This window comes from Ochotona curzoniae, unplaced genomic scaffold (assembly GCF_017591425.1).
Source record: "Ochotona curzoniae isolate NIBS_2020 unplaced genomic scaffold, NIBS_Ocur_1.0 scaffold_3223, whole genome shotgun sequence".
NCBI classification, from domain to species: Eukaryota; Metazoa; Chordata; class Mammalia; order Lagomorpha; family Ochotonidae; genus Ochotona; species Ochotona curzoniae.
The window spans coordinates 10,639,640-10,711,728 of NW_024467108.1; the positions used below are offsets into that span (position 1 = coordinate 10,639,640).

At 39.3% G+C, this 72,089-nt stretch overlaps 1 pseudogene; it reads left to right on the top strand.

Moving 5' to 3' along the window:
- Positions 1-39,187: 39,187 nt before the first annotated feature.
- Positions 39,188-41,535, top strand: LOC121145316 (annotated as a pseudogene).
- Positions 41,536-72,089: the final 30,554 nt, after the last annotated feature.

The window sequence follows — 72,089 nt, forward strand, 5'->3', positions numbered from 1 at the left end:
ATTAACTACACGTCAGACACAGAGGGTGGGGGAGCTTAAGAACAGTTGGGATTGGGGGAGCTTAAGAACAGTTGGGATAGGTGGATTTGAATTCGCCCTAGGTGAGAGACTGTGATTAAGCTGATGAGTCTGTTGGTTTCCAAGATCAGTAATGTTGCTCATTATTCCATGAAACTGCAGAGAAATACCTTACAAGGCATTGCCTGTGGGACCTAAGTTGTGATGCAACAAGGGATTGTGGTGAGGAACAGTGTGTATATAGCAACTGGGCAAAAAATGGGATTTTTTAGTGGTTCAAAAAAGATCACAGAATTGTCCAAGATTAGACATGGCAGAATATTGACTCAGTTTTGTGATCAGGCATTCTTTCAGAATCTTCTGGAATAGCAGCAAAGAGATGTGGGTATCATGGATTGTGATTGCAACTTGTTCAGGCCTTGTCCCTGTTATCTTTCTGGGTCAGAGTGAGTTTCAACCTGGAGCAATGAATTTAGGAGGGAAAGCCTGACTTGTTAGCAAACCAGTAAAGGCCTTTATAACTAAACTGGAGTGGCTTTGATTTAAGTTTTTTTTTTTTTTAAGATTTATTTATTTTTATTGCAAAGTCAGATATACAGAGAGAAGAGATAGAAATATTTTCCATCTGATGACTCACTCCACAAGTGGCCGCAATCTGTGCCAATCTGTCCTCGTTGCTTTCCCAGGCCACAAGCAGGGAGCTGGATGGGAAGTGGAGCTGCCGGGATTAGAACCAGCACCTATATGGGATCCTGGGTACACGTTCAAGGAGAGGACTTTAGCTGCTACGCCATGCTGCCAGACCCTGATTTAAGGTTTTAATGAGAAAGATCCTAAAGAGATTTGGGGATGGAAATGGTGGTATGGGGACTGCATATTTCTTTCTTCTCCCTTTGTAGTACACTGCTGGATGAAGGCATTCCTGGATGCAAAATTCCTAAAAATTCTCTAATTTACAACAACCTTATTAATCTGCTTGTGGCTGGGAAAGGGAGACTTCCTCGGGATGTCCCTAGGGAGAAGACTACCCTTATCAAGGAGTCTACCTTGATAAGGCAATGCATTTTTCCTCTTTGTTTTTCAAGATGCAGTTCCACAGGTTCAGGAATTTCCTGTTCCACCCGCCCATTCCACCTCCCCCCACTATTATCAGCTAGATGTCTAACAAATCTTTCAAAATTGATGGCTAAAATAGGAATCTTTATTTTCTCTCTTCCCAAAAGAATCTGCTTCCCAAGTCCTTTCCCACATCTTTAATAACACTTGTTATTACCAGGCACTATTTCTTATTTATTTCCAAAACCCACTCCCCAATAATATGTAGGGTCAATAAAATCAAAGACCTAGATTATTTGTTTCTCCCTCTATACTCAGTATCTAGAACTACAGCTGGCATTCAGAGTGCATGTGCAAAAGTAACTATAGGATGAAGACATGAATCATCACATCAGGCATTCTTACGAGATGCTACTAGCTCCTAACAGCCTCCAAATTGCTACCTTTCTGTTTTTATTACTGACTCAACCCTTACTGTAACCTATTTGCACTGTTTTGACCAGGAGTACCTATAGTCATGAGCGACTCTAGTATCTCCTTTTCTTTTCAGGAGTTAATATGATTTACATAAAGAAAAGGCTAGTCTTTCATTCTATTTCTTTTAAAAATGAAGAAAAAAGCTACCCTTGTACTCCATAAACCCTTGTTCAATCCAGACAGACACACTTCAACTTCATTTAATAGAGTTTTCTCTGGGTTAAATGCCCTTATACAGGTTTAGGCAAATGTCAAGTGGAATATATGCGCAAACATTAATTGCAACTTTTGCAGAAAGTTAGAGAATGAAAAGAAACTGGCATTGAAGTAGTTTGTGAGAGGGTGAGACCAAAGATCATGGCACTGCAAAAAGAGTTACAAATTAAATAAAACCACATTGCTAAAGGACTGTCAAGGCAGAGAGTAATGGAATATAGATGGAGCTGTAAGTACACGGAATGGAGGAAGATACAGAGAAACAGGTATTGCAGAATGCATATTATTCCAAAGACAGCAGACACGGGAACTTAAAGAAAAAGTCAAAAATATGAATTTCACCATCAGAAAATCTAGTTTTCTGTCTGGTTCTATCATACTCTACTCCTGTGACCTTGAGAAACTAAATTTATCTAATTAAAATAAATTATATTAAAAATAAAGTGCTAATAGTTCCTTTCTCAAAGGAACATTACAAAGACTAAGTGAGATAATAAATATAAATTTTCTGGAGCAAGTAACTTCTTTTGGAAAAGGTTAGATATTTTTAATATTATTATAGAAGAAAAAATGCTTTTCCTAGATTTAAACTTGTTTCATACTCTTACAGGACTATAAAAATTAAATTCTTTCTATAGTTTGATAAATGTTCCTTGCTGAAAGTGAAAATGAAATTACATCCAGATTCAGATAGAACTAATCATTTGATATTTTGTATGTGAAGAAGTGTTAAACACACTAAAAATTAAGAGTGGTTTAAAGCTAGTGGTAACATTATGGCACAATGGGTTATGGTAGTGATATCTCATGTTGGAATGCCAGCTTAAGCCCCAGTTACTCCACTTCCAATTGACTTTTATATTAAGGCAGCAGGAAAGGTATCATATGATGGTCTTACTATTTGGGATGCCCCCCATGTAGGAGAACTGTATGGAAATTTTTTTTAAAGATTTATTTCATTTTTATTGGAAAGGCGGATATACAGAGAGGAGAGACAGAGAGGAAGATCTTCCGTCCAATGATTCACTCCCCAAGTAAGCACAACGGCCGATGCTATGCCCATCCGAAGCCAGGAGCTTGTTCCAGGTCTCCCACGCAGGGGCCCAAAGCTTTGGGCCATCCTCAACTGCTTTCCCAGGCCACAGGCAGGGAGCTGGATGGGAAGCGGGGCCGCTGGGACCAGAACCAGCACCCATATGGGATCCCGGGAGTGCAAGGCGAGGACCTTAACCACTTGCGCCATCGTGCCGGGCCCTTTTTTCAAAGATTTATTTTATTTTTATTAGAAAGGCAGATATACAGAGAGGAGAGACAGAGAGGAAGAGGAAATTTTTTTTAAGTTATTGTCAGAAATTTATTTTTACTCGAAAGAATCACAAAGACAGCAATGGGGAGAGACACACAGAGAGAAATTCTACCTGTTGTTCACTCCCTTAATGACAACCATGGCCAAAGCTGAGCCAGTCCAAAGCTAGGAATCTGAGACTTCCTCTGAGTCTCCCAGGTGGATGCAGGTTCCCAAGGACTTGAGCCATTCTCTGCTGCTTTCCCAGGCCTTTTAGCAGGGAGCTGGATCAAAGGCGGAGCAGCTGGGACATAAACTAGTACTCATATGAAATGTCAACACCATGGGGAGAGGATTAGGCACAATGCCACTACTCTGGCCCTTGGATGGAATTTCTAATTTCTACCTTCAGCCTGGCCCAAAACTGACTGCTATGGCTTTTGAGGAAGTAAACTTGGAAAACAGAAAATTTCTCTCTCTCTTTTCTTTCTCTTTCTTTCTCTCTCCCACTACCACCACCCCCTCTCTTTCTCATTGACTTTTAAATACATAAAATAAATATTTTTAAGGTAATAGATATAGAATGACAAACAAAATTCCCTCAGCCCTTAAAATACCTTGAACTAGATGCCTTGTCCTTGATTGCACCCAAACTCAAAACCACAGAATTTTTCCATGACACAGAGAAAATACCTCTTAAAATAAAGAGGGAAAGAGGAAATTAGAACCTCAAAGAAGTTTCCTGTACCCCACAAAATAAAGGGAAAACTAGCCTTTGGATTATAAGGGGAAAGTGAGAAATTTTTAGTCAGAAAAATAAGCACATGATGTGTCAAAGGCAAGATCCTGAGGATAGGTGGTCTGAGCTGTGTGCTTCTCTCATTCCAGGAACTGAGGAAATCAGTGAGCAGCAGTGATCCCTTAACAATAGGATAAAAACAATTACACAGCCAGCTTAGCTAGAGAAGCACTTGAACTCATATTTCTAGAATCAGTGATTCAGTAAGTTTATTACACTAGATTTAATTGAACTGAGTAAGTATTTCATCAATGTGCTTTATTTTCTTACCTATAATTCCAGCACAATATGAGTCATTTCTTGAATCATATGGTACACAATGACATGGTACACCATGAGAACAAACAATGCTTTAGATGAAGGCACAGGAGGTCATATCTCAGTGAGTTAACCAGGACCATCCTCAGCACCAGTGCAGTGACAACAGAGGCAAAGGGTGGTGGACAGACACAAGAGATACCAGATCTGTTAAGAGACCAGAGGACAGATCACAAAACACACAATATAAATTTGAGCCTCTGTATCAGCTTATCGATTTCCAGCTATTCATTCCCTACCAAACAAAAACAAAAACGAAAAAGCATTGCATGGAGATAAGATAAAGAAGACATTAAAAGGTTCTGCATGTAAGGAACCATGGGGAGCAACATGCTACATTAGCCTCCATCTCATACACTAACAGAAGAGTCCAGAGGAATCAGGATCGAAGCAGGAGCACTATCCAAGCACACTGAACCACCAAAAAGCTATTACCTAACCTGGACAAGACCAAGACACCTGACAAGTGGAAATTCTGTGTGCTCATTACCCCTTGACAAAGATTAAATCAGTTATTAAAAATAGTCATAAAAATGTTTTGAAAAACAGTGCAAATAAAATCTTGATCATAGGGCATTTGTGATATACTGCTTATTCTGTACAAAAATAGATGAGCTGGACACTGTTACTATCCTTATTTTACTCATGAGGAAATTAGATCTTAATGAACTCAAGTTTCTCAGGTTCAAGAGCCAGGTTTGCAACTCCTTTGTGACTGACACCAAAATGCTCTTTTAATCACTCTGTCTAACTAAAGGGTAAAGTAGATTGTGAAAAAATACTGAATATTATTCCATGAACTTTGAGGTCACTTCACAGAAATGGAATTAATTAAGAAGTTTTTCAACAGGAAAGAAAATTATTATATTTGAGATTTAGTAGAATCACCCTCATGTGATATTTGGGGGAATGCTAAAGTAGAATGAAGAGTCAATTTCAGGCCTATTTTAATAAGAAAAAGAGTGAATCTTCCTGTAGACAACTTATCTCCCAAAGATGAACTCCAAGTTGTGAAACTGCAAGGGTGATAACATCTTCAAGATGATAAAAGCTCCTATAGAAAAAAAATGCATGTGTTAAAATTGGTTTTGAATGCTGCCTTCCCCAAACAAAAATTTCCATGAAATGTTCGAAACATTTCCAGATGTTTCGAAGAATGGAACTTGCATTATTTTTAACATATTGTTTACCCAATACTATGTCAATTAATTCCATAATGTTGTATATTGATACTGAGGCCTTGTTGGGGCTTTTAACTGACCGGATCTTTACTCTGTTAGACCTATCTTCAGACCATAGAAGGTCTCCCCAAGAGGCCACTGAACTTATCTGGACAATAAGACGCTGAACTTTATGCTAGGCATGTGTTTGCAAGCAATGAATCTCAACTGAACTTGAACTATGGTTATGCAACAAGGTGGAGGAATCCACCATGGGGGGAGGGGTATGGGAGGGGTGGGGGGAATCCCCAGTGCCTATAAAACTGTACTACATAATACAATGTAAGCAACAATAAAAAAAAAAAAAAACCAAAATTTCAAGGCATATACTGTCCCCAGTGAAACAATAAGGAAGTCAAAATTTGCATCACTTCTTAAAGAATTGGAAAATTCTTGAGAATTTGGATCCCTTAGGATCCCTTTGGATCCCTTAGGCTGCAGAAGGAGCAGTGTTTTGTCACACTTCCCTGGCTCTGAGTCCTAGCTCTATTTTGCATGGTGCGTGTTTGGGGTAAATCATGTCAAGTCTCCACTTCTTCCCCCTCTAAAGCAGTGTAAAGTAATGCATTACAACTAATTCGTAAAGTTGCTGCAAGAATTAGCAGGCAAGTATGTAAGGTCTAATAAATATTAACTACTAGCCTTAATAAATGAAACTAATTCAGAAAGAACTATAATAAATGGTCTTATAATAATAAAACTATAAGGAAGCATATTCATGTGACTTCTATTCTTAGAGGTTTTGAAAGATTTTTAAGGAGAATAACTAGAGGAGAAAGAGGTAGAAACTGAACAAAATTTCTTCAGTAGTTCAATACATTTTGTTAGATAAAAGCTCAACTAGGAAAAAACTAAGCATTTATCAAACAAACCATTCTCACATATCAAATTATTTAATCCTAACCACAACTCCCTGAACATATATTATTTCGTTTATTTCAAAGATAAGGACACAGACAAAATGTGTCTCCAAGGTCAAACAGGAAATAAGTAGCATATCTGGAATCAAAACCTTGCATACCTTGTGGTATGTGTCAGGGATTTGGTGATGCTGTTGAAGGTAAGTGTTAGCATTTGTTAATCTTAAGATCAATGCTGGATGTAACAGCAGTATGAAAAGGCTCTATAGTGGAGATAGAGAATTCCAGAGAATCTAGAAATTTCTGAGACAGAAGACAGAAGAGTTAACAAAGAACAGTGGTAGATATGAAGGGAACTGGTAAATTTCTGCTTCTGTAAAGCCTCTCTTTCAAAGTCAGCAAAGAGGGTAAGATAGTGTTTTGCAGGTCTACTATCTCCAAATATTCTAGATGACCACCTACTAAGCTCTACCTCTAACCCGACCTACCTCTGAACATACTTCTTCAGGAATATGCTAAACCCTTCTTAAACTCACATTTCCAGAGATTAATACAATGATCCAATTTGGGTGATGTTTTAAAACGAGTTGAAAATACCACTGTCTCCTGTAATTAAACATTGTCAAAATTATGCAGATGATATAGGGTCATTTGACCCAGGTAATTTATGTGAGCTTCAATTAGCAAACTGATGTTTCTAACACTGGTGTGTTCTCCAAAATCTTTAAAAGATATCCAAAACGGGGCCTGGCGCAGTGGCGCAAGTGGTTAAGGTCCTCCCCTTGCACGCCTGGGATCCCATATGGGCGCCGGTTCTATTCCGGCAGCCCCGCTTCCCTTCCAGCTCCCTGCCTGTGGCCCGGGAAAGCAGTCAAGGATGGCCCAAAGCTTTGGGAACCTGCACCTGCGTGGGAGACCCGGAAGAGGCTCCTGGCTTCGGATCAGCATAGCATCGGCCGTTGTGCTCACTTGGGGAGTGAATCATCGGACGGAAGATCTTCCTCTCTGTCTCTCCTCTCTGTATATCCGCCTTTCCAATAAAAAAAATAATAAAAATAAATCTTTAAAAAAAAAAAGATATCCAAAACGATGACCTTATATTTTAAACTGTACCCAGGGTTAGAGATTTCAGAATCATATCATTATTTCCTAAGCAGATATGGCAGCTAAAATGTTTTCTTTTCAATGATTCATAAGGAATTGAGTAACTGTCAAAAGAACAAATTCATCCTCCCTGAGGCTGTGCTTTTCTTTCTCACTTGTTTTCATCAAAGATTGTCCACAACTTTTAGGAGCAAGTTCTTCATGGCAGAACTCTGATCAAAATGAGAAGATCTCTCATGAAAGAAAGGCTCATTTGGGGGATCAAAATTTTTAGGAAAAAAAAGAATAAATCATTCCATGCACCTGTATTCTAGCTTCATGAATCTGAAATGAAGTTTTCCAAAATTTTGCCAAGGCTTGCTGAAAAGTCTTTTTAATAGGAAATATACAACCCACAGTGACTACTTCTTACAATAGTGCCTTGGAAAGAGTAAACAGAGTGTTCATGTCCTTGACTAAGCTTTCTGCAAAAACAGCAAAACTATCCTCGAATACAACTTTAGTGTCTTGATCTATATGCATGAGGACCCTGGAAGCATTTGAATGACTGTGTAAAAGAGTTTATTGCATTGGGCTGGCACCATGGCACAGCAAGTTTAGCAATGTTGGTATCCCATATGGTGCCAGATCAAGTCCCAGGTGTTCCACTTCCAGTCCTATTCCATGTTTACACACCTAGGAAAACAGTGGAGGATGGGCCAAGTGCTTGAACACCCATATCCATACAGGAGATCCAGAAAAAGCTCTGGGTTCCTTGCTTTCTGTCAGCCACAGCCATTGTGGCAATTTGGGAAATGAACCAGGTGATCAAAAAATTCTCTTTCTGTCTCTGTTCTGTCTCTGTAATTCTGACTTTCCAATAAATTAATGAACCTTTTAAAGAGAATTAATTGCAAATCTTTAAACCTAAACACAAGTGTCAATAAATTTACTAATAAGACTATCATATTAAAGGAAAACAAAGCAAATAAGCTGTCTTTTTTCTTTACATTAAAATTAGTATTAGAAATATTCCTTAATGAAAAAATCATGCACTATTTTCTTTTTAAAAATTGTTCATTTTATTTTTATTGGAAAGTTAGATATACAGAGAGAAGAGACAGAAAGAGGAAGATCTTCTGTCAGCTGATTTACTCCCCAAACAGCTGCAACAGCCAGAGCTGTGTCAATCCAAAGCCAGGAGCCCAGAGCCTCTTCCAGGTCTCCCATGTGGGTGAAGGATCCCAAGATTTTGGGCCGTCCCCGGCTGCTTCCCAATCCACAGGCAGGGAGCTGGATGGAAAGCAAAGCTGCCGGGATTAGAACCGGCGTCTGTATGGGATCCCAGCGTGTTCAAGGCAAGAACTTTACCCACTAGGATACCGTACCTCTATCCAATTTTCAAGAATTAGCATTTACTGAGCACCTACTAATAGAGAGGAAATACCAAAATATTTGTAATGCAATAATAGTATAAAAGGTTTCCTGAATCCATTAAGATAAGCATAAATTCATAAATTATAATCCAATAAATAACAACAGTGACACAGAAATAAAGACTGAAAGAATAGAGAAAAATGAGCCACAGACTCTCAGGCCAGAGGAATGCCTCACTCACAAATGATATCTGAAAAAGTCATTTCAGATGCGTAACAGCAGTTCTGCCTTATTAAAAAAAAAAAAAAAGGAAAGAAAAAGAGGTATTGTAGCCAAGACAAATGGTGAATTTAGAAAAGCAGTTATGATATTATTTGGGACAATTAATACAGGGGAGAAAAATCAATGCCCAACATGTGGGCTGTTGTAAGTTTAAAAAAAAAAAAAAGCAGCAAGAATTCCAAGAAATCTGGCTGTCAGAGAAATGTCAAGCCACGCATGCTGGCTGGTGGGGGACGCGGGAGGACTGTCAGTGGTGCTGGTTCAACCGACTAAGATTCCCCTCACATTGGAGTTCTCTGGTCCATGAATTCTACGTGTGATTTCTTCCTCTTCCACTGTTTTGAAAGAAAAATCTCAGTTTTTGTAACAAATCCTATGAAGCACCTGAAATTCTGTTTATGCCTTTCCTACCTTCTTAAAAAATGAGCTAGGGCCAGTGCTTATAAAAGCCATGAAGTAGGGAAAGCCATGACTTTGTGCATAACATTCTGTTTGTCAGATGATTTCAATCATCCTGAAGAGAATAATATTGTGTCATGTTATAAATAAAATACAAATAAGTATGTGTTTTGTTAAAGAATGTGTTAGAAAAAGAGAAAATAATTTTCCAGAGTAATATAACCAATAAGTTTGGCCTTAAAGATTCTTTCCATGACATTTACCTGTGCAGTTTGCCTTCATGGTTCTCTGCCTGTTCTAGTTCTGTAATTATTTTTCTCTTCTCAACTGGCACTCTTACTATAAATTATGAAGGGTCTTATTTCTGATGTGGCAGAATTTGGTCCCAATGTGTTAAGTGATCTTAACTTTACAATCACAGTCCCCAGTTGCTAATTCTGGACTTATAATAAGCTATAGATTTTTAGCAAGTGATTTATTCCCTCTGGACTTCGATGCCCTCACTGTTAAAGAAGAGAAGGGCAAAAGAAGCTTCAGAGGCCCTTCAAGCTCTGACATTCCTTGGCACTCTTCACTGTACAAGAAGCATTTAAAGAGCAATAGCAGTGACCGATCAAAAAGCAACCCCTCTCAAAGGATGAAATTTTGGCTACCGTACCACCACTTGAGGAAATAGATATCTGATGCTTAGAGTAACAGGTCTATCTGAACTAGTCAATTTAACAGGCACTTGGAAATAGCCTATTAAGGTCAGATGAACAAAATAGTTTCTGACTTGAATGAGATTTTGTTTCAATGGCAGAAATGAATTTTAGTACACCAGATCTGTATAGAACTTATTCTACTGTAAAGAATGACGAAAGAGAGGGATCTTCTGGGTGAATACATAGATACACAGGAAGCACCTCAGATTTTCAGAGAAGACTTCCCAAAAGAGATGAAAATCAAGCTGAAGTAGGAAAAACCCAAACTTTTTAATGATCTCACAGGAGGAAATGGTGAATGAGAATGCCTTACAGGCATAAGGACCACTGGGCAAAAACTGGCAGGTACAAATTAGGAGGATGCTTCTAGAAACTACAAGTTGGATCCACAATACAAAGAAGCAGAAAATGAAATGAAGACAGAAAAAAGTAGGAATGACCCAGAAAACTAAGGGCCTTGTATTTCACAGTAAAGAGTTGATGCTGTCCTGTAACTGCAGTGGATAATAAAAAGGTTCAAGCATAAAGAGTTGATCCATAAGTAATTCCTTTATCCATACTTTTGCCCATGTGGTTTGTCTCAACCGCAAGTCAGGAACAAACTACGCGCTTTCCAGTCCATTCTCGAAAATCTCCCAAACTGCAAACTTCCATAACTATATTCCAAAGATTCTGCACTCTGCAGCCCCAGGAGAGGAGAATTCATTTCATACATGCGAAGCATTTCTTCATGGACTGCTTCCCAAGCAAGGCAACTAAAAACTGTGGCACAAGCTCTGAACAAACTCTGCAGCTCCTGAATTATTCAGGGCACTATTAAAATGAGACTCACGATTCATAGGGCAAGTTAATTTTAATTTTTAAACAGGCAACATTTTAAACTGTTCATTTTGGGGGGGAAATGTATCCATCCTGGCATTTTTATCATCAGAAGAGTAAGTAAGCTCAGCTGAAAGAGAAAAAGAGCTGACAGGTCCCTAAAATAAGATTCTTTAATGTCCAAGAAGAAGCCCTCCAGAATAAGCAATTGCCACACTGTATATTCTTAGAAAGCATGTACCTTGAAAATCCAGTGTGAGCTCAATAATTCCATGCTAGAAAATTCATTTTCTCTCTGATTTTGTCATGGTGACATGTGGTTAACCACCTGAAACTCTAGCATGCTCAGCCAGAATGTTAACTCTTCAAGCTTATGTCCAAACAAAGGTATGAGGAAGGCAAAGCCATTGCTACTGAATCCAGGAGCATTCCTCTGGGCTGTAAATTTCTCTGCAGAGCAAGGACTGTTTGCTGCTGTCCTTTGTGTCATCAGTTCCTACCACATGCAAATTCATGAAACTTTTCTTAATTATACCATTTGTATTTTAAGGAGAGATCATAGTGTTTGCACAAGCCTACACTCCCACCAACAGTGGGTACCTTTATCTCCACATCTGTCTCAACAGGTGTTGTTACTAAATTTCTGAAAGTAGGTCAATCTTTCTGGAGTTAGATGAAAATTCAATTTGGTTTTTATTTGTATTTCCCTGATAGCTAGGGAACCCAAGCATTCTTTCATATTGAAATCAGTATGCAGAATACTAAGACAACTGAAAATTGACCTACCATGTGACCCAGCTATCCCACTCTTGGAATTATACCCAAAAAAAATGAAAACTGCGTATGGGAAAGTGGCCTGTAATCCTATATTTATAGCAGCACAATCTACAATGGTGAAGACATGGAGACAACCGCACACCCATCAAAAGAAGAATGGGTAAAGAAACTGTGATACATCTATTCAATGGAATATGACACAACCATTAAAATGAATGAACTCCCATCATTTGCAACAAAATGGTCCCAGCTAGACACCATTATGCTCAGTGAAATAAGCCAGTTCCAAAAGGACAAATATCATATGTTTGCTGAGGCAACCTTCATGCAAAATACAAGATCAATAGATATAAAGGTAAAATGTGTGTGTGTATATATATATATATATATATATACACACATATATATATTCATCTAGAGGAACTGTATGATGGAGACTAGCACACTGAGAAGTGAAGGTACACTGCAGGATGCATCTCTAGTCCTGATTAAAAGATGGACTCCCAATGCAACTGTTAAATAGGCCTCAACCACAGGATGCCAGACTTCCCACCATTGTCTATACCTGTAATGTCATGATGCACTTAAATGGCAGAATGATATATTTGTGACTGCTGCTGAGGACTATAATATTGTAATAATATAGGAGAAAGCAATGAGGGGTACAGGAGAAAGAGAAATCCCTGTGCCTATGGAATCATAACGTGAATAAATAAATTTTAAAAAGAATAGACCATGTGCAATTGACCTTTGAGTCTCTATTTGCACATACTAAACATTGAACAAACTTTAGAGAAATGATATAGTTTATAATAAATAGTTTATTAATTATTGCATCAAGAAATGAAATCAGCTTAGCTAAATTTTACTCAGTACTCTTCATAGCTTTTTGTGTCAAACATGATCAATCATCAATATTATTTTCATATCCTATCTAAACTATTTTCTTTACAGAGAAGCATGCTACTCATCTGATACTCAGAGTTTCAATCATTTGGTGACTTTATCTTACTTAAATTATTAGGTGATCATGTTGATTTGTACATCAATCTGTGAATGTGGTTAGTGTAAGTCAATCCTCATGAAGCTGAACTTTCAGTTACATCAGGAAAACTGATTTTCAGATTGGTCCAGGTAAAATTAAGAATAACAGAATTCTGTTACAGTAAACTATCAACTTCTGCCTTTACTAACCTGCTTTTTAGCTGAAAGTTAAATTATTGTTTGACCTTAAGTATTGAATCTTAGATTTATTCATTCATCATCCTGAGCTAAAGCCTACTGTTAACTTAAATTAATGACCTTGGCTGAATAGCAGGCCAAAGGAGCTTGGTTGAGTATGTAGTTATCATACTCACTCATGATTTCTATCTGGTTATATCACCCATTTTTACCACCTAAGGTATCCTCAAACCAGACATAAGCCTCTGATCAGATGGTACAGAAACTCCTGTTATTTGTAGGACTCTAATATGCTTTAAAACTATAAACATGTGGCTGCTGTTTCTATAACACTCATTCTTCTATTTGGTTTCTCATTCAAAATTAAATATTAGAACCATGAGAGAATTGTTTGTTAAAATCAAAACTTCAAATAAGTTAAATTTAACCACTTATTTGAACAAAGAATGATCCACGATTTGGATAGACTCAGAACCAAGAGGAGTTAGCAGAGTTCCTCCGACAAATGTGAGCAGCAGGTTGTACCAGCTGGACATAGAGGTAGAGAAATCACTGCACAGAACTGGCCACCACTGCGCCTCTGTATTATCTGACATTATTTGAGTATGCTTTGCTCAGTTGGTTGTTTGTGATTGGTTGAAATTTGTATGTGTGTGTGTGTGTGTGTATTTGTTTGGCCGAAACCCAATTATAAGTTATCAATTCTACTTGTTACCAAAAAAAGAAAATAGAAAGAAAAACTTATAAACTACATTTGATCTGCTTTTATGCTTAGAACATTACTTGTTACATGAGAACTTAGAGTGCCAAGACATCCCAGCCTAATGACCATATAGTTATTGAAGCTAATACTGCTGAAAATACTGACATAAATAAACACAACCCTGACTCCCAACAGCTAACCATAACACTGCCATCTTGAGTCTTAAGGGTCCAAGTTGATAGTTTCTCTGCCTCTCTCCTTCCTCTTTCTCAAATGGTACTGGCAATAGTTTTAGCTGGAGGACATGGATGTACAATTAATCAGTAATATTAGTGATGATAAAGAGGGTTTAGAAACTGCTGTGAGGGACAGGACAAGGCATTCTCTATACAGAGAGCAGTTGCCCTAGTCCCCTGCTTACAGGGGAGGCGATATGTGAGCTCAGCATAAAATGAAAAATAAGAGTTTTTCATACAAGAGACTGAATTCCAGGTAAAATTAACAGCATAGAAAGAGCTGCTAAAAGCTTTAGAGCTCAGAGTGGAAGAAACTCTTCCTATTTAAAAAAAGTAAAGGAAGTGAGCAAATGCAAATTTGAAAGTCCTAGCCCCTTAACAAACAAAAATTTGCATGATAACCATTACACCACTCAACATCTACCCTGATATCTGGGTCCAGTTGTTTTGGGTAAAGAAGTGAACACAACTCCACTCCTTTTTCAAGGTTCTGTATTTGTCTACTTTCTTGGGGGCAACTGCTCAATCCAGTTAACAAGATTTTCTTGCTGAAAGGGCCCAGAGAAACACTACTGAAAAGTCATTTGATTCATTGCAGTTATTTGAAGCGATTGATGGATCATATAAGTGATGTAACATATGCCTTAAACTGTCTCTAAACAAAGAGGAGGAACAGTTAAGGTAGAAGCTGTGAGTTTTCATTAACGCTTCATCTATCTTGGAGTTGAAGATTGGAAGTGGGGAGCAAAACAATTAAGAGTAATAGGTGTTACTTCTATAGCACTTCATATGGTATAACTCACAAACATTAATTCACTTGATTTTCACAATAGCCTACTAAGGTGAGCCCTTTTGTCATATATAGAGAGAAATAGAATCAGAGAGCTCATCTCTGACCTACCTTGCTTATGAGTGCTGACATTTGGGCTCAAGCATGAGACTTGGCAGACTTCTGTGCAAAGAATTGGGATAAACTGTCTCATGACACAGTTGATATAATCCTTCCATCATTTTATGTGTTCAATACATTGTGTCATTTAAGTTTCTTGACAGCCTATATTAAGGATTAAGAGGATAACTGGCCCAATGTTGCACAACAATCAACTGAAAGAGCTTAAAGTTTATTTCAAGTGTAATCAGACTCAAAATGTTCATCAAATTGTCTCTTTAAATGCAGAAGGTTTAACCAAGGAAGAGAACCGGTTAACAAAGCAAAAGATCTGACTTCCCTGAATGACGCTTTTCGAATTTTAATATGAGAATATGATACACTTGGAAACTCCTGAAACTAAAACTTCCTGAAGCAAGTAAATCAGCAGTTTTCAAAGAACAGCTGTTGAAGCACCAAACGTTTCTTCATCAGGGAAGAAGGGGTAACCAAATCCTTCATATAAATCACTAAGTTAATCAGCTTTTGTTTCAGTGATCTTTCTAGATGTCAAGTATTTTGCAGCAGAAATGTTTTTGTTCTGCTCATCCTCACTCACATATAGTTGCATGATGAAATCTCCAGACTAGATTTTACAATAATCAAAATTTTTATCTCACAAACATTTCATGAAGAGTAACCATGAAACAGTATAACCCTATACTCATTGATTCAGTCTCCTACTAATCAACCACAAATGCCTACCATACCAGCCCATTTGCACTAGTATCGCTGTTTCACAATCACCTATCCACAAATTCTTCCTCTGACTTCCTAACCTAATCCCCAACCTCTACCACCTACATCCTAGCCCAGATTCATATCCCATGGCATTATCTCATCAAACTGTCCCTGAATCTCTTACCCAGGACCATCAATTGTGCTTGTCCCAATCCTGAGAAGACCTAGCCTTCTGCCTTGTCATATCTATTTATGCTGATGGATGACTAAGACCATTGCATAGCTGAAAGCTTTGCTTTCACCTTATTTTCATGATCACCAACCCAATCTCATCATCGCTGGCATTTTATCAATTAACTCAATTTTCTATCTACACAAGTTCTATAGTTTCCCAAAGATCTTACACTTGACCTCTATTTTTAGTAGCTTATTGTACCTCATGTTTCATTGGGAAGCAAAAAAAGAAGACAATGACAAAGAAGTTACCTACTAAAAGCTGCCATATCTCCCCGTCTTAAAATCCACAGAACACTTTCAAAGCTGGTTTTGAAAGTGAGAAGGAGAGATGGTCAGGGCAGAAGGGGTCTTCTATGCACTAGTTCACTCCCTAAATGACCTCAATGGCTAAAGCCGAATTGATCCAAACCCAGGTACCAGGCGCTTCATCTGGGGCTCCTACATGGGTGCAAGGACTTGAGCCATCCTCTATTACTTTCCCAATCCCTAAGCAGAGAGCTAGAGCAGAAGTGGAGCAGCCAGAGCATGAACCAGCATCCATTATAAAATGCAAGTGTTGCAGTGAGAGGATTAGCCTGTTATCCATATTTTACATAAGATATTTCCATTGTGGTTATTTCACAGAGAAGCTAAGTGTTTAGGTGTTAGAGGCAGCGACTGAACCCATGCCTTTGAACAATTATCCTAGTGATGACTACCACAGATTTTGCATTATATTACATAAGTAATATTATACATTATATATTATATGCAATATAAGATATTGTATTATGCAACATAACATTGTATATGCAATATGTGTTGTATATGTAATATATTTTATATTTTACATAATATATGTAAAATAATATATTGTATCTGTAATATGATATATTATAATATCACTTCATTTCTCTAGTACTTATAATATTGACAGGGTAATGAGTGACCATCTATTTCCAAACAATAGAATTAGTAGTTAATATGAAGTAAAAAGGAGAGAGATAAACAAAACACTGCAATAACTCTAGCTCAGAATAAATTAAACTTTGAGCAAGATGCACAGAGTATTCAATGAATGCAGCAATGACTCACACTGTATATTAAACCTGAAAGTGTGATTGCTAGAGATGGAATGTTCTCAATCAGTAGAAAAAGGTTAAGTCCAGGAGTAAAAGCTGAGTTAAGAACCAAATGCACCAGAAGTGCTTATAAACAGAGAATAGAAAGTCAAGTGGGAAACATTCAAGGTTAGAACTCAATGATTGCAAAATCATCAACAGGAAAAGGATAACCTTGAGTGTCTCACAAGCTAGAAATAATTGAAAATAGCAAAGGATACTAAGAATTCTTAGAAAAGCAAAAAAGAAAAAATAATTTGTACGGTGGTTAGTGTTAGCTAACCTATTATTTGCAAAGCATTTCATTTTTATAACACTGAGATAAATTTAATATCCCCAATTATCCAAGAATATTGAGGCTCAAGAGGCAAAGTAAAATTTTTTTTAAGATCATTTGACTACTATGATAAATTTCTAATACAACTGCCAATCAGAATTGGTGTTATTTTGACTTATAGACCTGTGGCATTTTCATTCTCAGACATGGTCTTTGGAGAAACAAATATGTACATGTGATTAGCATGTCCAAAAGCTTTCATTAAGAGAACAGGGTATAATCTCAAGTCTTCCCTTTCCTGCCCATCAGTTACAACTTTTTATACTGAAGAATCACAATTGCATTTGTTAGCAACAACTATAGAACACTCAGCACATTATAATTCTTAATGAGTTGTTGTAGATTCTGATCATGTTCCTTGTAGTTTACTATTTTTTTTCTTTTTCTTGGCACCACATATAAAATAGATGAGCTAGGGATTGGTAGATAATAAAAACATGGCCAGGTACACACATGTGCACACACATTACTTTTCTTGAGCAACAAAAGATGCTAAAAAGAGGTCAATCAGAGTCATAGCAATTAGAGCTTGTCTCTCCACAATTTTTTCAAAAGGTATCTATGTTTGTCAGCATTATTGATACAAGGCAGGGTTTTTCTGTGCCAAATAAGCTCACTTTAACCTGGACCATATATTTCTATACTTGAAGTTTGTATCTCTAATCAAAAGAACTTAGTTATTTTAATGAGTTATCTACAGATTTTGGAAACATTGTTTTTCTCTGTAGTTCTCTCTAATAATTTCAAGATTTTAGATTCTATTTCTCAAAATACCACTTCTAGCACTCTCAAGTTTAAAAAATATAAGAAGTAGAAAAGTCAAAGTCACTTAGGCAGTAAGAAAAAAAATGAAACTGTGAATCCTCATGAAACCATCATTATTAGAGAAACCAAATTCTTTCCATTTTCAATGTGTCAAGTTTGTCATCAAGAAAGTTCTTGCTATGATAGAAAGATAAAAGTGCTTGTATTTTCCAGCCTCCCATAAGCACAACTATATGCCTCCGATGTGTTTTTAATAAAACAAAACAAAACAAAATTCCCAGTTCCTCACTTTAGAATTGGATTTTGCTCTAGTGGCCAGGATTGCATTACATTTAAAAAAAACGCAAACCCAACAAGAGAACAAAGCAGCTGCCTGCTTCACATTTGTATCCCACGCCCATCAAACATGCTGTAATTGGCTGTATGACACGCCTATCTCCCTAGATCTTCTGGTGATGTCAGAGATCATGTTCAGGTATACTTCCCTTGACCTTCTAGCTATGTTGGAGCTCACACCCCACTCCACCTGTAGGCCTGAAGGCTGTGCATAGGCCATGAGGAAGGTTAGACTTAAGCCACACCCTCCAGGCAGCAGGGCAGGGCTGTGGTGATCGCCCATATCAAACTATTAGACAGAAATATAAGAAGTATTATCCAAGATATAAGCATTGGTAAAGACTTCTTAGAAAAGTCACCAAAAGCACAGGCAGTCAAAGCCAAAATAAACAAATTGAACTGGCTGTCCTAAAGCTGAGAAAGCAAGTAGTTTCTTTAAAAGACAGAATTTTTTTTAAAAAAAAACTATTCTGGAAGCTAATGGATGAATGTGGTTCATTATTAGATGAAGCAGATAAACCTTACCACCATTCCAGGCCTTTGTTGCTACTTAAATACCTGGATTTTGGAAGTGTTCAGATAAACTATAGCAGAAGTTCGAAATTCAGTCCAAGCCCCCCAAAAATAATATGATAAGTTGTGTGGTTTTAAGCTGCATGAATATAATCCTGATTTTCTCAGAGAGAAAATTAATATTGCCAGATGACATCATGGATCCTGAAATTTCTAGACTCTGCATGAAATCAACACCACAGCAAAACAAGGCTGTAAGGGAAGTGTAAGTGCTGTCAGTGAAAAAATCGTCACGATACTTCAACCACATTCTAACTTTACAAAACTATAAAGGCTGGCTTGAATGATTAAAAGCTTCAAGGTTTATCTGATGCTTAAGAGGGAATTTAACTTTTTAATTCTAATGATTTATGCTTGTTTCTAGGGTTGTCACTTCATTTACCTTGCCAAAAGCAATACCTCTGAAGCCATTACAGGTCTGTTTAATTTTTTGTTTCTTACCTGGGAAGTTTCCATTATCTTTCCAGTAATAATTATGCTCATAATATTGGGTAGTCATCAAAAAACTTTGCAAGCCATTACAATTGCTTTGGCAAGGTATGTATTCTTGTCAAGCAAAATTAAAAGGGCAAATGGAATTCTCAAATTAAAATTAGTCAAACTTTCAGAAACACCTGAATTTTATTGGCCAACATCCTGAAATTAGCCTGAACACAATAATACCCAGTGCCTTCGAAGTTCATTAATCTCTTCTCTTGGATTTAATAGCAAGCCAATGATGCATTCAATAATAAAATGAATAATCTTAGACTCCATTCTGATGCAGGTAAAAACGACTAAATGACTAAGGCATTCATGGGGCAGTACTCAACCCTATGGGCAAGTGAAAGCAGCCTTCCTCAACGTTCATTAACTCTTGGCATGACCTTAAACCTAAAGAATTGATCTTCTGAAAGAGATATTTCAGAAAAATATATAAAAAATAGTCTATGAACATCAGTGAAAATGACTTCACATGAACAGCTCTAACTCACTTTCTACTCGTTTTTATATTCGTATTTTATTGGATCATCTAGTCATATGGACACAGATTATACAAATAAAAATGACAATAAATTTATCATTGAATATAGCCAGTTTGGTTATATAAATGACATTCTCTAAATGCTTGACTATAACAGGCAGGCCTATACTCTTTAGCCCAAATAGAAATAAATATCTTTCACTAATATGATAGTTTCTCTTCCATTTCTAATATTTTATGATGGATTTGGATGAACCCAACCATCCAGGTAAATGAATTCATCCTTAAATTGAACTTGAAAATAGCCTGCCTCTTTAAGATAGAACAGAGCCTCTGGAAAAAGAAAATGGTTGTGTTCTTTCAGGTTTGTGATCTCGGTATCATCGTTTCAAGCATTAGACTCTTTTCCTTCATGTTTATTGTAGATGTCAGATTTGATTTTTCTTGAATCTCCAGTTATTGCTGCCCAGCCAGTGTCTCATCAGATCATCTAACCAATCATCATTTTACCAAAATAACAACAATCCAGGTACTGGTCTGACTCTGAGCTTCTTTGATTGTGCTAAAGTAATCATCTAGAGATCAAAATAATGGGATATATTCAGAACAAGATTATCTCAATGCCTAACCCTCTTGCCTAGCTAAGAAATGGCTTAAGACAAAGGTAGGAAAACTTGTGAATTAAAACCATAAATCATGAAAAATTGAGAACCAGAAAAACTACTCTGTGAATTACTCAATTTTATTTATAATTTCTTGTCACTTGAATTGACCCTGACCTTAAAATTTCCATAAATGTGGATTTCTTCCCTCTGACATATTACTCTAAGAATTTTCAAATCTGATGGATAAGTTAAAAATCAAGGATTAATTTTTTTCAAAAAGAGTTATTTAAGACAGAAGATCATTCTTTATGCAGTAAGTAAAAAAAAAAAATTCAGAATTCTAAAACTCCATTTGGGTCTCCCAAGTGCGTGGTAAAGGCCCATTTATTTGGGCCATCCTGTGCTGCTTACTCAGGCTCATTAGCACACTTGATCCTAGCCAAAAGGCTGAGAAGCAATTACTCAGGCTCATTAGCAAGAAGTTGGGTTGCAAGAAGAGTGGCAGGAACCCAAACTGGTACTTACATATGGATGCCAGTATCATGAACAACTCATTGTGGCACAGCACACTCCTCCCAATAAATTCTTAGTGGATTAAAAATACTACCATAAGTTAATTATGCATGTTAATTATGAATTGACACCCTCTCAACAGTACTTTTAATTATGATGTTCAGTATTGTGGTAAAGCAAATATTCACATTCATTATTGATGAGGGTTTTAATGAAATCTCTCTGGAATTGTTTTACACAATTCCAAAAACACTGCATAGCTTTCAGTCCAATAACTTCTTTTGTGATATCAACTTATGAGGAACAGTTTAATTTCATTTTATAAACAGTATTCAGAAAAGTATATTATTTATACCTCCCCTAGAGAGGCGAAAAAGCCTTTGCCAACCTCAGAGTTAACTGAGGAATAAACTGAATAAAAGGGAGATAAAGAATTTTAAAACTTCTTATAAAGCTTTTTATCAACAATGAGAAACATTCAGGAATTCAAAGAATTTGAGGAATATGTCATACAGGGAAAACAACATTGAAACAAAATCAAGCTGGATTATTAGAAATGAAGGATACAATGAAGCAAATTAAAAATTAAGTGGAAAGCCACAAAAATAGAAAGAATGAGGCAAAAGAAAGAATCTCAGAATTGGAAGACATTTCCTTCTACAACAGAAGATAAATCAAAAAGTTGAAACAGGAACTATGTCAAACTAAGAAAAATACTCAAGAATGAAAGGGCATTATTAAAAGGCCAAATATGTAAGTTACGGAAATTCCAGAAGGCATAGAAATGAAAGCTGGGTTGAAAATGTATTCAATGAAATAATAAAGTAGTTTCTCCTAATATGGAGAAAGAAGAATTGGGAAACAAAATATGGGAGGGGCACAGAATTCCCAATAGGGTTGACCAAAAGCGACATTCACCAAGCTCTCTTCAACTGAATGTAAGGAAAGGATCCTTATATATGCACATGAAAAAAATTAACATTTAGAAAAACCCTAATCAGATTGACTGATGCCTCTCAGAGGAAACTTATCTTATTCCAACATCTTATTTCTCTATTTCTTTTCCAAGACGACATATACAATTTTTCAATGACAGAAGTGCTGGGGTACACAAGAGCAGCAGAAGCAGCTTTGAAGCAAAATGTTTATTTAAATTAGGCTTCTGTAAATGCCAGATTCCAAGCTGATAAAAGATGAACTGAAAAAACACCCTTAATTGCTTTGGAATATTGTTTAACTCTTTAGCAAAAATTCCAATATTGATTATTCATTTCTCTTTTTCCTGAATCTGTTTATTTATTTTGAAAATCAGAATCCAAGGAGCAGAAGGAGAAGAAGAAAGAGAAAAGATCTTCTGCCCTTTGTTTCATTCACCAGATATCTACAATGGCCAGTGCTGGAGCTGGGCTGAAGCCAGTAGCCAAGAACTTCCTCTAGGTTTCCAATGTGGGTGATAGCTTCCACTCTTGGGTCACCTTCACCTCCTTTCACAAGCATATTAGAAGTGAATTGAATAGAAAGAGGGGCAGATGGGGTACGCATTAGTGTCCTTCCAGAATGCCAACTTTGCAGAAGGTGGATTTACTTGCTGTGCCCCAACATTTCTTTGCAATCTCCCAGAATTCTAATAACATGTTCACTTAAGTGTATGATCTATACATATGTGTTTCGTGTACATACAAGATTGTATATAAGGATATATGTGTATATATGGGCAAATGTGTACCCACGTAGATATATTATGCATACACATATATATAAAACAATTAATCTCCTCCATGAAACACTTTCACAAAAGCATACTTAACCATCTGAAAAATTCTGACTTCAATTAGTAATAGAGGAAATGAAAGGAAATCAGATTTTTGAGAGCTATTAATTAATGAGCACTGAACCTATTACCTACTTTTTTATTAAATTCTCATAATCATCTGGAAAAGTGGATATTAATGTCTCCATTTTAAAATAGAGAAAATGAAGAAAGCTAACAAATCTAGTAGTCACTTCTGTAGCGAAAAAATGGGATGATTCTACTTTTTACAAAAATAATTATTATAATTTTCCAAATGAAGAAAGGAAACTGAAAATCACAAAACTAGAGTAGTTCTGGATTCACTGATTCCAAGAATATGTAACATTTATAGTCTCTTGTTACAATTTAGTACAGTGTCATGTATGTAGGGAGCTCTCTATTCCACATAGGTTTGTCATTATTAAGATTTGTATTAACACGTCTCAGGATCTAAAGTCCACCTTCTACAAACTCTATTGCAATGTGTTCTTAGTTTCATTGGGTTGCTAGATAAGCACATATAATCAGAAAATTTTTTAAATATTCAATGGATTTGATGCCCTTTGGGCTTGCATTCAATCTAACTTCTAAATTGAAGCAGTTATTTATTTAAGATTATACTGATTATTGCACAGGGATGGCAAAATAATACATTACAAAAACCTCCTCTAAACAATTCTTCATTCTACATTCTAAATCAAATACAAGTGATTTATGGCTGATAATTTATTACTGTTAATTTATCCTGCCAATATTTTATAAATATATATTGAATAATCCTAAATCAACAATTTGCTATAAACAAAAGAATGATTGATATTCAGCAAACTCACACAATCAGTTTTCTATCCCCTACCTCAAACACAATGTCACCATGGGATAGGTTGATTTGCATTGGCATTAAACATCAGTTTTGTGAAGCTCCACAGTGACTCATGCGGGACTACCACCCAACTGGATAGCCTGTACTTCAATGTACAGCACAGAACCAAGTACACCTACCTTGAAATCAAAACAGCCTCCATCAACAGCACCTGACAGACATTAAACACGATTAAGACCATGAACTCTCAAATCAGACTACTTTATTTTCAGATCTCAGTTCTATACGTGTGTAACCTTAGATAGGTTATATAACTTCTCAGCTCCAAGATATGTGATAATAGTACCTTTTGCATAGATTTATGAAGTTAGAAGGGTTAAATCTTCTAAAGCATTTAGAAGAGGACCTGGCATGTAAGAAACACTTTGTGAATAATAAAGCTACCACTTGCAGTCAAAGTACTTTGGGAAAACGTAATTTATGTTGCCACACATATACAGGTGTATATCAATTTAGAATGTTATTAGGTTAGCACATGTATTTAAATGCTTACTTCAAATGCTAGAAACCACAGTAGGCAAAAATAATTTACAGACATTGGAAATTGTAATTACTGACAGGAAAATGAGTTCAGTGGGTAAAGTGCCAGTATACTCAGTATGAATATACATTCCCCTGAAAAATTGTACAGATGTTCAGCACAACAGTTAGGCTTCCCCTTGGGACATCCATATCCCGCATTGGAATGCCTGATTTCTAGTCCCGGCCCCAATCCCAATTTTAGCTTTCTGCAAATGAATACTCCGGGAGGCAACTGATAAAAGCTAAACTGCTTGGATTCCTGCCACCGGCAAACTTGATTGAGTTCTGGGCTTCTGACTCTAGGATGGCCCAAACCTAACAGTTATGTACATTTAAGGAATGAATAAGTAAACAGATTCTTTCTCTCTCTCTCTTCTCTCTCTCTCCTCTCTGTTCTCTCATTTACCTTTCAAAGAGATAAACATATTTTTTAACATTTTATTATTATTGCTATCATTTTATGATACAATTCCATAGGCTCTTGGCATTTACCTTATCCCCTCCACAACTCCCTTCCCCCACCTAGTTCCTCTATGTCATTATAAAAATTTAGTTCTTCATATACAGTAATATGCCCATCATTGCAGGCATGGACAATGGCAGAGGGTCCAGAATCCTATTGTCAAAATACGGTAAACAGTTTCATTGCAAGTCCATCTTTGTCTGGAAGTAGAAATGCATACTACATTGTATCCTCACATCTGGATGTTAGTCTCCATTTCACAGCTACTGCACATCCCCTTAAATGAAAAGTCATAATACAAAATCAACAATAGAAAGAAAAACAGAAATTTACAATGCCATGAAGTTAAATGACATGTTATTAGATATGACAGTCTCCATTACACAGCTACTATATATCCCCTTAAATGAAGAGCCCCAAAACAAAATCAACATCAGGGAGAAGAAAGAAATTAACAATACCATGAAGTTAATAACATGCTACTAAATGACTAACGTGCAGTTGAAGAAATGAAAATCAAGAATCTTCATGAAGAAAATGATGCTACTGTATGATCTACGAGTCAGTCAATGATTTAATCAGAAGAAAGTGTTTTGAAGAGATGAAACTAACAGAAAACAACAAAATCCATGTGATATAGTTTCCACTGATTTTTTTTTTTTTTTTTTTACATTGCATCATGAGACACAGTTTTACAGGCACTGGGATTCCCCCCTCCCCTCCCCAAAACCCGCTCCCCCCCCCCCATGGTGGATTCTTCCATCTTGTTTAGAGCCTTACAATTTTACAATTCTTTGATGTAGATCAGAAGCAGTCTACTCATATCGATTATTGATTCCTTGATTACTTCACAATATCTTATTGCATGAGATACAGGTTGTTTGGGGTTGAAATAATATTACTGTTTCAGATTGACATCAATTTATAACAACCACATCAACAACAACACTAACAACATCGACAACAAAGTATATCACCCTGAAAAAAAGTAACACCACTGAATAGCCAACACATGCATGACAAAAGAAAACACAGAAGTCTCTCGGGAAAAATGGTACCATCATATACTTCATAAGCACATGATGAATTCTACTAGAGAATAAAGATTATTTGGAAGCAACCAAACTGAAGTAAAAACATCAAAAAACCAGCATAGATTGGACTGTTGGAGTTACCCTTTCCATGTTGGCTTCCTTATATGAGAGAGAATATATGGTATTTGTTCTTTTGTGATTGACTCATTTCACTCAGCATAATGGTTTCTAGTTGGGACCACCTGGTTGTAAATAGAATAATTTTGTTTTTCTTAATAGCTGCATAATATTCCATGGAGTAGATATACCACAGTTTCTTTAACCACTCTTCCTTGGACGCACATCTGGTTTGCTTCCACGTCTTTGCTATTGTAGATTGTGCTGCTATAAATATAGAATTACAGATCCCCTTCTCACAGGCAGATTTCACACCTTTTGGGTATATTCCTAGGAGCGGGATAGCTGGGTCATATGGCAGGTTTATTTGCAATTTTCCCAGCACTCTCCATACTAATTTCCATAGTGGTTGTACTAGCCTACACTCCCACCAGCAGTGAAGGAGGGTACCTTTCTCCCCACATCCACGCCAGCAGGTGTTGTTATTCGAGTTCTGGGTGTAGGCCAGCCTCACTGGAGTTAGGTGGTACCTCAACGTGGTTTTCATTTGTATCTCTCTGATGGCTAGGGAGCCTGAGCATCTTTTCATATGCCTGTTAGCCATTTGAACCTGTTCTTCTGAGAAATGTCTGTTCATTTCTTTTGCCCATTTTGTTACAGGGTTGTTGGTTCTGCTGTCCCTGGGTTTCTGAAGCTCTTTGTAGATCTTGGATATTAGTCCCCTATCACTTGTGTAGTATGCAAAAATTTTCTCCCATTCTGTTGGTTGCTTCTTCACTTTATTAATTGTTTCCTTTGCTGTACAGAAGCTTTTTAGTTTGATGTAGTCCCATTTGTTCATTTTGGATTTAATTGCCTTTGCTTTGGGTGTCTTTTCTAAGAAGTCTTTCCCTGTTCCAATATCTTGGAGTGTGTTTCCTATATTTTCCTTTAATAGTTTGATGGTTTCTGCGTGTAAATTTAGGTCCTTGAGCCAGTTAGAGCTGATTTTTGTATAATGCGACAGGTGTGGGTCTTGCTTCTTTATTCTGCAAGCTGCTATCCAGTTGTCCCAACAGCATTTGTTGAATAAACCAGGTATTTTACCTGGATTATTTTCAGTTTTCTTGTCAAAGATTAGGTGAGTATACATGTGTGGATTCCCTTCTGGCGTTTCTATTCTGTTCCACTGATCTTCTTCTCTGTTCCTGTACCAGTACCAGACTGTTTTGATAACCACTGCTCTGTAGTATGTCTTGAGGTCTGGAATTGTGAGTCCTCCAGTTTGATTTCTATTTTTCAGGATAGCTTTAGCTATTCGTGGTCTTTTGTGATTCCAAATGAACTTTTGTATCATCTTTTCTATTTCCGAGAAGAATGTTGTTGGGATTTTGATTGGGATTGCATTGAATCTGTATATTGCTTTTGGTAATATGGTCATTTTGATAATGTTGATCCTGCCAATCCAAGAACATGGTAATGTTCTCCATTTTTCAAGGTCTGCTTCTATTTCCTTCTTAAATGATTTATAGTTTTCATCATAGAGGTCTTTCACATCTTTAGTTAGCTTAATTCCTAGGTATTTAAGATTCCTCTCCTCTATTTTAAAGGGGACAGTACTTACAATTTCCTGCTCAGCCGTGGAATTATTTGCGTACACTAGCGCCATCGATTTGTGTTCATTAATTTTGTATCCTGCCACTCTGCCAAAGTCTCTTATGAGTTCCAATAGTCTCTTGACTGAGTCTTTTGGCTCCCCTATGTAGAGAATCATGTCATCTGCGAATAGTGATAATTTCAATTCTTCATTTCCAATTTCTATACCTTTAATTGCTTTGTCTTGCCTAATAGCTCTGGCTAGGACTTCCAAAACTATATTGAAGAGTAGCGGTGACAGTGGACATCCCTGTCTAGTTCCAGAATTTAGCGGAAAAGCTTCCAATCTTTCCCCATTTAGTATGATGCTGGCATTGGGTTTTTCGTAAATTGCTTCGATTATGTTGTAGAATGTTCCTTCTATGCCTATCTTGCTTAGGGTTTTTAACATGAAGTGGTGTTGGATTTTATCAAATGCCTTCTCTGCATCTATAGAGAGGATCATATGGTTTTTATTTTTCAATTTATTGATGTGGTGTATCACATTTATTGTTTTGCGAATGTTGAACCATCCCTGCATGCCTGGGATGAATCCCACCTGGTCCGGGTGAATGATCTGCCTGATGTGTTGTTGGATCCTATTGGCTAGTATTTTATTAAGGATCTTTGCATCTATGTTCATCAAGGATATTGGTCTGTAGTTCTCTTTTTCTGTTGTTTCTCTCTCTGGCTTTGGTATTAAGGTGATATTAGCTTCATAGAAAGAGCTTGGGAGGATTGCCTCTTTTTCTATTGCTTGAAAAAGCTTGTGTAAGATTGGGGTAAGTTCCTCTTGAAATGTTTGGTAGAATTCAGCTGTGAAGCCATCTGGTCCAGGACTTTTCTTGGTTGGGAGGGCTTTAATTACTGATTCAATCTCAGTGCATGTTATTGGGCTGTTTAGATTGTTAATTGCTTCTTGATTCAATTTTGCTGGATTGTATGTGTTCAAGAATCTATCCATCTCCTCTAGGTTTTCTGATTTGTTTGCATATAGTTGCTTGTAATAGGTCCTGATGATTCTTTGTATTTCTGAGGTATCTGTTGTTATATCTCCTTTCTCATCTCTGATACTATTGATGCATATTTTCTCCCTCCTTTTTTTGATTAGTTGAGCTAGTGGAGAGTCTATTTTGTTGATTTTCTCAAAGAACCAGCTTTTTGATTGATTGATCTTATGTATAGTTCTCTTGGTCTCTATTTGGTTTATTTCCTCCCGTATTTTGACAATTTCGTTTTTCCTACTAATCTTGGGACTCCTTTGTTGTTGAGTTTCTAGTTCTTTCAGTTGTAGGGTTAGCTGATTTACTTGGTGCTTTTCTAGTTTCTTGACATAAGCACTGATTGAAATGAACTTTCCCCTCAGCACTGCCTTGATTGTGTCCCATAAGTTTTGATAAGTTGTGTCGATGCCTTCATTTGTTTCAAGCAATTTTTTAATTTCTCCTCTGATTTCCTCTCTAACCCATTGCTCATTTAGTAACATATTATTCAGTCTCCACATGTTTGTAATTCTTCCTTGGTGTTTTGACTGCTTGGTCTCAAGCTTCACTCCTTGGTGGTCTGAGAAGATGCATGGTATGATTTCAACTTTTTTAAATTTGCTGAGGCTTATTTTATGGCCTATAACATGATCAATTCTGGAGAAAGTTCCATGCACTGATGAAAAAAATGTGTATTCTCTGTCTGTAGGATGAAAGGTTCGATAGATGTCAACTAAATCCATTTGCTCTAGAGTTTGGGTGAGTTCTATTGTTTCTTTGCTGAGTTTCTGGCTTTTTGATCTGTCCATTTGTGTTAATGGGGTATTCAGGTCTCCCACTATGATCGTATTGGAGTTTATTTCTCCCTTTAAGTCCGTTAATATTTGTTTCATGTAGCTAGATGCTTTGGCATTTGGAGCGTAAACATTTAGTATGCTGATCTCTTCTTGCTGAAGGCATCCTTTGATCATTATGTGGTATCCTTCTTCATCTCTTCTGACGCTCTTTACGTCAAAGTCTATGTCATCTGATATAAGAATTGCTACACCTGCTCGTCTTTCCTTACCATTTGCTTGGAATATCTTTTTCCATCCTTTCACTTTCAATTTTTTCTGATCTTTGTAGGTGAGATGTGTCTCCTGTAAGCAGCAGATAGTAGGGTTTTGTTTTTTGATCCAGTCCTCCAATCTATGGCGTTTGACTGATGAGTTTAAGCCGTTTACATTCAGAGTTATTATGGATAAGGGGCAGTTTGGTCCTGTCATTATGGCGATGTGTTGTTCTATAATTGAGTCGTTTGTTAGCCTTTTAGTGGGATGTTCTCCACATTTGCCTTTGTTGCTGGTGGTTGTTATTTCTTTTTTCTTTCATGGGAAGATCCTTGAATATCATTTGTAAGGCAGGTTTAGATGAGGCAAAATCTTGAAATTTTTCTTTACTGTGGAAGAATTTTATTTCATTTTCAAAGACAAAGGAGAGCTTTGCAGGGTAAGTTATTCTGGGCTGAAAATTTTTCTTTTTTAGGATCTGGAATACGTCACTCCATTCTCTTCTGGCCTGTAGTGTTTCCTCTGAAAGGTCAGCTGTGAGTTTGATTGGAGCTCCCCTATAGGACACTTGATTTTTTTCCCGTGCCCATTTAAGGATTTTTTCTTTTTGTTCAACTGAAGAGAACTTGATTATCATGTGTCGCGGTGAAGTTCGGTTTTGGTCAACTCTGTTTGGAGTTCTGTATCCCTCCTGTATATAATTTTCCAATTCTTTGCTCAGATTAGGGAAGTTTTCCTTTATTATTTCACTGAATACTCCTCTAATGCCAACTTCTCTTTCTGCACCCTCTGGAACTCCCATAACTCTTATGTTGGACCTTTTAATCATATCTTTTAATTCTTGGATACTTTTTTTAGCTTGACCTAGCTCTGCTTCCAGCTTTTTGCTTGTTGCTTCATGGTGACAGGAAATATCTTCTAATTCTGATATTCTTTCTTCTGCTTCATTCATTCTGTTGTTGAGACTCTCCACTGTATTTTTAATTTGCTCTACTGTGTTTTTAATTTCTGATATATCAGCCTTAATTTGATGTATTACTGCTATTTCTTCTTTGAACTCTTGTTTGTACTTCTCATTGTAGACCATCAGCTTTGCAACGAGTTTTCTGAGTTCTTTGTCCCCCATTTTCTCAATGTCTTCCTCAGTTAACTCTGAGAGTGGCCGGAGCTTTTGCTCTTTTGTTGGAGAGTCTTCAGTAACATTCACAGTACTTTTGTCTTGTCTTTTACCTTTTGTAGTTGCCGCTCTGTTTGACGAAATCATCTCTATGGTATATTACCTACAGGTCTATAAGTTGATTTTTATGTTCAATCAGTGCCCCGGATGTGGGAAACACAGCTGTCCTGACAATTGCTTTGTCTGTGGTACTGATTTTGTAGGCAGCACTGAGCTTGTCGCCCGCTGCTGGCCGATAAGTCAGAGTACCTCCTGGGGGTATTTTGGGTGGAGTTGGTGGCGTGCCTTGTATGGGCTGTTTTCTCTGCAGCTGTGCAGTGCTCTAAGATGGTGGTATTTTTGTCCCCAGGTCAGTACTTGGGTGACTCAGCTGTTCTCCCTTCAGTGTAACACTGTCTGGTCCCGTGACACTGTTATCTGAGAGCTGCCGAATTAGCACATGCGCAGATTACCACTCCTCCTCTTGCAGCTTATCAGTGGTTGGAGCACTTGCCACAGTGTCCAAGATGGCGCCCGTAGGGGCACCAGCAAAGGTCGGGAGGTGGGGGGGCTGTCCGCCGTCAGCTCCAGGGACCACACCAACCCTGCAGGGAGCGAAGCTGGCGTTTCCCTCCCCACGTAGATCAGTCCCGGGTAAACAGTCAGAAAGGAGCTGCTGTGCGGCTCTGTCAACTCCCCGTTCTGTCTCTCCGCACAAGATGGCGCCCTGAGTCCCCTGCTCCCTCCGCCTATTGCTGGTTCCAGTCACTCAGCTTGATTGTCAGCGCCCAGACTATATTAACTTTCCTATTCCCCACGCGGACCCAGGCTCTCACCTGGCGGTCACAAGAGCTGTGTGGAGGCCGCTGCTGGATGTTTGGCTGGCGCTGGAAACGGATCGCTAGAGCCTGGATCACTGGGATCTGAGTTGCTACTCGCCAACTGCTGGTGGGTTCTTCGGTCCACTACAACACTGCTGTCTCGTTTCCGCAGCTTCCCTGTGTCCAGGGGAGTTCCAGGTGCCCCCTGCTTACTGCCTGAGCCCTATTTTTTCCCTGAAATCTACTTATTGTACCTCTCCTTGCCTAAAGACTCTCCATTCCACCAAACACGTCTGCAATCTACGCCGCCATCTTAGGAATCCTCCACTGATTTTTGTTGGTGAAGTGTGTCTCTTCTAGACAATGAATAGATGGGTTTTGTTTTTAATCCAGTCTACTAATCTATGACGTTTGATCAAACTTCAGCCAGTTATAAACCTGCCCTACAAATGATACTTCAAGATGTTCCCTTGACAGAGAAGAGGAATAGCACCTACCAAAACCAAAGGCAAATGGGAAGAACATCCCAGTAAAACGACAACAGAAGACTAAACCAATGAACAACCCATTCCTAAAATGACAGGACCAAAGTACCACCCATACATATTAACCCTGAGACAAACCTATTTTTTAAAAAAGAAAAGTTGTATTGACCAGGTATAACTTACTTAGCTTCCTTAGTTTCAGTTTTCCCCTGTGTAAAATAGGGGTGATATCATTTTTGGTTTAAACTAATGTTAGAGAAAATATACACAATCCAATTAACATAGCACTAAACATGCATTCAATACGTGTTGATTTTCTTTATAATTCATTCATTGATTAAACATCTGTTTAGTCTTTCAGAATGCCAGATGCTGGAAAGAGAAAAATAAGTGAAATCTACTTCTGCCCATAACAAGTTCACAATGTTTTGAGAAATAAATCTAACATGGAGCTACAAGCCTGATACCATCACACAGCAGGTGTGGGTGAGGGGAGGGAAGTTGCAATATGAATAGGATTCAGTTTTCCAAGCTCAAGCAGACATTTAGACCTCAAAGTTTTAGTGGATTAATATTAATGGATTAGGGTTGGAGATTGAACTAATATGATGCTTGGAACATGGGCTTAGTGGGAGGCTTTTAAGTGATTAGGAGCTAGCCTTTGTTAGGCAGTATTCACAAGAGGCTGTAATATATAAGCGAGTGTATTTCTTGTGTCTCTGTTTCTTGGTCAGCCATGTGATCCTCCTTTCATCAAGCTCTACCTACCTCATGAGCAGCCAGGTTAACCATCGTAGAGTGCGAACCTCCAAAATTAAAAGCTAAAATTAAACCTACTCCCCTCCTATGAAAGTATTCTTTTAGTAACATAATGGAAAGCTAACACAGAGAAGTTACAGGCAGTGAAGTCTGGGTTATGATGAGGTCAAAATTTACATGATTATCAGGGGAAAATAACCAGAAACCATCAGATGCAATACTCTTCTATGAGGCTTCCCTGAATCCACAGGATATCTTACATTTTATATGTATACTTTGGTAAAGTTTTAATACTATGCATTCCAGAATGCTTGATATTAAACATAGATGGAGAGAGAGAATGAGGAGAGCTCTTAAGAAAGACCCGGTCTCAGCCAGCAAGAAGGCTCACTCATGTCGGGTCAACACAGGAGAAGGATGCCTTCCACCTCTCTGCATTTCCTCTACTTCCACCCATCACTGACATTCAAAACTTCACCTGGAGTTATTATGAAACACAGCTGTGATAACTGCCTCTACCTTGAGCAGAACATGAGAAAATGTTGTTATAACATACGCATTCTAAATGTTATTCATCTAATAGCAGGATAGAAAAAACTGAGAAGTCATATTCATGCTTGTTCAGCTTATTGAAATACAGAGTTGGCCAGAAAATATATTAGATATGATCTTGATCTACTCAAGAACAAACATCAGAAGAAACCAATCTCCCAGACACCAGAGAAGTAATGAATTTCAAAAGTCCACAGATTTTTTTCCTTATTCAAAGACACATCTTTTGGAGGTTTGTTTTATTATTCCACAGGCTTCTTCTCCTTAGCTCAAGATAATTGGATATTTTCAGTCCTATGGATTTAAAATCACTTTCTCACCAAGGATAAACTTTTGTGTGTGCTTCCTGATTCAAAAGGAAAAAGAAGGCAAAAAGAAGGGAGAGAGAAAGTAGAGGAGGATATGTCCCTCATCTCAGAGGCCACATTGTTTGCACCAGTTAATTTTGCCTTATCTCAATTTTCACAAGCCTCTGAGTACACCGCTTCCTAGACAGTCTTCCTTCCAACTTAACTCTCAACCTCCCATTCATCTGCTCCACTCATGTCTGGTTCCCTCTTCCTTCTTCTTCTCCCTCTTTCCTGAACTACTGATTAAGTGACCACTGTGTTTGGGATACTGAGACCGAAATTGGGAACTCAGTACAGACTGGGTTTCGCTTTAAAGGATTTTGGAATGTAAATGGAGACTAGCATGTCAAGGCAAAAATTCTAACATGATGAAAGTTTACATTTAAATATACACTTGCATCTTCTAATCCACAGTAATGTAATAATTTTTAAGAGAGGAAATCTTTAAAATCACAATCTTGCTTCCAATTTTATTTGTACCTTTTAAAATTTCTTGAATGAGCTGAATGTGCAATATATATTCTGGAATGTAATACATCACATACCAGCAGCGAAAGAGTGGCATGGTAACCTAGCGGCTAAAGTCCTCGCTTTGCTAGCACTGGAATCCCATATGGACACCGACTCATGTACCAGATGCTCCACTCCCCATCCAGCTCCCTGCTTTGGACTTGGGAAAGCAGTAGAGGATGGCCAAAGACCTTGGGACCCTGCACCAGCGTGGGAGACCCAGAAGAAGTTCCTGACTTCAGAACCAGAAGACAGAAGATCTTTGTCTGACTTTCAATAAAAATAAATAAATCATTTTTAAAAAGTAATATATATGCACAGATTTATTGGAAGTCCATCTTCGATCTGGAAGTAGACATGCATATTGCATTGTATCCTCACATCTGGATATGACAATCTCCATTACACAGTTACTATATATCCCCTTAAATGAAAAGCCAGAAAACAAAATCAACAATAGAAAAATAGAAATTTACAATGTCATGAAGCTAAATAACATTCCACTTAATGACTAATGTGTCACTGGAAAAATATAAAAGATAATCAAGAACCTTCTTGAAGAAAATGATGCTACTGTATGACCTGTAAGTCAGTGAAGAATTTAATGAGGAAAAAAACTGTTTTGAAGAAATGAAATAAAAACAAAAACATCAAAATCCATGAGATATAGTTTCTGCTGATCTTTGTTGATGATATTTGGCTCCTGAAAGCAACAGATAGAATGCTGGACTCTGCCATTGTCCATGCCTTCAATTATCGACTTCTGACTGTGAGGAAGCATACTATTGTGATAATATGGGGGAAACCAGTGAGGGAAGGAGAGGATTTGGGGAGGTGGTAAGGGAAATCCCAGAGCCTATGGAACAGTACCATAAAACAATAATAAGCTTAAAATAAAAACAAACAAATAAATAAATAGCAACAAGAATAATCATAATAGCAACATGAAAATTAGATTAAACAAATGATATCCATTCCATCCAAATGAACACATGCCCATAAGAAAGAACCAGGAGAATATTAATCAACCACAAATAAATAAACTATATAAGTGAATAAATGTCTTTAAATATTTAAGAATACAAAAGTATAAGGAAATGATAGATGCCACAGGAACTTTCTGTGAAAGAAAATCTGGATGAACGGAGGGGCTTGTAAATAAGACAATTTATGGCTAGAAAAATTCTTAAAAGGCAAAGTAAACTGTCTTTTAAAAGTCTACAAAAAGGACATTTTATTACAAATTACCTATGTCCTGCCTCAGCACGCCCACCTAGGTTTTAACAAACCATGATCTCCCATAATAAAGTAAAACTCCTCATGCTAAAGTCTGTTGATCTTTTATTACTGCCTTCAGTAGAAATGAAATTACAATCTTTTATAAAATTATAAATGCTCTCTAACTGCTCTCAGCACTATATGGTAGTACAGTGCATTTTTTATTGCTTAATGCCAAACCTGATTATAGATGTTTTTGCCTTCGAAAAGTCTGAATGAAGTGCATTAACTATTCATGGAGGGGAAAAAATGTCTCCACTGTGGTCCTTTCCCTTACCATGAAGACTCGGTAGAACAACCAAAAGGCATTTATGCTTCTGTCACTGCTTTATGTTGTTAGAACACAATATAGACAGCACTCGGTTAGCAAAATAATTCTTTAGTAGTTCTGCAAAGTATTCCTAAGTTTAAATTCTTCTTTGAAGTTTATACGAAAAATTTAGATAAAAGAAATCAAAAGGGAAGATCCACTTCACAGAAAGATAAATCTTACAAAGAAATGAGTTCATAGTAGTACACTGATGGAAAACCACTTTAAAAGGAGAAAAACAGAGTTTGCACATAACTGGCTAATCTTCCATCCGCAGCACCCACATGCCTTATGAGCATCAGTTGGAGTTCCAGCTTACTTCTCTCCCTGGTTATGACCTGGAAAAGCAGTAGAGGATGAGCCAAAGCCTTGGAACCCTGCACTCATGTGGGATACACAGAAGAGGCTCCTGGCTCCTGCCTTTGGATTGGCTCAGCTTCTGCCAATTCAGCCTCTTGAAGAGTGAACCAGTGGATGAAAGATTTTTGCTTCTCCTTTTCTCTGTAGATCTGCATTTCCAATTGAAAATTAATAAATCTGGGTCCAAAGAAATAGCGTAGTGGTTAAGGTCCTCACCTAGAATGCACCAGGATCCCATATAGGCACCAGCTCTAATCCTGGTGGCTCCACTTTCCATCCAGCTCCCTGCTTATGGCTGGGAAAGCAGTCGAGGACCCTGCACCCACGTGGGAGACCTGGAAAGAAGTTCCTGGCTCCTGGCTTCAGATTGGCACAGCACCGATCATTGCAGCCATTTGGGGAGTGGAAGATCTTCCTCTCTGTCTCTCCTCCTCTCCATACATCTACCTTTCCAATAAAATAAATAAATCTTTTTAAAAATTAATAAATTTTTTAATTAAGAAAAAACTATTTTGACCATCACACACTGACTACACACACCAAGTTATCACATTATATCATATACATAATTAAAGTAATAAAGACAAAATTTTTATTTTAAATATTTCCACTCTTGATTTTCATATTTTCAATGTCTCCCATACAGAAACTTCTCTGTAACTAAAGTCTACAATAGCATAAATGTTTTTATGGTAGGTTAGGAAGAAACTGAGGAAAACAGAGTGGTATTCCTTATTTACATTGCTGGTAGGGAACTTGTAAGAAGATAAAGTGATGTGGAATGCTTGTGGAGCAGTAAGCCTTTGGCAATTCCAATATACTGAGCCCATGAGTGAGCAGATCTCCAATGAACGTTTGCTAAAGGAATGAATAAATTCTACCACCAATAGGCAAGCATAGAAGACAAGGTCAGCACCCTGCCATAGTAGGTTAAGTTTCCACCTGTGGCAACAGCTACCATACAGGCTCCAACTCATATCATGGTTGCTTCACTTTCAATCCAGCTCTCTGTGTACAGCCTGGAAAAACAGTGGAGGATAGCTCAAGTCCTTGGGCCCCAGTCGCACATGGGGGATCGAGAAAAAGCTACAGCTTTTTGGCTTCAGATTGGCTCCATTATGTCCTTTTGGGGAGTGAATCAACAGATGGGAGCTCTCTCTCTTTCTGTCCCTCTTCTCTATACAAATTGCTTTTTCAATAAAAAATAATATCTCAGAAATATGAGAACAAGGAAGAAAATCTTCAAGTCTTTCTGGAAATGTGAAGGAAACGTTTCTAAATAAGCTGAATGCAGTATATTTATTGCTAGGATCCAGGAATATTACTTCCCTAATCACCAACTTCAAAGTGCAAATAAGGAGTTGTACAGTAGAAGTGTATCAACTTTTAGGTCCATTGACTAGCAGAAAATACATCAGCTTCCAGGCCCGCTCAGCTGCTATCACACCAGTTTCCACAGAGGTACAGACAAGGGAGTATAAGAGCATGGAAACTTGATCAACATAATCTTTACAAGTTGATTATGGTCCCATTCTCAAGAATTCCCTATTTCGGGCCACACATCTTTGTGTCAGACAAGCAATAGACATTGAATTTGCTTTATCCTTAAGACCATAATGTAAAAATAAATGCCACTATCCCAGATTTATAGCAAGACAAAACCCAAAGCCATTAATTAATTTTCTCAAGTCCAGATAAAGTAACCAGGGCTACTTGACTCCAAACCTATTATTCTCTATCCACTACACTGTGCTATGCGCAATCATAAACAAGAATTCGCAACAGTGTTGTGATTGTTATCGTATTTATTTATCTCTGCATGCCTCCATTCCTTCATTTGTAAAATAGATAATAGTATTTACTTTATTTAGCACCATGTGCTCAACACAAAATAAGAAAAAAATAGTAGTTAATATGCTCATCACAACACACAAAAAAGAACAAAATTCAAAAAGAAAAGATAACAAGAAACAAATCACAGCAAGACAAGACCTGGTACCTCATATGATTTATGAAACATTTTCATCCATTAAATATTAATTTGGAAAACACTGCAAATCTAGTTTATTCCAAAAAACTCTGAAAAGTACAAATACAATTTGAAACAGAATTCTAATCTTAAAGATTTCTTCTCTTTAAAAAAAATATTGGAATGTAACTGTGAATTAGAAGAAGCAGATATATACAATTAAGTGTAAACCAACACCTTTAAATTACTGAAATTTTGCCTTGATATGTTTATCTCCATTTATACTCAAAAATCCTTTAAAGCAGAAATTCTTAACCTGCCTTGAGTTCCTAATTTCAGTCTCAGTATCCCAAACACAGAGGTCACTTAATGAGTAGTCCAGGAAAGAAGGAGGGCAAGAAAGAAGAGGGAAGAAGATGTGAGTAGAGCAGATGAATGGGAGGTTGAGAGTATGTGGGAAGGAAGACTGTCTAGAAAGTGGTATACTCAGAGGACTGTGAAACTTGAAATAAAGGCAAAGTTAACTGGTGCAAACATTGTGGCCTCTGAGATGAGGGAAGGTCCTGAGGGTTAAGTTGGGACTTAGTCATGTTAATTGTGCCTCAAATGTAGGACTCAATAAATACATGTCAACTGAATGATTGGATGGATGGATAGAACCAGGGTAGGTATGAATCTTGAGACAATGCTGTAAGATTTTGGACATGTTATTTATCTTGTCTATTAACCAAACAAAGTAAAAAATAATACCATGCCTTTCAGTACATCCTACAAATATTTTCATTCCTAGACTAACATTGGTGACTTATTTTTTCAAAACTACAAAGCAGAAAAGTTATGTTGAGCTGAATGTGACTAACCCAAACTTTATAATCCTATGCTATCCTCTGGCTCCATCTCTATAATTTGCAATGAGGACATTTTATAGGACCCACAATTTTTTCTAGTGTCTAGGACTCATTAAACATGTTAAACCAGAGAAATGTATCTAATGATTTTAAGTGACACATTTTTATGTCCAGGCAAGTAGGAAGGCATATACCTTAAAAACGAAGCACCTGACAAGTTATCTGAACAGCCTTCTTTAATAACTTAGAGGCTCAGATATTGAGCCTCATTAAGTGAAACTACTTTCCATTTCTTGTACTACTGAGGAGACATGTCATGGTACCTTTGAGCTGAACAGCATTCCCTTCCCAACAGATGTCGAGGACAACTGGAACACAGTCTAAAGCCAAGGTGCTGAGCAAAGAGAGAGGAAAAGGTAAGAACATTGTTTTAACACATGCCTGGCAGAACATCAAGATCCAATAAAAAATATTATGATTCCATGGGAGGAAATGCAGAATGGAGGTAAGAAAGAAGAAAAGAATATGATTGCCAAGATCTTGCTTTAAAAAGGAATATTAACATTTATGGAGATGTATTCTGTGTGAAGACACATTTACAGATTTTCATCAGGTGTCAGAACTCTTCAGAGTGTCAAGAACTTGAGGAAGAACAGAAATCATGTCAATTCCAGGAACTCCATTTATCACACCATATTGTTGCACAAATTGCATCATTTCACTTTGTCTCCCATGTGACAGTACTACCTAGCTCTAAGGACTGCTGAAGATGTTAAATGGGATAACATGTATGGACATTTTCATCTCATTATATGAACCATGTGTGTTGTAATACGTTTGTCCAATTGTTGAGAATATTCAGTTTTGTTTCAGGAGACAATACAAATAAGTGGAATTGATGAAACACATTAACTTTATAGGCAGTCAACACAGAGTTTGTAAAACAGACGAAACACTCAAGAAATGTGCAGCATAAATAATAAGACCAAGTCCTTACACAACGCCTTGGATGCTGATGGATAGGTATCATCAGATCCTAGTCTCAGGGGTCTCCCAGCCTCCCTCCAGTGTGGAGGCTTTCTTTTACACTGCACACCAATCCCTTACTAAAATTAACTCTCAGGCTTGAAGAAGTAGTGCAGCCAACCAACAAAGTCCATAATCACTGCATATGTGAGGTCATTTGTTCCCTCTATTGACAACAATTTGATAATCTCAGTTTGAGTCTCCTCCCCCAGGAACCCCAAGTTCCAAGCAAAATGTAACCATTACCTGGCAGGTAATGCCACAACCTACACATGATTCCCATATTCACTGAAGCTCTCTTTTCTAGCATCAAATTTCCCTAAAGAACAGAACATTTCCAACAAGATGTTTGGTGGCTGCTATGGTAAATAGATGCCAGCTGTGATGTCAACATGAAAATGAAAAAGGTGGGAAGACAGATCAAAAAGTGAAAACCTGATGGGCGCCTTAAACAGGAGGCTTTCTGTCAAACAGAAGCCCAAATGCAAGGATAGCCCACCTGCTGGGGGCGCTGTGGAGGACACCTTCTCCCCTCCTCAGCACCCATTGTCTTCAAAGATAAGACTGGAGAGCTTCCAGGCCCATCTGCCTCCCACCTCCCTCCACAGTCACCACTACAGCCCCATGCCTTGGCCCCTTTGGCCCTGGAACTCTGAGGAGACATGCATCAAAATGGAGGTGGGAGGTAAAAGCCTTGGTCCATTCTTCCAGCCCCAGTCCAGCCCTGAGTAGTGTGTGAAAGGATTTTCAGGACCTTCAGTCTGAAAGTGTATGCCAAGAGCAGAGTAACACATTGAGAGTTCGGAGTCTTCCAACAGGACTTGCATCTTCACCTGGATGAACATGTGCCTGTTGTTATTGGACTAATGCCTCAGGACCACATTCGGTACACTGTGCCTTTAAATGAGGGGATGTATCCTCTGGAAGGAACAATGTAGCTATTGCCTGGACGGTTCTTCTTCCATGGGGATTTCTGCAGTCCCTCCACCAGTGGGCGGGAGCTCTTCCCCTAAGATGAGAATCAGGTAGACCAGGATCTGGTGGTTGCCCCTCCTCCCCCGAGAGCTTTGTGGATCAGGTTTGTTAATGGCTTGTTGATTGGCACCACCGGAGTCATGTAGCAGGAGTCCTGATGCCGTCCCCCCACACTCACCCTTGCTACCTCCAATGCAGAATAACCTAATCCAAAGGAACTTGAGTGGACTCACTGGCACAGATGTCCATGCAGCTGGAAGCGTGCACTGTCATTTGAATTTTGATCCCAGCTCTGTTTCCAGGGTTGCAGGAGTTTATGACTCAGTGCAAAGTAGTGGTCCCAAGGTTGTGACAAACCTCACAGAGCAGCTGAAAAAACTGGCAAAACAAGGGTGGTACTGGGGACCCAGCACACGCTGGGAAGCTGAGGGAAAGCTAGCCTGATGGGTCCTTTCTTGTTCGGGACAGTTCTGATGATCCTTATCTTTTAAACTTGAGCTTTCGGTCCCATGGTAAAAACACTTCACACTAGAATCGAGCACTCAAATGGTAGGTTTAGCTTTCACGAACAACCAGATGTGGAATGACATACGTCTATTGTGGGTCTCATCAAGCATTCAATCAGGGACTCTGAGAATGGAGCTTTTTGAAATTCAAGGTCTTGGTTACGTGTAAAACTGACGAATCCGGTGTCCCAGTTCATGCAGGTACATTCTTTGCAGTACCTGTGTCGCTTTGTTATATGTTAGTATACCAGAATACACTCATATATCAGAAACTGCCTTTGCCAAACAAAATGAAGGATTACTTACAGGAGAAGCACTACTGAGGGAGTGGGAACCATGCATCGTGCACTTTGGGAATAAGGAAAGGAGACTGAAATACAGTTTACAAACTCATTGCCATCAAAATCTTTTTTTGCAGCCATCACTATTTTAGTTTTTATCTGTAAAACAGTCCTCAGTTTATTTCAGGGTGGGAACATGTCTGCAAGGTGTCCTGGCTAATTTAGGTTCTTTACAAAGGAAAGTCTTGAGGTTGCAGAGGCGTGGAATATCTTTCATCAATGTGCAGTAGGATCACAACGTGAATTATCAGATTTTCTTAACAGCCCCTCCCCCAAATCTTTGCTGCTATTCACTGTGGCTTTTATGCATTAAAAGCACATTACATGTATATTCAACCCTAAGTGAAGTGGAATGAAACTTAGAGAATGAAAATTGCTGTGTCTTTTTAAATGACTCATCTTCAAAAGATGGTAGCATACAGAATTTCCATGTACACTGAGAAGGGTTGAATCTCATGGTCAGGAAGGATTTACTTAGAATTATGAGTTGACAAAATGGAATGCAAATCTGAAACATATTTTATAACACTTTTGTAAATTATTTTAAGGTTTGTGACAATTTTTTTGATTGTGAAAAGTTAAATTTTTCTGATGCTTTCTTTTCCATCTTGTAATTTCTCTATTGCAATAAATGGACTTAAATTAATGAAATCGTAAAGAAATGTATACCACCAGTTTAGAAATTGTTGCCTTTTCTATCACTAAACTCAGTTACAAATTGGCATCAGATATAAAGATGTAATGATTAAAGATGTAATGATTAACCATCATTAAAGAAATATCAGTGGTCATAAAAATACACATATATATAAATTAGGTAAATATGAGAGAAATATTTATGGATATAAATCAAAATGCTTTTAACATCTCAAATTCTTGCTTTAAAATATTCTGGATCTATGAACAAATATGCTTCCATAAATTGTCCATATATTAAAAACAAATCAAAACTGCTTTAGAATCATTTAGTTGAAAACCTTTCCATTCCTTTATTTTTTCTTTAAGATTTATTTATTTTTATTAGAAAGGTGGATACACCTATAGAGAGGAAGAAAGATAGAGAGGAAGATCTTCCGTCCGATGATTCACTCCCCAAGTGAGCGCAACGGGTCGATACTATGCCGATCCGAAGCCAGGAGCCTCTTCCGGGTCTCCCACGCGGGTGCAGGGTCCCAAAGCCTTGGGCCGTCCTAGACTGCCTTCCCAGGCCACAGGCAGGAGGGAGCTGGAAGGGAAGCGGGGCTGCCAGGATTAGAACAGGCGCCCACATGGGATCCCGGGCATGCAAGGCGAGGCCCTTTAACCACTTGCGCCACTGCGCCGGGCCCTAAAAGTAAATCTTTTAAAAAAATAAAATAAAATAAAATAAAATAAAATAAAATAAAATAAAATAAAATAAAATAAAAAAGAAGCTCTTTGACCTCTTGGTGAAAGAGATGCAGGGATCAGGACTGGCGATATTGATTCAAAATTTGGGAAAGGTGAAATGACTGATGGTATACTTTCCAGTTACCTAGACATTGTCACTCAAGGCTCGCTGATGTGTCAGAATGGTAACAGGCACTTGTGTGATGTACAGCAGGAGACAGAGTAAATAGTCCACCTGAGAAGACCTCACTATGTGTTGTCACTTCTGAAGCAAAAAAAGGGGATTCTTGGTTCAATTGTAACCATTTGGGGGAAATAAAAAGCTGCATTATTTGATAACCAAAATGCAACTCTAAAAACTTTAAATCCAGCCATTTTGTTCACAGATTCCTATGGGGAACCTATATATGACTGCTTAAGCGTTGCCATAGAAGCATATTCCAGACAGCAGGACCCAAGCAATGTCCCTACAGAGACTCCTGAACTGAAGGATAATGAAAAACAAAAAGTGTAAACAGTTTAGACAGTTTAAGCAGAGTTTAAACACTGAATTCTTATACAGTGCTTTGAACACAGGTACTAGATATCATCAAGTCCTAGTCTCCCAAATCTCCCCCACCTCCCTCCCTCACCTGCTTTTATGATTGGAAGACAACACTTCTAAAATTAAATCACCGAGCTGAAGGGGTGGAGCTGTTTGCCCTTGTAAAGATTAATCACTTGCCCTGCAAGATCTATAATTATCAAATTCATGAGGTCGTTTAGTTTCCCTGTAGATAACATTTTGTTGTTAGGTCTTTTTTTTTCCTCAAAAGATTTCAAGTTCATTTTATTGGCTGTGCTAACATAACAGGCACAAATGAAACAGCACAGCAAATTTTTTCATAAATATACTAGGTTTATTGGTCCTCTTTAATGAAATAAGTATCTGTGTCTATTACATACTTTTCAATTGAGCTATTGTATTTCCCCTTTTTTACTTTTTTTTTTTTACTTTTCATGATACAGTTTCATATACTCCTCTGCCCTTTCCCTTCCTTGCTCTGCTGATTTCCCCTATATTATTACAGTAATACAGTCCATTCACAATAGTCACAAGTCCATCATTCTGCTATTTAAGTGTATCCTGACATTGTTAGGTCTTGTCTTAGAGATTCTCTTTGCCAGAATCTCCACGTCCACAGTAAAATAAATAAATAAATAAGTAAATAAATACACCACTTACACATAGACCATAAATTAGTTGAAGCCAGCTTTGTTATATCCAAAATTCAGTAAATAACGCAGTGTTTCAACCAATGGAGAGAGGTCCAGGAGTCCTGGAACTTACCATGAGCTAGGAACTTGGACATGAGCTAAATATACACCTGTCAGTCCCGACTTAAATCTACAACAACTTCTAACCGTAACCCTTATAAGCAACCCAAGAATGAATACTCAATTCTTTGTTCTGTGTACTTTGCCCCCCGCCTGGTGTGACTGAGTAGCTTACTATGTGTCAAATAAATTTACCCAATTTGAGGCGCTCCAGAGCAGCTCTTTCAGTAAGTTTATGGATGTTCTATAGTAATAATAAGTTAACCTATAAAATATATTAAACATAGAGCAAACTATATATAATGGAATAAACAAGACTGCTGCTAATAAATTAAACCAAATGAGAAAATGTTAATAAGGTATGATTTTGCCACCCTTAAACTGAAAAAATGCCACCTACCCAGTGTAGGGTCCCTATTGCTCCATGTACTCTCTGCTCAAGAAATACAACTAAAGTGTGTAACTGTGCATCAGCCTGGTTAGCAATAGCTAAGCCAGGTGTACATGCTCGTGCCTCTCCACTAAAGAACTGTGTGGGTCCTGTACTCTCTACTGATTAAGCCCTTTTGCTCAAATTTCTATTCTAATCCCTGCATATATAATATCAGTGACAAGGGTTAATACAGCAGAGAGATGAAATATAAGAAACGACATATTTTAGGTAGTGCAATGCATGTACCTCACTCAAATCTTGCACTAAATGTATTAACCTACCTGATCTCTTTGCATTGGCTTCTCATTCCCTTGCCTTTCACTACATGATTTAAATTGATTTGATTAGCTATGTAACCCAAGCATTTTCGTTTGGCCCATGAACTCTTCTGTTTCATGACCTTTGGGATGTTTTACCTGGCAGCTTAATTGGAGGCTGTCATTGCATCAACATGATTTTCTTCCACATGTCAGAAGCTGTGCATATTAGTTCTTTCCTATATCACAGACAGCATAAGAATAAGTACATTTTGAAATGGATATTGGTTGATTACCTTTCTCTATTTCTCTCCACTTTTCCAAAAACATAATCTCATACTCTATTCAAAACTTCGTAATTGGGGCCAGCATAGTGGTGTTTCAAGCTAATAACCTGGCTGGGATGCCAGCATCCTATACATGTGCTAATTCATGTCCTGGCTGATCCACTTTTTACTCAATTCCCTTTTGATAGCCTGAGAAAGCAGCTGAGGATGGCCCAACTGCTTGGGCGCCCGTACCACCTGGGGAACCAGGAAGAAATTCTTGGCTCCTGTCTTCAGATCAGCTCAGCTCAGGCCATTGCAGCCATTTGGGCAATAAACCAGTGGATAAAAGATTTCTCTGTGTCTGTCTCCTTCTCTCTTTGTAAAATTTGCCTTTCAAACAAACAAAAAAATCTTTAAAATGCCTTCATAATCATCAAACAACACAATGCCCTTTATCTGTCTACAATGTGCTGAACCAGGGGTGGGTTGTGACCATTTGGGGTATGAACCAGCAAATACAAGAATACTCTATCTCTCCTTCAATATTTGCACAACATGCCCTTCAAGTAAAAATAAACAAATCTTTTAAAAAGAGCATATGTTGATGGTAAAAAGATATAATTCAATTATTAGAGTGTCACTCATATATTTAAATGTCTATTAAGCATGTCATGAAATGACACCAGTTGTGCAGAATCTGATATAATACTTGCTGAAAACGTTGAAGAAGCCAAGAAAACCTTTTTTTCACACCTTTCTAATCTAGAATTATTCCAACAGCCTTCATAGTCTCATGCTACCAATCAAGTTAATGTTGGGGAAACACACCCCCAAACTCACCCAGTATACAGAAACACCAACAAAAACTACACGGATTTGCAAACGTTGGTTCCACAGCCTCTAGGCACACATGAGCTGTCTGTACCTTTGATCAAAGGTCTCAGATCCTATCACTTTTCACAGCACTTTCTCATTAGATTCCATTACTCTCTAGTTAAACTTGGAGACAGAAGTAGCTTCCCACTATATACATCTTCTTAATAAATCTACTTTCTGATCTTACTTTTGTGAATAATTACTTTATGAAAATGCATTTCATAATAACTAGTTTCAGAGTAGGCATTTAGCCTAACCAGTCAAATGTTACATCCCGGATCCAACTTTTGATTTCAGCTTGGTTCCAGTTACTGGGAACCTGCACTGAGTTAGTGCTCCCAGCTTGGCCCAGCTTAGCTCTGGTCCTTCATGACTGTTTGAACAGAGAATTTATGAGAATGATTTCTACTCACTTCCTATCCCTTCTATGCTCCCGCTCTTTCTCTTCCTTCTTATCTCTTCTCAATAGATATTAAAAAAAAAAAACTAGTGTATCTGTTCCAATTAATATAATGACCTAATCCTATTTATTTCACATATTTTTGTGTTCATCCACATGTCTTCAATCCCAATGTTTTTGCTTTGCTTTTATTCCCAAAATTTCTGCAACACCTTCCCAACTAGTCCCTAATCCATTCTCCAAGTTATAATTAATAGCTTCCATAAAAGCAAATTTTACCAATTCACCAGATCATGGCCCTGTTTGAAGTCCCTCAGTGTGTCAGACTACCCTTGTATTGTGGTATCTACGAATTCCCTAGCCTACAAGTTCATCTATCATCTAGACTGTGTTTATTTATCAGACTTAATTGCTCAACATTCTTTATCCCAAATCCTCAAATTCTATCACTCCTGCTGGTTAGCAGTTTCACAGATCCTCATAATGTTTGATCAGCTGACCCCCATCTATTCTTGCACAATTCAATTCCTCTGCATAAATCAATCTTTCCACTCATCCCCAGTGGGCTACTTCACTTCAGGAACAGCTTTGACTTCCTTGTCCCTGGGAAGCCTTTGCTAAGACTTCCTTCCATTCTGAATCAATGTTTCTCCCTGGTCCCAAATGCATATATTTGTCATAATGCTGATCACAATGCTTTCCTGCACTAAAAAACATTTTCCCTGAAGGGAATAATGAAGTTTGATGTCTCCCTACTCATTGCTGCATAAAAGTGCTTGACATATAATAGATACTCACTAAAGGTTTGTTGAATCAATTAACTTATCCCCTTGAACATTCCCTCAAGCAAAATACAAAACCTATAAAACATGTTTTTCTATACACTTCTGATCAAAGTGCTGTGGGTACAAAGTGCTTGTGATGTGCATGTTTATCTGAAATATGAGGTGATATTGATTTGTATGCATATTTATATTTCAAGCAACCACATTATGCCATGCTTTGGTAATAGCTGCATAATTCTCCCACTGGGAGAGCAGTTTCTATAATCGCAGTTGATGATTTCTTTTTATAGACTTTATATTTTATGTGTTGTTCTTTATTGTTAGAAATCGAATTAAGAAAGAGAATTCTTCTGAAAATGAGGACTGTGGCCCTGAAAAACATAAATCCAATGTAGGAACTTTTCTATCCCAGTGAAATGAGTGCCAGTTCATGTCCAAGCTACTCCACTTCCCATCCAGCTCCATGCATGTGGCCTGTGAAAGCAGTAGAAGATGGCCCAAAGACTTGGGACTCTGTACCTGCTTGGAAAACCCAGAAGCTGCTCCTGGCTCCTGGCTTTGGATTGGCTCATCTCCAGCCATTGGGACCACTTGGGGAGTGAACCAATGCACAAAAGATTTTTTTCTCTGTCTCCCCTTCTCTCTGTAAATCTACCTTTCCAATAAAAATCAAAATAAACAAATACTTTTTTAATTTTTCAAAACACTTAGTCTCATGAATGGGAAAAAATTATGTTCCCAAGATGGAATGATGATTTGCTATCGAGTCTAAGACTGGAATTTCAAAAGACACCTTAGAATATAACATAAGGAAATGTCTGTGTTTTAGCTACCTATTGCATACAGAAGTTATTTCAGGCCTATAGGCCCAAATTACCTATAAAGAAAATTTTAAGTTAAAAAATACAAATCTATAATTATTGGTACTTCAGAAATTTGAAACTATTCCTCAAATCAGAAACACTGTACTACACAAAGATTATCCATTTTAAGTTTGAATTTAAGACCGGATTTTTGTTTTGAGGAAAATTTTAATTTATTTCTAAAAGCAAGAATTCTGTCATATTTTTTGCTGAATGTTCTATATCTGGCAATCAAAAAGATTAATGTGCAGGAGACAGCACAGTGGTATAACACACTAATTCTATGTCTGTAGTGCCTGTATTTGATATGGACACCAGTTCAACTCCCAGCTATTACATTTCATGATTAAGCTTCCTGCTTGTGGCTTAGGAAAGCTCAGCTCAGCTCTAGCCATTATGGCCATTTGGAGAATGAATCAGCAGATGGAAGAGCTCCCTATTTCTCCCTTATTCTCCCTCTTTGTAACTCTGATTCTCAAGATAAATAAAGAAAGAAATCTTTTTTAAAAAATAAAAGAGGGCCTGGTGGTGTGGTAGCCTAGCGGCTAAAGTCCTCGCCTTGAACGCACCAGAATCCCATATGGGTGCCGGTTCTAATCCCGGCAGCTCCATCTCCCATCCAGCTCCCTGCTTGTGGCCTGGGAAAGCAGTTGAGGACAGCCCAAAGCTTTGGGACCCTGCACCCTTGTGGGAGACCTGGAAAGAAGCTCCAGGATCCTGGCTTCGGATCGGCATAGCATCGGCCGTTGCACTCACTTGAGGAGTGAATCATTGGACAGAAGATCTTCCTCTCTGTCTCTCCTCCTCTCTGTATACCTGACTTTCCAATAAATAAATAAATCTTTAAAAAATAAAAGATTATTGTGCTTATTAAATTAATGAAAACAAGGAGCTACATTGTAGAGTAGCACAAAAAGTCACTGCTTACAATGCCAGTATGCCATATGGGTGCCAGTTAGAGATCTGGTTGTTCTACTTCCAATCCAGTACCCTGCTGAAACTCTAGAAAAAGCATCAGAAGATAGTGTAAGTACTGGGGTCCCTGCCACCTACGTAGATGACCCTGATTAAGTTTTTTTTTTAAAGATTTATTTTTATTATTTTTTTTTATTGGAAAGGCGGATATACAGAGAGGAGAGACAGAGAGGAAGATCTTCCGTCCAATGATTCACTCCCCAAGTGAGCGCAACGGGTCGATACTATGCCAATCCGAAGCCAGGAGCCTCTTCCGGGTCTCCCACGCTGGTGCAGGGTCCCAAAGCTTTGGGCCATCCTCGACTGCTTTCCCGGGCCACAGGCAGGGAGCTGGAAGGGAAGCAGGGCTGCCGGGATTAGAACCGGCGCCCATATGGGATCCCGGGCGTGCAAGGCGAGGACCTTTAACCACTTGCGCCACTGCGCCGGGCCCAACCCTGATTAAGTTTTGGGCTCCTGACTTCAACCTGGCTAGCCCTAGCCACTGAAGTCAGTTGGGAAATAAACCAGCAGATAGAAAACTTCTCAGTGTGAATAATGTGTGTCTTTCCCTAACTCCAACTTTCACATAAACAAATCAATCTTTTTTTAGAGTTAATTTAGGTCATTCCCACACCAGCAGAACCAGAAAAGGCCCCTCCACCATTCTCATGCTGGCACTTATAAGGTGGTGGCATTGCCGCTATCCATGCACCAACTGTCTGGTGCAGGCCTGGGGGGGAGGCTTGCAGGCAGCCAGGTGGTTAGTGCCAGAGGGGACGTTCAGGGACCAAGGAGCTCATATTCAGGCAGGCAGAGAGAGCCTAAGGATTTTCCCAAGTGCTTGGTCCCAGGTGGAATGGGGGGGTGGGTGGGGGCAGAGGAAAGCCCTAGGTTAGCATGCTGATGTGGTGTGATGCTGGACCAGTCTGGGGGAACTTTGAATGGGCCCAAATCTTGATGTGTGGAGGGGTACGGTCCCAGGTCAGTTTACATGCTGGGAGTTTGGGTACCTGGGCAGGCAGAGCATCAGGCCAGCACACCACCTTGCCAGAAGACTGGCCTTGGAAACCTTTTGTTCCCAGGCATAGGCCTGTGGATGAACCAGGGAAAAGGGCAGGAAATTGTGGAGAGGGAGGACTGCTGAGGGAGTGCATTTCAGTCAAGGAATAACTTCTGAAGGACTTTCAATGACAAGGCCACTGTTCTTGCAGGTAAGAGAGGAGGCTGAGGCTGGGTGGCTTGGAGGGGAGCACCTGAGGACACTTATGGGTCAGACTGATGCATCAGCACATGTTGGAGACCTGAGCTGGGCTAGTTCACATTGATCGCAGCCAACTACTGCTCACTGGTGCACATTAAGGTAGGGCTGGAATCCTGCCCAGCAAGGCTGGATCACAATACCTGCCAGTGAGAGTTGGAACAGGAGACAGATAACGTTAGGCTGAGCCATGACACTAACCAGTATGAGAGAGAACCAGATCCAGGGGCAGATTCTGTAGGGGATATGTGGGCACATATCTGTGGAACTGCAGTTTCAGTGGTTAGCTTAAGACCTGAGGGTAGTTATGAGCTGATTAGGCAGGACCATGGACAGCATAGACACTCATGGGTCCTGAGGCTGGGAACAGCCCACACATGCACTTCCAAGAATAGGATGTGGGGTTGACTGGGCCGCAACATTCACCAGCTCATGCAACAGCCAGGAAGCAGGGGGCAAACTACGACAGATAAGGGCCTAGCACCTGTTGGCACATATGAGATCTGGGCCTGTTAGTGGGCCTGGTGGGGGAATATGGGAAAATCCCCTGATGGAATGTAGCTTCAGCTGGTGAACACATGAGGCATGCCTGGGTGTTGGTCAGGCTGGACAAGATAACTCCACTCATTGACAAGGTGTGGGTTGGTTCTGGAAAGGGGTGGACCAAGCAGGGCCAGGTCAACCTTAGCCCACTGGTATGTGCAAGAGTCAGGCTGGAGTGCAGGTCATGCCTGGCTAGGATATCACACCTATCAATTTGCATGAGCCAGGGATAGAAGCAGACTTGACAGCACTCGGTTGGGACTGGGACAGACCGAGCCAGGTCAGGCTGCAGCACCCAATGACAATGGCCAAGACAAAGGATGGGATATGCCAAGCTGGATCAGAGCAACCACTGGCATGCTCAAGATTTGTGGGTGGGAACAGTCCTGGTCAGGAAGCTAAGCAGACACACCGGTTGGGTTGTGGCTCCTGTTGATAAGCATGATAGCCAGAAAGTGGGTGGTGATCTGGGCTAGATATGACTATGGCGTCCCTCAGCACAGGTGTATTGAGTCCGGGATGTGCCAGACCAGGCTAGATTCCAGCACCCACTGGTACTTGTGAAGGCAAGGGAATGTGTAAAAGAGACTAAGCTAGGTCTCTGCCCCCACTGAACCACACGAGAGCTGTATCTGAGGTGGGGCTTAGCTGTAGCACCCAACAGTAAGAGCCAGAATGCATGTGGGCCAGTTAAGCAAAACCACTGTTCCTGCCAGGACAGGAGGTAGACTAAGTGAGGCTGGGCCAAGGACCCACTGGAATGCATGAGATCTGCGACTGGGAGGAGACCTGATACAAGAGCTTGGGGAACTCACAAACCAGGCCAGGTACCCACTGGCACATGTATTGTGCCTCCATTGATGTATACTAGTGCTGGGGTTCGTGTGATGGATGTGGAAGACGGGAAGGTGTGAAGAGTATAGTTCTATTGCAGGCAAGGCCGCAAGGAACTTCCCGCTGTGTGGCAAGGCCCAGCGGATGTCTCTACAACACCTGAATGCAGCTCTGCCTCCCTTTGCATGGACACCGGACAACCCCATTGAGATTTCTGTAATCTATTTAGGCATTGTCTGCCTCTGTGGAGTTACTGTTAAACATCAATGGGAGCTTAGAAGCTGATGTTGCTGTTGCCATTTTTTTTGCCAAAAAGCTGTTATTGCTGTTCCAGCTGCATCCTGTGGCAATATGCTAATCAAGGGTGCTAACCCCCCTTTTGATCCTATGCTAATCAAGGGTGTTCTGTCTTCAGGTGTGGTGGGAATCTGTTCTTTCCCTCTTTCTTTGATCTTTTAGGTCCCTCCTGTGAAGCCCTTCCTTCCTTGACTGTCTCAAGACCAAGCTGTAGAGTAATTGTGGTAGGAATGTGTTAGTGATTGATATGCACCATCTATTGAGAACTTTTTCCTAGCCAGGCGCCAGGTGCCAGGCGCCAGGTGCCAGGCACCAGGTGGTTAACATCCTAGCCTTAGGTGAAACAAACGGCAGAGTTATCTTTAGAAACACCCACTTGACCATGACGTAGAAAGTCTGAGCCAGAGTTTGACTGATTTTGTATAAATAAAGCGGACAGCTTTCCCGCATAGTCCATTATGATGATCAAGAGTTCCTAGTGGTCCGTCTCTTTCTTTCTTTGCGCCTCATCCACACACCCTTCGCGAGTTCCGAACTCAGCTGGAGCTGGACTCCGGCATACTAGAGCCAGATGGGATGTGGAATAGACTGAACCATTCTGCTGCACATATGGGGAAACATAGGGCTGGGGGAGAATGTAGTAGGGGTTATTGGGGGGTCACTCCTTCTAGGCTGTAACTCCCAATGGTATACATGAGGGCCAAGTGTGTGGTGGGCAGAGTTGGGCTGGGCCACAGTATCCATTGGTTTACATAAGAGACACACCTACAGATAGAACTGACCCAGCAACTACCAGTGTGTGTGTGTGTGTGTGTGTGTGTGTGTGTGTGTGTGTGTGTGTGTGTGTGTGTGTTTACACATAGGCTGATGTGGGTGACAGACACACCCAAACCCCCGACACTGGCAAGCACACAAGAATCAGGTCTGTGTTCACCTTAGATGAAATTTCTTTGGGGGATCTCCCCAACTGAACCACTGGACTCAGAACTCTAACCATGAGGAGAATCACAGGATCTGTGGCCTGTTCATGGAGTGCATGTGTGAGAGCTGGGCTTCCTCTGTGGCTAAGTCAGAGCAGTGAATGGCATACTCAGATGCACATGAAATATATGGCAGTTCACTTGGGTCTACAGAGAACATCTGGTACCATAAAAGAGGAGTAATGGCAGAACAGATTGGTCAACTACCCCAGTCAAGTGTTGGCAGGAAATATCTGGGCAGAGACTCTCAGTTAGATTATGTCAGCCATGGACCTTGGAAGGATTTCCTCATTCTTGGATCAGCAAGTTAAACAGCATTTCAGAACTATAGAACTACTGAACTCACTTGAGCAGAACCTTTCGAACATTCTCCACACTTGAGACCCTGGTTAACACAGGGTGGTGATTCCCCATCCCTGGGTACTGAGGCAGTTGGGAGGCTGAGTGTGGCTTCTCCCGTTAGCTCCTCCCTGCCCCCAGGTACAGGAAGAAGAAAAATAAAGTGTGGAAACAATGGTCTCATCCACTTTCTCCTAATCCTCAACCCTTTCCACACTAATCAATTTTGTAAGCATCATCAAAAATAAATTTAAAAAAAAATAAACTTAAATAAGTTGGAAAAGGTATTTTAATCAGAGTACTGCTGCTTGGAAAACTCTTCTCCCTCTTTGTTCTCCACCTTTCATTGACCAACTCTCTCTCAGAAGGGGTATGGAATGAAACAAAATATAATAAAAGTAATAATATTGTCTAATATTCCTTCACTCTAGGAACACAGTGAATTGTTGTTCTCTGTCTTTTCCAGTTTATACTTCCAAAGGATAAAGATGGAAAATCTACCAAAAAGACCTCTTAAAAATGAAGTTCTCATTGCTTTTACTATAGACAATGATCGTGCTAAGAAAAATGATTTTGCCTTACTGTTTATATAAACCACCTTGACCTGTTCAACATTAAAATCCAATATTAGTTGTTCTGAATATATAATGGTCTCAGTGGCAATAAGCACTAAGTCAAATATAATCCAGAGCAAGGCAAAGCAAAACTTTGCACCCATGATCATCTCTTGAGGCAGCTGTGCAAAACTTGACATTTAATTTAAAAAGCATGGAGGCATGATAGAAAAGCATCTCTATGTGGAGAGTGGAAAGCAGTGGCGCGTTTTATTTGACATGGTGGATTTGCTTCCCTTTATTTTCATATTTTAATAAGTTCAACTCATGAAAGCATAATGAAAATAGAAAGATCAGCTATAATCAGGATGCACGGACATTTGGGGATCTTGATTTAAAAAGCAGCTGCCTTCCTAAGTCTTTCAACAAAATGTAAATTAAACAGATGAAATTGCCTAAAACATCACTGATTCCCAAGGGAATGTAATCATGCTTAAATGCCAACACTAAATTAATCAGAGGAACAGAATGTGGAGATGAGAAATTTCATTTTAAGCAGCTTCATGTTTCATTAAAGTAAGTGGACATGGCAGGTCAGGTTAAGACTTTGCAAAGAATGATTTGAAAAGCAAAATGCAAAGGTTTCAATCTCAAAACTATGCAGCCACAAAACCTATTCAAAGAAAGCTGAATAACAATTCATACGCACTGCATATTCCACTGCTGATCATTTTCCTGAGTTTTCCTTCTTCTCAAAGAAAATTTGGGGAAAATATATATTAATATTTGTGAAACCATACTCTTTTCTTAAAAATAGCACAACTGTAGCTTTATATACTCTATTGCATTGCTTATTAACAATCATGTTATTCTATACAAAACTGGTCTACAAAAATTGAGCTTCCAATTGAAATATGGTCTGTATTTAACTTAAAGCAAGCAAATGGACTTAAGCAGAACAATGAATGGGCAAAAATTTGTCAGAATTCATTTATTTATTTGTCACAATTCAAGTATTTTTTTTTACTATTCTGTGCAGTTTTAGATGCTCCCCATGTGTAGTATGCACACTTCTTTATATACACATCTGCAGGTAAAGATGTTTAAGTCAAAAAAATGAATTATGGGGTATATCAAAATATAGTAACTCCAGTGGGGAAAAAAACATAGATTCAGATGAGATAGAAGTCCACGTTGAAAAAAAGGAGACAAGTCATAAAAGTATAAAGCCAGGCTATCAAGACAAGCCTCATGGTGAAGAAAATTGAAAGAGGTGAAAGAGCTAGCCACACAAATGCCCTTGAGATCAGAAATCGGCCAGAGTTAGGTCTTTGGCCCTTAGGCAGGAGCGTATTGTGTGAATTTAAGAGCTTTGAGCAGTGGGCACTATAGGAGATGAGGTTGGGGAGGAAGGTGGTGGGAAATTGGTTCTCATAGGCCTTCTGTACTGAAAAGAATATCTTTCCCACTGAGAAAAGCTAATAAAACAATAAAAAAATAAAATAATAGAATAGGAGAAGCATTTTAAGAATAAGAAAACTGTTGCAATAATACAGAAAATCATTGCTGGAGTGAAGCTGATGAAGATTGACTGGACTCTGCATTTATTTTGAAGGTAAAATCAACAAAAATTTCCTGTTGGGTTGAACAAAGGGTATAAAAAAAGACAACTGAAAGATTACATAGTATGTTTGACATGAGCTACAAAGGAGAGATGCCAACATCAGCTGAGAAGACTAAATCTGAAGATTCTGAGATCAGGGAAGATAAATTCAATTTTGGATGTATTGCGTTTGAGATGTCTGAGGTGGAGATGGTCAGAACACAGTCCATAGGTAAGCTGGGACAGCGGAGGCCTGTGGGACCCTGTTGAGAAGAGGGTCCAGAAAAGAGAAGACAGAAGGCCTCTCACCCACAGTGTGCTCCTGCCTTCAGTGAGTCCTTGGATGTGCCTTCGTGCTCTCCCTGAAAATAGGCAGACATCTGTGCTCTGTCTCGTCAATCAAGGACGGGCAGTATCTTTATCTATTCCCTGTTTCAATAACTCTTTGACTAAGTCATCTTGTTAGCTTCTTTGTACTCTGTTCCTAGACATAATCTAATTATGAGTTATGATTGAACCACTGTTCCATGAATGTATAAAAACTGAAACCCTGGAAATAAACTTCGTCAGTTGCCAAAAGAGAGCACTGTCCCCCCATTTCTTCAGGTCGCATCTCCTCCCCAGGAACCTGCAAGGTAAACTTGCAGAGATGAGTCTGAGAAAGCAATTAGATGTGTCATCTTTGAATAAATTAGCTCTGGCCTGCAGATAAGAATTTGGCACTTTTTGATGTGCGCAGAAATGATGAAGCTGTGATGAAGGAGATCTCCAACTTTAAGATTCACTCAGGCTTCCTAACAATTTTCTGCTTTTCAGTTGTGTCTGCTCTTTTTCTTTTGCCCTTTTTCATCAGTATCATAATCCATCTGTTAAAGCCAATACCACCTAACTCTTTAGTGAGCCTTTTATTTCCATGTGAGTCTTAATCGATTTTATAGTACAGATCTTTGTACATCTTCCCTCACTGATGGGAAGAATTCTAGAAACAAAGATACATTTTGGCCATTTTGTTATGTTTCTACTAAATGCCTAGTGCCTAACAGAGTGTCTAACAAAGTGATTGTGTTCATTGAACATTTTTGGTCAGCTTGGATGTATTAAGCCTTCAGATTAAAGTAGAAAATCATTTAAGTGAAAAAAGAAGGGTAAAAAGCCATGTGTTTATCTAATTGCCTTGCATTTTGAGCTGAAATTAGATAATTATCAAGAGAAATTTCTATCACATATGAATGAATACCTCAACTGGAATGCAGGCAAAATTATTCACCATTTACTCAGTATAAAGCACTTTAAATATATTCCCTATTTTTAATTTATTCAATAAACTTATAGGGTTGATATAATTTTTCCCATCTTTCAAGTAAGCAGACATGAACAGTAAATGAAAACAAAAGAATTTAAGCCCACATTTATCTGAATTAAGAGCTGATGTTTCCTCTACTGCCTCTGCTGTGTCTGAGGTTATCAAGCCCTAAGAACTACCAAAGGAGTCTATAGGCAAAGATGACTTCCTTAGAGAACTGACAGTATGAGACTAAAGAAGTACCCCCAATTGTTTTCAAGTTTAGAAATCAACACCCTCATGCAAATGAACCTTACCATACATACTACTCAAAGTAAACTAGTCAGCTAGAGACAGGCGCACAGTGATTCAAGTGATAGGTTTACAGTTATATTACCTGGATTCAAATCTCAGATCAACCACTTACATGGTTTTTAAATCCATCACAATTATTTAAACTATCTGAACACTAACTCACAAACCAAAAAAATAAAAGAGACATAATATCTTCTCTTCCTGGAACACAGATTGTTGTGAGAATGGAAGGGGTAATAAGGAGCAAATGGCTTTAGAACATAGGGATGTTATTTACCCATCTATGTGCATCGTTACTATTTACATGGTCCAACTTGTGCGAGAATGTGAAAGAAATCAAGATGACTCAGATTTGTTTCCCATGCACATAAGTATCTGAGATAAGCCCCCCAAAAGACTGAGGAATTAAAAAGAGACTTAATGTAATGACTTCTGTAAGCATGAAATCTCATAGACCTCAAATGTAGAGAGGCAAATCCTCAAAGTAAAGCTACAGACACCAACTTTGGTGGATTATAAAAATGTCACCATTATTTGTAGCTTCTCCCATCAAGTTGTGTAACACATTTCTCCGCCCTTAACTCTGTCTGGAATAATGATTTTTCCTCAGGTAGTAGTACACAATAAACAAGTTTACTGTGTAAGTTCTGAGTCTGAGTCTGATTCTTAACACCTCCACCTAGCTTCCTGGATCCTTGCCATAGCCACTATATGTAACTCTGGACTTAACTCAGGGATGATGGGAGACCACAAGGAGATTGTCCTATCAAACCATCTTAGCCAGCCCACTGCCAGCCCTGCTCATCAAATTCACGAGTGAGGCCAGCCATGACCAGCCAACCCAGCTCCACTCAATCAATCAATCCTAGTCCAAACTGCCATTCCACAAAAATCACAAGCTCAATAGGCAGTTATGCTTAAGCTCCTAGTTTCTGGACTGATAGATAGCAAGTTATGGTGAATCCAAGTACTTAGACTGTAGAAATGGGAATTAATAAGGCATCCAATTGCTCCCAGACTTCTCATGTCCTATCTTTAGACAGTTTAGACCTGCCAGTCATAAAAATAGACTAAAAACGAACAAAGAGGCAAAATTTCCTTTTCCTCTAAACAAGTAAATTTAATTCAGTTGTGTGAGGAAATTTGAAATGCCAGTTTTATCTGGTCCCAACTGATTCTCTAAGCAGGAAAAGAAAGAATCCAGTGGGACAAGAAACAGAATGGATGAGCAGTAGACTCTACAAGCTGAAAGTCAGCAACATCCTGGAAAGAAACCCAGTAATTGTGACATGAGTGACTCTCCTTGTTCTCTTGGATGGAGACTCAGCTCAAACCACGAGTCTCACAAAGTAATGAGGCAGAGCTCATTTTCTGCCTATCACTAGAAAGCAAAATTGAGATCCACCTCTGTTGTAAATCAAAATGCCTTTTTAACCCCTTTTTAATAATGAATGTATATTTTTCATTTCACCATCATTTCTTTAGAATTCATATGCTCCGATTTATTTGTATGATGTTTTGCTTTGTCCAAAATCATTTGCAGGACTTTTCCCAGAGATCACTCAGCCTCTTATCTGTTTTATCTAGTTTATGTTATGAAGTTTGGATTACTTTTTTAAAAAATCCAAACTCTGGGATCCTTAAAGTACCTGATAAATTCATTTTAATTTTTAAATATGTAAGAGTAATTCCCAAAATGAACTCCTAGCTTTTATTTTTTGTCAACTCCAGTGCTAGTAATTTTATTGAGGGAATAACAGAAGTGGAAAAATCAAGGTAGCAATTGAAAACACGTGAAAGAAATTATCATCTTAGTTCAGAAGTTTGCAGATATGTTTACCTTGTTCAACAGCCTTATCTTGAGGTCTAAAAGGTTATTCTTCATCCACTCCAAAATTTATTAGAAGCAATTTTTTCTATCAGCTCTTATTCATCCCTAAACCAAGGATTTCTCTAAGATTCAGGACAGAAAAATCAAAGTTCTTCAACCAAAAAATGTAGAGGCCACCATCCTAAGTCCTCATAAACATGATAGTTGGAGATATTAGTTCAATTCTTTTTTCTATTGTGAAAAACAATACAAATGTTAATCCTAACAGAATAACTAAAAACTAAAATAAACTTAAAGATACAAACAGAAGGTCATTAGGAGGAGTGAAGTCATGTGTGAATTTTCTCCTATACAAAAGTACACTGAAAATATCTAATTTTACCAACAACCTAACGAAGTAAGTATTATAACAATTTAATATTAGGAAAGTTAACAAGGAGAGAAGTAGTGAACTTTTCCAAGATGACCCAACTAATGAGGAGCAGAACCAGAATCCACACTCAAGTTCTTCTGCCCAAAAATCCCATGACTTTCTTCCTGTACTAGCACGCCTCTCAGAAGACTAGGAAGGACACTACTCCGTGCTTCAAGTCTCTCCCAACACCATCATCAATTGCTTTGTGTGATACCTTACTTTCTACTTTATTCCTGATTGTTACTAAAGAGGAAGTAGTTACTATAGTGAAATCAGCATAGTCTTTGAGATTCAAAGTATCCGATTTAAAATATCTCTGTTCTTATGCTGACATTATGGCACAGCAAGTAAACTCAGAACCTGTTGCATCAGCATTCCATATAAACACCTGTTTGAGTCTCAGATATTCCACTGCATATCTCTCTCATTGCTGATATATCAGAAAAACATCAGAGGATGGCACAAATATTTGGCTCTAGACCCATATAGGAGACACAGAAAAAGCTCCTGGCCCCTGGCTTCTATCCGGCTCTGACCTGGCTATTGCATGGCTTTAGGCCCTAAGATGTCTTATAATCAAAAAGTCAACTAACTTTGCTTAATAATATTTTATTAAGTATTGAGATATTTGTGAAAAACACTTGAAAGCCCCATTCTTACACATGATTGGTTAAGTGTGTGATACTTAATCAGCCTTTTATCTGGTTGGTTTCTGAGCCTGATTATTTAATATTTTTTTCTGCAGGAAATAATAGTGAATTTTTGTTCTAATTTTAGTAATTCCCCTTGTTATAGATCTAGAAGAATTTTGCAAAACTTGAGCAGGAAAAATCGTTTCAAAGTGTGTGTATTCTTGCCATAACAGTACATCCTTAAGACTGATGCGCAGACAGTTCTTTACATGAGATAAGCAGTGAAGTATATTGAGAATTACCTTTAATGTCATTTATTTACACAACCCATTAAGTTCAATAAAACATACGAATCCAAATCAAATCAAATATTACCTATTGCAGGTCTTTCAGGCAGTCATTTCATCTCCTTTGAAAAGTGGACAATGCTGTAAGAAGTGCTAACATTAGCAAGACTAACACAAGGCAAATACTGAATATTCTTAAGGAATTTGAGTCTGTAAAAAATATTAAAATAATCTCTCTAACCAAGACAGGTACACATATACAGCACATCATTTTGTCATGGGACTGAGAAATGCCTAATGGTGAACAAATAACACATTCCTCCAGGGTAAAAAAGCAAGATCCTAGAGTTAGGGAAGCTGAGGTTCAGAACCCAGTTTCTTAGTGTGAACCTAAACTATTTTAGTTTTATCTTTAATTTAAAAGATGAGGCAATAATATAATATAGTCATGTTATTTCAAGGTCTAAATAAGAAAACATGAACAAAACACTCAGAACTCACTTGCTGTATAACAGATGCTCAGTAAATGTTTATGCCCTTCCTTTCTACTTCTCCAATCCACACATAGAATTCCCACTGATACTGCTCTGATATTTATTCTGTTACCAGAGATTTTATTTATTTTTAAAAATAAAATTAATTTGACCCTACTTAGTAACACAGGGATTGGAGAATTATATTCCACAGGCCACATCCAGCTAAGGGCCTATTTCTGAAAATAGTTTCAACTGAACTTATAAAGATTTTTCTGTATATGTTATCTTTGGCTACTTTCACACTACATCAAGAGGTATAAGAGACCTAATGTATTCATTGTCTATTGCTGTTGTAACAAATCACCACAGGCTTGGAAGCATAAAGTAAAACACAATCACACAGTTTAAGTTAAAACTCGGACTCAGGTCTCACAGGGCTGTGTGCCTCTTTGTAAGCTGTAGAAGAGAAACTGTCCTTGTTATCTCCAGCTTCTGGAGTTACCACAGGTTAGCTCCAGGCCCACTTCAAAGCCAGCAATAGCAGTCTGAGGCTTTCTCACATCTCATATCACTCCAGTCTTCTCTTCTGCCGCCCTCTTTTACTCTTAAGAAACCTTATGATTACATTTGGCTACCAAAAATCCAGGACAATACCTCTTATGAAAACTCAGTTGATTAGCCATCTTAATTTCATCTTCAGCCTTAGTTTCTATTTGCCATGTGCCATAACATAGTCCCAGGTTCAGAGGTACAGAATGGGGAGATCTCTGAGAAATGATTATTTTCCCATCACACCATAAAACAAAGCCTAATATATTTGCTATTGGCCCTTTACTGATAGAGTTTTCCAGTCTCTTGATTCAAATTTATGAACTTGAGTAAGCACACACAAATCAATCTCTGTAATATGACCAGCAAGATAAATGTCGTTAACGCCACTGACAAGTAAATACACAAGAGCTCACATAAAAGAATAATCCATGGAGGTCAAGAGTAAGAACCTAGGAGCGGAACCAACCTATATTTGAATCACAGTAAACATTTACAAATCCTTGTACCTCAGTTTGTTTATCTGTTCAAATACTGCCTTTATGTGGTTGCTGTGAAAATTAAACATATTTAATGTACTTATTCTCTGGTAAATAGCAACATCTCAGCCAATCTTGTCTTTAAACCTGGGAAGAGAGGTGTTCCAAGGGAAATGATGGAAGTTGTTGCTTAATGTCAAGAGATCCTTGAGGAGCCATCTCGGCACGGCCAAAAAGATGGCTGAGCTGCTTTCCTAAACCAAAGAATCTTATCCCTCAGTGGAGCTGCTAATGATGGCAACCTATTTTGTCTCCCCATGCTACCCGAAGTTAACAGCTGACTCCATTATGCAATCCACTCAAAATTATAGGGGAAATTCTATCACTTGGTCAAACTTCTCAAGAAAATAAGGAACAAGGCCTTTTCACAGATGTTACCTCTCCATGATTCAAACATAAACTGAAGGCATTTAAGAGTTCAGATCAGAGCTCAGACTTCCACACATACAATTGCCATACTTACAACAAGCCAAATCTCTTTTCTCCACCCTCCACCAGAGTGAACGAGTTAAGGAATACATAAAGAAGAAAGAGAAAATCACCATCTTCTAATTAAATCAGACCCCCTCACAGCACCCAAAGGAGTGTGTAGGCAAGTCAGAGACCGTTAATAACTGATTTCCCCATCTCTTGCCCAGATGGTGTCATTTGGGAAGTACTCACATCTGCCTAACAATCCCTAAATTGGGAAACTGACGTGTTGAGGAGAAACTGCCCACCTCAACTAGGAAGAGTTTGGCCAGACCAGCCCCCAACTTAACTTCATATTCCATATTCCAATTGACACATATTCCATAATTACTTTCTCAAACACATCTGTGCTTACAAAAATGCAGCTTTCCTGAGTAATAAAGTTACATATTTTCTCTGAAACTCTGGGAAATAGTACCCAGATCCACATGAGAGGGAGCTGGACAGAAACCTAAGTTGAATTGAAAGCAAGCTTTGATTTATGTCTTTTAAATATTTAGATATAGGGTATATGGACATCTTTGAGTAGTTGTACCCTTGTCCTTCAAATGTTGGAGTAGTATCTTTCCTCAAGTCTGAAAGCACCCACTACACTGCTTGAAATGGATGCTGGGCCACTGACCATTGATTGCCTCTCTGAAACAAGACTGAAGCAATGTCTGTGAAATCCTGATGACTTTCCAAGGCCAATCTGAATTATCTTTGCTGACATACTCTGCAACAAACATCCAATTGTGCAATACTAATAGATGTACTCTTGGACAGTCATCAGATTAAGATTGCTACCTTTGCTAGTAGCAAACCTGTGAGCGGAAACATGAACTCACATCATCTGGAAAGAAGAGATTAAGGAAAATGAGAAAAAGAAAAAGCGAATTTGATACAAAGCACAAATGTAAATTTGAAGAGCTAAATATCTGTGAACAAAGCTGTGCTATTTTCTTCCTGAATAAAAACAAATTTTAGGAACAGGATCAAATAATATCCACAAAACAAACATAAAAGACAATTTTTATCCATACTGAAGGTAGGATAACAGAGGGAGGGAAAGAAACAAAAATGATATGTTTAAAATAAAACAAATAGGCAGAGACGAAGCTGCCGGCAGCTTCTCATTGCAGAGACAGAGCCACTGTTGGTTTCGCTCTCTTCCACTGGCACCAGGGTCTGTCAGAGTAGGCTTGGGAACTCACACACATTTCCATTCCCATAAAGGGGGTAGGGAGAAGGAAAGACACCATATTGGCATGATGTACTGGTGGCCCATGCCTGGGGTCTTGAGCATACACTTGGGTTCCTTGCAAGCAAGGGGTATAGCCTCAGACCAACAAGTATGCCAGAAGACCAAGTCTGGGGACCCATCTATAAGCTTGGGTCCCTGGTGGGTGGGCAGAGTTCCAGGCCAACATACCACCCCACTGGAAGACTGGGCTTGGGAAGACCAGGCTGGGGAACCCATAGGTTCCATGATGCAAGGACTGTGGATTGCTCAGAAAAGGGGATTTGGGGAAGCAGGACCACTGAGGGAGCATTTTATAGGTGAGGAATGACTTTCGGGGAGATTTCTACCAATAAGGCCACTGTACTTGCAGCTAAGTGAGGGGAATGAAACCAAGCAGTTTGGAGGAGGGTAGATGGAGGGCCTTTCGGTATCAGATCAATGCACCTATCCATGCAGGAGACCTGAGCTGGCCTAGTTAGCATCTACCACCACTGAACATCACCCAACAGTGTGCAAAAGCTAGGGCTGGGGGGGCCTATGTAGCAGGGCTAGACCACAGTGCCTATCAGTTAGTGTCAGAACAGGGAACAGGTAATGTTAGGCTAGGTCATGACACTAAACAGCACATGAGAGAACTGGGTCCAGGAGGGAGACTCTGTGGGGAATATGTGGGCTCATCCGTATAGGACTACAAGTTCCACTGGTTTGTTGAAGAACTAGGGGTGGTGATGAGCTGCTCTAAGCATGACCATGGAACCCAGATACTCATGGGTACTAGGGTTGTGAACAGGCTGGGTTAGTTCAGGCTATAGCACCCACAAGCACACTCAAGAATAGAGTGTGGGGTAGAACATACCTCATCACTCATCAGCACACACTAAGGCCAAGACAGAGAGGGAAGACCTAGCACCTGGGTAAGGGCCTAGCATCCATATGCACATATGAGATCCAGATCTGGGAGCGAGCCTAGTGGGGGAATTTAGGGAACTCCCCTGGTAGGCTGTAGGTCCTTCAGGTGAGCACATGAGTGAGGGCTGTGTGTAAGCCAGGCCAGGCAGGACTGCTGCATTTGTCAACATGTGTGTGGATTGGCTCTTGTGGGCAGACTGAGAAGTGTAGACCAAACCGTAACACATGTACAGGAGCCAGGCTGGAATACAAGTCATGCCAGACTAGACTATCACACCTACCAGATTGCTTGAAAGCCAGGAATTGGGGCAGACTTGGCCGGGCCAGGCTGTAGCACCAACCAGCAGGAGTTGTGTTGCAGGTTGCAGAATCTGATGGCAGAGGTCAAGACATGCTGAGCTGGGTCAGAGCAACCACCAGCACCTGCAAGATCTGTGGCTGAGAGTAGGTTTGGTCAGGGAGCTAAGAGGACATCCCAGCTGGACTGAGAATCCCTCTGGTGAATGGGGGTGATGATCTGGGCTGGACATGGTTGCAGCATCCCTCAACATGGGTGTGGACTGGGCCTGGGGTGTGCCAGACTTGGCTAGGCTCCAGCACCTTCTGGCACTTGCAAGAGCCAGAGAGCGTATTGGATGGGCTGAGAGGCTAGGTCTTGATACCCGCTGAAACACATGAGAGCCAGGTCTGGCAGTGGATCAGGCAAGGTTGGGCTGCTGCACCCCGAGGTAAGAGATAGAATGGATGTGGGCCATTTGGGCAAGGTCACTGTACCTGCAAGGACAGGAGATAGGCCAAGTCAGGCTAGGGCAAGAACCCATCCGTGTGTGCAAGACCCACAACTGGAAGATGACCTAATAAAGGAGCTTGGGGAACTCCTCTGTCAGGATGCAATCTTCTGCAGGTGAGAACAAGAACCAAGGCTGGGAGTAGCTCAGTCCAGGCCAGGTTACAGGTTATAAATAGGACTCAAGTCTGGGGCTAAGTAAGGCCAGATCAATTCATAGTACCCACTGGCAGATGTGAGAACCAGGATGGGGTGTGAGACAGGCTGGCTGAGCCACAACACCAGCCAGTTCACATTAAAGCCAGGACTGGAGGCTGCCTAGGCTGGGCTAGCCTGTAGCACTTACCAGCATGAGATGGATCTGGAGGCAGATTGAGCTGAGTCAGGCTGTAGCACTTGCCTGCAAATATAGGTGAGATGGGCCATGCCAGATTGGGCCACATCACCTACCAGTACACACAAGACCCTGGGGACTATCCATTAGGGGGGCTGTAAGGGCACCTCTGCTTGGTCTCTGCTCCCAGTGGCAAGTGTGAGTGCTAGGACATCAAGTGCACCAGGCTGGGTAAGGCTATAACACCCATGGGCCTACATGTGAGCTAGGTTGGGGGACAATCAAACTGGGCTAAGTGATGAAACCCACTGGTACACACATGAGCCAGAGTAGGTACAGACTGGTGTGGGCTTTGCCGCAACATCTACTAGCAAATGCCAGGACTGCAGGCAGCTCCTGTCATGTTGGACCTAGGTACCAACACAGGACAGAGAGGGACCCGAGATTGGGAATGGGTCTAACAGGGAAACTGTGGACACTCCTCTGCTAGGCTGCAATTCCTATTGGTGAGCATGAGAACCAGAGCTGGGGGCAGGCCTGGCTGTACAAATGTTAGCATCCACTGGCATAAATGTAGGCTGCATTGTGTGGTTGGTCAGGCTAAGCTAGGCTGCAGAAACCGTTGATGTGAACAAGAACTAAATAGTATGCAAGACAGACCAGACTTGTCTGCTGTACATACTGGCATGTGCAGGAACCCGGGCTGGAGGTGGGCCTAGTGGGGATTACAGGGAGTTGCTCCGACTGGGCTGCAGTTCCCACTGGTGTATGTGAGGTCTGAATGTGTGGTGGGCAGGATGGGCTAGGTCATAGCATCTTTTGCTTTGAATATTAGCAATGAGACAATGTACAGAATGAGAGAAATATTCACAAACCACATCTGGCAAGGAATTAATCACTAAGTTATAGAATGAATTTCAACAAGTCAAGAACAAGTAATAATGATAATAAGCCAGCTCAAAAGAACATATAAGAACAAATAAAAGCCAAAATGAAACACTATTTCACTGCAGACTGGCATTATCAAAAAGACAAAAGATACGAATAAAAGATAACCCTACATACTATTGGCGGTAGTAGGAACAAGTAGAACCTTTGTGGGAAAAGTCTGGAGTTTTCTCAGAATAATTAAAACAAAGCTACCACATGATCCAACAATGTATATACTTCTGAGTAAATATGCAAGGTAAATTAAATCAATTTATTAAATAAACATCTAAGCTCTCCTGCTAATTACAGCACTGTTTATTATAGTTAGCAATTGGAAGCAACCTAAATGTCCATCAACTGAGGAATAAAGTGTGCTACATGTACATAATGGAATACTATTCAGCCCATTGAAAAAGTTGTTAATAATCATGATTTCCTTCACATGTGGAGTCTAAATAAAATTAATCTCACATAGGCTGAGCGTGTAACAGTGGTAATTATGGGTAGGCATCAAGAAATAATGGGGGAAGATTCATTAATAAAATATAAGCTATCACTGGGTTGAAAGAATTCTAGTGTTCTATTGCATAGTAAGTTGACTGTAAGTAACGATAACATGCTGTATATTTTTTAAAAAACTAGAAAAAGAGGATTTTATATGTTTTCACCATGAAAAGATGATAAATGTTGACAAGATAGAATGTTTACCCTGACTATTTATATATATACTGAAACAAAATTTGGCACCCTTTAGATACATTCCATTTTTATGTGCCAGTTAAAACTGTTCATTAAACTATGTTTTTCCTAAATATATATGTCCTTATATACATATTTGTCCTATGTTATGTGCATCAGAAAATGCCAATAAAATTATTGACACAATAATAATTGAACTATTCAGAGCTTAAAAGGTGTGGCAGCTCAAGGGCTGACAAACTGAGATTTGCATTTCAGAAATATTGTCATGGATGCTGCACAGAGAAAACCCTTATAAATGGCAAGAATGTAAGCTTGTAGTCAAGGTGGAAAGGCATTGCAGTAATCCCAGTGAAAGCTGAGAGCCTCCTGGACTAGTGTGTTTAGTTTGGATTTGCTATTTCAGTCTATATTCGCATGTTTTACATTTCATCTCTGCCTTATACTAGGAAATGGCTGAGCTAAGACGTTAAAGAGCAAATGCATTCTATTTCCAATATTACCTTTAAAAACTGAAACAGAGCATTCAAAACCACGAAGCATCTGGATGTGTTGACAAATTCCATAAAAACAGAAGATCCCACAAAAACACTTGGAAAAGAAACTTGCTACAAAGACTCACAATGGAAAGCAATTATGAGTTATTTGTGGTATAAATTTACTACACAAATAGCTAAATCTGAGGACCATGTCAAGGCCTGCTGGTGTTACAAGGCAAAATAAATAAATAAATAAATAAATCAAGCTTCTCCCTGCCTGTATCATATGTGAAAGCAAAACTAATGAGACAATGCACTTGGGAGCAATCATAGTCTATTAGAATAAACCTAGACAAGTGACAACAAATAAAATTAATGAAGAGAAGGAAAAATAATGTACTTATAGCTTCATATCTCATCAGTTACACTTATCAGATACACTCATCATAAAATAATGCGGAGGGGCCTCAGAGCAGTAGCCTACTGCCACAGCACCGTAGCATAGTGGTTAAAGTGCTTACCCTGCTTGCAATGAGATCCCATATGAGCGCCAGTTCTAATCCTGGCAGCCCCGCTTCCCAGCCAGCTCCCTGTTTGTGGCCTGGGAAAGCAGCTGAAAACAGCCCGAAGCCGTGGGACCCTGCATGCACGTGGGAGACCTGGAAGAGGCTCTGGGCTCTTGGCTTCAGAGAGGCTCGGCTCTGGTTGTTGTGGCCACTTGAGGAATGAATGAATGGATGGAAGATTTTACAAAAAATAAATAAATGAATAAACAAATAAAATAAAATAATGTGGAGGTAGTTCAGAAAAATTCCAGTCTTAAATACTTTTTTAATTGAACTCAAGAATTTATCAAGAATCCACCATGTCCTAGGAAAGATGAAAAAATTAGTACAAATACTGTTCTGACTCAAAATATACATATAAAGAAAAAGCAGAAATATATATGTAAAATAAATAAAATGGTAACTATTATTTTTCAATCAACTAACAATGTCAGACTCTGTTACCTGCATATCTATATATTAACTCATTTAATCCTTAAGCAGTTGTGAAAATAAGGCATTGTTAGTGGTATTTTTGTCATTGACAAATTCAGATTCAAAAAATTTATTGGATCGAGTAATATCAAAAACCCATATGACAATAAAATATCACTACCCTAACATTTATGTTCTCCATTATGCAACAAAGTTTTTTCAAAATTATAGGTGACAAAGTGATACAAGTTTCATTATAGAAACAAGATATGCAATGACACTTTGAGCATGTGCAGAACAACAGATCAACAGCCAACAGAAAGAATGCAGGGCCCAGTGCCATAGCGTAATGCTTAAGTTCCTCTCCTAGAACATGCTGCCAGGATCCCTTTTGGGCGCCAGTTCTAATCCCGGCAGCTCCACTTCCCATCCCGCTCCCTGCCTGTGGCCTGGGAAAGCAGTCGAGGACGGCCCAAACCCTTGGGACCCTGCACCCGCATGGGAGACCCGGAAAGAAGTTCCTGGCTCCTGGCTTCAGATCAGCACAGCACCGACCGTTGCAGCCATGTGAGGAGTGAGTGAGCCACTGGATGGAGGATCTTCCTCTCTGTCTCTCCTCCTCTCTGTACATCTGTCTTTCCAATAAAAAAAAAAAATCTTTTTTTTTAAGAAAAAGAATACATCTGTAACTCCACATGCAACAGAGACAGTATATAGAAAATTTCACTTTTATAATATGTCTGTTTAATGTAAGAATTGTATAACCTGTCTTTGTTTGTGAGACTTTTTGTATTATGACAGTAAAAGTTCTATTTACATAATTATCAATGATGTTGAAACTAATTTAAATACATTGAGTGAACATTTACATTACACTTTTACCAATGAATTATGTATATCTTGTGCTCAGGTTTCATTTTTTTACCAAAACTTAAGAGTTTTGTTTCTTTTTTCCTTTATTGAGGTATACTTGACAAAATGATACTGTCTATGCTTTAAGACATAAAATGTGATGATTTATATGCAAGTGTACGTTGAAATTATTACTACAATCAACTTAGTTAATATATCTATTGCTGTGTGTGTGTGATGGAGTAAGAATACTTGCGATCTCCTTCTTGGGGCCAGCGTTGTGCCATAACAGGTTAAGCTGCCAGCTGAGATGTCGGCATCCCTAACAGGCAGCAGTCTGTGTCCGGCCACCCACTTGGGAGACCCAAAAGAAGCTCGGGTTTCCAGCCCCACATTTCTCCAGCCCTGGCTACTGCAGCCATTTGGGATGTGAGCAGTGGGCAGATCTTTTAGTCTTTGACTTTCCCCCTCTGTCAACAACTCTGCCTTTTAAACCAACATACGCCTTTTTTTTAGAAAGAATATGTTTCCTTAGCAAATTTCAAGTATATAAAATAGTATTGCTAGCTACAGTCACCGTGGTGTATGTTACATCCCATAATTAATTCATCTTACAACTGAACACCTGAACCCTTTTATCATCACCTTTGATGGGTGTTATTTTTAATGTCAAATTATCTTAGCCTTTTACAGCTTCTAAAGGATGATAACTTTCAGTGGTTAACATGAGGTGGTATATGCTTTAGCCATTGAAAAGGAGAAATAAACAGTACAGAACAAAAAAGCTTATAGAATATGGGGGTGGGAGATGGAATGCAGAGACACTGCCCCCTGTACCTAGAGACCACCATGAGTGCCCAGCCTTCCCTCTCGTCCCTGCACCAACGACTCCAGCCCTCCCAGACAACAACACACAAAGGGCCGAGACACTGCCTGCCCTCACCTGCGCTGCCCAACCCCGAACGGAGGACCAAGCCGCCGCCTGCGCTCCTGGAAGCCGCGCCCAGGGCCAAGCCACCTCATGCCTCTCCTGGACCGCGCCAATGACAAGCTGCCACCCGCCCTCCCGGACACGCGCCAGGGCCAAGCCGCGGCCTGCCCTTCCCGGACCCCTGTACCTTGGGCGGTCTTCTCTTGCAGATGTCCGCTTGGGTCTGTGAACTCCTCCCAGCGAGGCTCAAAGACCAGGGGCGGCACAATCTCCACCTCGTGCACCGCAGGCCCGGTCCACCATGGCGGCCACCGCGAGGCCCTCCGCCGGTGAGGGGCAGGTGGACAGCAGGTGGGACTAGCTGGAGTCCACGAGCCCTGTCACGTCCACTCACGGGGCCCGCAGCTCATCTTCCAGCAGAACTGCGCCCCACGGAGACCCAGCGTCCCGTCCCCTTCACCTGCCTGCTCTTTGCTGACCGAGGGTGCGGGGCCGCAGCACCTCGCAGGAAGTTACCGTGCGGCCAATCCCTCCGCGTCAGCACCACACAGGATTCCTCCGCCGGACGTCCCGCCGGGACCCTTTTCTTCCTCTTCTGGAAGAAGTCCGTCTTCTGTGTTCAGGCTCCTTGCTTATTAAAGGAGTTCACACCTCTTCACGGAGATGAGACTGGAACAAATTAATGAACGTGGGCCCAGTGCGGTAGCGTAGCCGTTAAAGTCCTCGCCTTGGGTGCACTGGGATCCCATATGAGCGCCGGTTCGTAACCCAGCAGCCCCACTTCCCGTCCAGCTCCCTGCTTGTGACCTGGGAAAGCAGTTGAAGATGGCCCAAAGCCTTGGGACACTGTACAAGTGTGGGAGACCCAGAAGAGGCTTCTGGCTCCTGGCTTCGGATCGGCTCAGCTCCAGACGTTGCAGCCGCTTGGGGAGTGAACTATCAGACGGGAAAATCTTCCTCTCTGTCTCTCCTCCTCTCTGTACATCTGCCTTTCCAATAAAAATAAATAAATCTTTAAAAAAAACAAATTAATGAACTTGAGTCATCATAAACAGCCAAGTTTTATATAAAATTAAAAATCATTACCATCATTAGGTATTTTGTCACAGGTAGAATTCTAACTGGGATCCCACAACCAATATTTCTAACTCCTGGCTATTCAACCAAGTACTAATCTAGACATTGTCATGAAAGGACTTTACAGATGGAATTAGCATTATTATTAATCAGCTGGCGTTAATACAGGGACATTATTTTGATCATCTGAATAAGGCAGTGTCATCACATAAACCCTTACAAAAAGAATGGGAAGACGGAGGAATTTTTGGAAAGCTTTTATGAAGGAATAAGGCAGGAGAGATAAAATAGGAAGTCTGACATCCAGCCTGTGGCTTTAAGATGGGGGAAAGGAAAGCACAGACTGATGAATACAGGGCACCTCTGCAAGTGCGGAAGAGCCGGATGTTCAAGATGATTTAGATGCTGATTTCATCTAGGGGAACCAGAGAAAGAAAAGCAGAGGAGGTGAATTCCCAGGGGAGAGTTGAAGGAGGAATTCTACAGAAAGCAAAGAGCTAACTTAAAGACACATGAAGAGCATATCCGCGCAGAGCAGAGCATAAAGGCACTGCACGGGACTAGGGAACACGTCGGAACTCGAGCGCAAGCGGGAGCGGAATTCCG